This window comes from Hyla sarda, chromosome 5 (genome assembly GCF_029499605.1).
Source record: "Hyla sarda isolate aHylSar1 chromosome 5, aHylSar1.hap1, whole genome shotgun sequence".
In the NCBI taxonomy this organism is placed as follows: domain Eukaryota; kingdom Metazoa; phylum Chordata; class Amphibia; order Anura; family Hylidae; genus Hyla; species Hyla sarda.
In genome coordinates this window covers 44,401,780-44,473,868 of record NC_079193.1, presented here as the reverse complement: position 1 = coordinate 44,473,868, position 72,089 = coordinate 44,401,780, and the positions used below count along the sequence as shown (strand labels likewise).

Genomic DNA, 72,089 nt, shown 5'->3' with positions numbered 1-72,089 from the left:
CAACACATTTACCTAACCTAATAAAGTAACTAACTGCTGTGGAACATACCTACCTTCCTATTATGGGGATAAACCTACTTAATGGGTGATCTATTAACCTAGGCACTTTTATTTTGCAGGACACCAAGGGGGAAGGGGGGTGGGGCGTGCATTATTACAGTTCGGAGGCCTATAGATGGGACAATTGGAAAAATGTCGAGTCTAAGATGTTTGTCCTGCAGATGCTGAAGTTTTGGCTGGAAGAAATCGTCATGGCAGTCTGAGCCTGATGAAGAAGAAAATGAAAGAGGACGCCACAGATCAGGGGCGCAAGGTACACTTCTATTCCTATATTAGTCAAAGGCTGTCCAAGCATGCTGAGAGTTGTGGTTTGCAACAGCTGTAGGCACCCTGGTTAGGAAGCACTGCTCTATAAAGATGAATGGAAGCATCAGAAACAGCCAAACACTCTGACACATCAATTTCAATAAAGAACGGCTGTGTAGGCATGGGCAATTCTCTGGCTGGGGAACCTGGCTCCCTCATTTTCACCCTTTGTATCGTCTTGTTATCCATTTAAATGTATGTGTACATCTGATATATAGTCTATGAGGCGTTCACCAACATGGGGTTTCTGTGTAGGAACAATTTAAGTGGCTATGAAACAACAGCAATAGTTTCAAATTAGTTGTGATGTCATCACTTTCATGCTGCTTGAACCACTTTTCATTGGCAGCTTCTCCTTACCCTGTCGACCTTGATTGATTGTTCTTTCCCTATACCCAGACAGGAAGCGACTCATCAATTAAGGTTAGAGTGGTGGGGAGAAGCCTCTGGCTTATATAAAAAAAATAAATAAAAAAAAAAAAGACCACTAGGGGTCCCCATTCCATCCAGAAGTCAATCTTGTTTGGCTGAAGCATCATCTTTGTCCCAGCTAAAGCATAGGCAGGAACAAAATCAAGAAAGTGAGGGCGGGACTAGCACTCCTCACAAAATCAAGAAAGTGAGGGCGGGACTAGCACTGTGCTCACTCCTGTCCTATCAGGCTGCAGCATGAAAACAGAGAGGAGGAGGTTACAGAGCAGCCTGCAGTGATTGGATGAAGATACCCAGCACAGCAGACTCAGGGAGGAAGTGAATGCATGGTGAGTGAGGGCAGGCTCAGTGCTTGCCTCGGATACGCCCCTTCCTGAGCAGTGGATGTCAGAATGATTGAGCAGCAGGGATCTGTGAGCCAAATACAGAAGCTAATCACTTACAATAATAACCCAAAGGGTGGTCAAGGGCCAAAGCCACAATATATCCAAACCCCAACTACTGCCACTATATACCTCTTGAGAACGCCATTGTAACGGCTAAACATGTAGAGGTTGGCATGTTGTTTCTGTTTTAAAGGACACACAGATGGGCTTGTGTTTGCGGTGAACTGCAGTACTGCATATACCTGAGCTCTAAAGAGGTGATCTCTGAGTTTATCACTGTTATTTACGTACTACCCTGTCCCTGTGTCAGTTTTAACTTTCACTTTTTTTTTTTTTTTAATTGACACTTAATAAAAGTTACATTTTAGTGTTGATTATTTAGGTTTATCTTTTTTTTTTTTTACCCCAGGCTTCGGCCCTGGGATTTGGAAATACAGAAGCCAGACACATAAAAAGACAGTAAAGCATCTGCATGACCTAGTGAGTAACATAGAGAAGCATTATCTTTTTTCTGTGATATGACAGGTACGCTTTAACCATGTGATGCATATTTTTTTGTGTCATCGTGGTGTAACCTTAAAACAAATGAGATATTATAAATGCTGCCATTTAGTTTCACGACTACAACCTACTTGTGATGTCCCATCAGATTATTGGACAGAAACACAGTTGTCATATCACAATGTTCTTATACCTGACTGAATTGCTCGTGATATGACGTCACACCAACGTACCAGACGCTCGCTTGTGACGTCACACCAACGTACCAGACGCTCGCTTGTGACGTCTCACCAACTCATCAGACGCTCACTTGTGACGTCACACCAACGTACCAGACGCTCGCTTGTGACGTCTCACCAACTCATCAGACGCTCACTTGTGACGTCACACCAACGTACCAGACGCTCACTTGTGACGTCACACCAACGTACCAGACGCTCACTTGTGACGTCACACCAACGTACCAGACGCTCACTTGTGACGTCACCCCAACGTACCAGACGCTCACTTGTGACGTCACCCCAACGTACCAGACGCTCACTTGTGACGTCACACCAACGTACCAGACGCTCACTTGTGACGTCACACCAACGTACCAGACGCTCACTTGTGACGTCACACCAACGTACCAGACGCTCACTTGTGACTTCACAGCAACGTACCAGACGCTCACTTGTGACGTCACACCAACGTACCAGACGCTCACTTGTGACGTTACACCAACATACCAGACGCTCACTTGTGATGTCACACCAACGTAACAGACGCTCACTTGTAACGTCACACCAACTGACCTGGCGCTCCCTTGTGACGTCACATCAACTCACCAGACGCTCCCTTGTGACGTCACACCAACGTACCAGACGCTCTCTTGTGACGTCACACCAACGTACCAGACGCTCACTTGTGACGTCACACCAACGTACCAGACGCTCACTTGTGACGTCACACCAACGTACCAGACGCTCACTTGTGACGTCACACCAACGTACCAGACGCTCACTTGTGACTTCACACCAACGTACCAGACGCTCACTTGTGACGTCACACCAACGTACCAGACGCTCACTTGTGACGTTACACCAACATACCAGACGCTCACTTGTGATGTCACACCAACGTACCAGACGCTCACTTGTGACGTCACACCAACTGACCTGGCGCTCCCTTGTGACGTCACATCATCTCACCAGACGCTCCCTTGTGACGTCACATCAACTCACCAGACGCTCTCTTGTGACGTCACACCAACGTACCAGACGCTCACTTGTGACGTCACACCAACGTACCAGACGCTCACTTGTGACGTCACACCAACGTACCAGACGCTCACTTGTGACGTCACACCAACGTACCAGACGCTCACTTGTGACGTCACACCAACGTACCAGACGCTCACTTGTGACGTTACACCAACATACCAGACGCTCACTTGTGATGTCACACCAACGTAACAGACGCTCACTTGTAACGTCACAACAACGTACCAGACACTCCCTTGTGACATCACACCAACTGACCTGGCGCTCCCTTGTGACGTCACATCATCTCACCAGTCGCTCCCTTGTGACGTCACATCAACTCACCAGACGCTCTCTTGTGACGTCACACCAACGTACCGGACGCTCACTTGTGACGTCACACCAACGTACCAGACGCTCACTTGTAACGTCACAACAACGTACCAGACACTCCCTTTGTGACATCACACCAACTCACCTGGCGCTCCCTTGTGACGTCACATCATCTCACCAGACGCTCCCTTGTGACGTCACACCAACTCACCCGACGCTCTCTTGTGACGTCACACCAACTTACCTGACACTCACTTGTGACGTCCGTAATAAAACCCCATTTACAATCACAGCAGCCTACCAGTAAGAAACACACCTAAGATGTCACAACTTCTTCCCAGACAAAGCCATTTGTTACATCCCAGAAGAGCCGATCACGTTATAGAAACACATTTATGATGTCATGTAACTAATGTGCCTAAAAGCATCTTGTGATACCACAGTAGTTTACCCAGGGTAAGACACTAACAACAGAGGGGACTGGACAAGAACAGGTGATGCTGATCTGATAACAGTGGGTGCCAGCTATAGACCCCCTCATTTATGGCTCTCCAGAAAATCCCCAATCGTATCAATCCACCAATAATTGTGGGGCATGGATATGAAGGAGCATAGAGGCTTAAACATCATCTTATACACACAAGATGGCAGTGGGCAATCTTTCCTGCAGAACCTCTTTGCACCTAATAGTATGAGCGCCCCTGTGTATTAGTACTAGTAAGTGATTAGGTTTTAGAAGTTATTAAAACTTAATAGAAATCCTGATAGAGGTGCGCCCTCTGGTGGAATTACATAGAGCGGAATTTCCAAACCAATGCACCTCCAGCTGTTGCAAAACTACAACTCCCAGCATGCCAGGACAGCCTTTGGCTGTCCTGGCATGCTGAGAGTTGTAGTTTTGCAACAGCCGGAGGCACCCTAGTTGCAAAACACTGACAGAGTGACCTTTCCCAGTATAAAAACAAGATCTTCATTCCACACACAAGCGCTGGTGCTTGGTTAAAATACCCGAAGCTACAGTTACTATTAGTTCACGTTACGGCTCATTTATTTAGGCATTAACCACTGTTCTAAACCAAACTCGACGGTTTAATCAAAGCAAATTACTCAAAGTGGCAGATTCACGGGAATGGATTCTGCACCAGATTAGAAGGGAGCAACTATTAGAAGGTGCGAGTCCGTCTACTGCAGTTTCTTTTACTCATTTAAAAGGAGATTTATCAAGCACCATATATTTTTTTTTTTTGCGTAAAAAAGTTGCACGTATGACTTTCCTATACATGCTGCGATGATTGATTTTTGCTTATTCAGAAGCACATTTCTGAAATCTGCTCACCTTAGTATTTTTACTTTGCAGTGGTCATGTATTTATCAAATGTGATAAACGCTATTTTTGAAGAAAAAAAAAAAGTTGCATCTCCATTTAAAAGTTGCATATGTATTCCAGGTCCAACCTGGCTTACAGAAAGTGCATACATCTGAAGAAAAGGACATTAAAAGGGCAATTTTTTTTTTTTTAATGAACTGGTGCCAGAAAGTTAAACAGATTTGTAAATTACTTCTATTAAAAAATCTTTACCCTTCCAGTACTTTTTAGCAGCTGTATGCTACAGAGGAAATTCTGTTCTTTATTAATTTCTTTTTTGTTTTGTCCACAGTGCCCTCTGACACCTGATGTCCGTATCAGGAACTGTCCAGAGCAGGAGAAAATACCCATAGCAAACCTATGCTGCTCTGGACAGTTCCTGATATGGGCATCAGGTGTCAGCAGAGAGCACTGTGGACAAGACAAAAAAGAAATTCATAAAGAACAGAATTTCCTCTGTATCATATAGCTGCTAAAAAGTACTGGAAGGGTAAAGATTTTTTAATAGAAATAATTTACAAAACTGATGTAAAGGAAGCAGAAATTCATCAGGCACCGCAGCACTGCCTATAACAGCGTATACGGGAGGAGATCACACCTGTAATGAATGGACCGCTGCTCTTAAGTCTCTTGTAGCCGGGGGTGCTCACTAAATAATGCAAGCGACGGGCAACCAAATCTAGAAGTGGTAGAAATGAGTGGCACTCACCCAAAGAATGACTTTAGAAATTCAGGAACAGAATTTCTAAAGTCATTCTTGGGGTGAGTGCCACTCATTTCTACCACTTCTAGATTTGGTTGCCTTCGCTTGCATTATTTAGTGAGCACCCCCGGCTACAAGAGACTTAAGAGCAGCGGTCCATTCATTACAGGTGTGATCTCCTCCCGTATACGCTGTTATAGGCAGTGCTGCAGTGCCTGGTGAATTTCTGCTTCCTTTACATCCTGTTTGAAACTGTGCACTGATTCACATTTGCACCATGAGCACGCAAAACGCATCTGCCGTGGGAGATATGGTGAACATGATTAGAGTCTGAACAGACACCTGAAACCATGGGATCAGAGCAGGTCGAGTAGATGCAGGGGCATACTTTCAGTCTTGTGACTCACAGGATGACCTCCTGAATTCAAGTACTAAAAACCTTGAGCATCGGGTTTATTTCTTAGGTGAAAAAGTGCGACTGTACTGGACTATTAAATCATTAAATGCATACATAGAAAGCCAACGTGTGCCACGGGGCTTACGAGCTTACAAAGCTCCTTCTCAGTTCACGGAGGATGCAGCTTTTGTTACGGCATGGCAGCAGGCATATTTGGAACACTTCCATAAATTGCAACTGTTAGTACTCCGTAAAATTGAAATGGAATATGTACGCGTCACCGAAGAACTTTGCCGCGCCAAAAACGCACTAAAGACGCGTCTGTCTGAGGACAAGTTTACTGTCTCTATGAAGAACCTGGAGAGGAAATTAGCCACTCTTCAGATTGACATAAAGGAATTGAAGCGCGATAAGTATGTACGCGATAAAAATGACTTTGAGACTAACCAAATCTTCATGTGGAAGAATGCTCCGAGTGCTAATAGGTTCAACAGGAGGAGAAATGTAAACCAAAAACGTCCAGCTGAAAAGAAGTCCCACAAAAAAGCCACTGATTTCCTGACAACTGAGTCAGATTCTAGTCCTTCTGACCAAACTGGCGATGAGACTGAGGCCGGTAGCTCAAGTGCAGCAGGTACCTCTAGAACCAACACTGCGACCCCTTTGGGGGACAGACTCGTAAGAGAAGAACGAGACGTGGAAGGGGTAGAAAAAAGAGAGAATCGGAGGTCCCCCATAAAACGAAAGAACATCAGTTGGCGGACTTAACCACTAAACCGGACAATGGGTTTAACCTTACTGACACTGAGTTGGATTCAGACTGTCTTGGGGTTATTCCTAGGGGACTGAACTTCGGCCTGCATGAGGCCTTTGACCGGGACTTTTTCACTATAGCATTAAAAAAAAGCATTAAAATTTTTTTTAATGCACAAAGCATTAAAAAAAAATTTTTTGCACGAGCACAAAAAGGAGGTTATCATAAAAAGCCTATGTTGGCATTAGAGGGAGAGAAACCCTGCAATATCTCCTCCTTGGGCTTTAGTGTCTTTAGCTTTAGTGTGTGAATTTACCAGCATTGATAGAGCTAACATTGAGTTACTCTCCAGCCTGATGGATGGGACTGAAGTGGAAAGTGACGTCCCTAGAGGACTATGCTCTGACAGTAGTCAAGAGCTACATTTTTTCCTGGTGGTAACAAATCCACTTTCAGTCCGCCCGTCATACAGGGCAGTAATGTTGATTTATTTCAACAAGCGGTCATGAAGGCCATGCAGGCGTTAATTTACCCCCCTCCTCAGAACAACCTTCCCCCCCAATGAAAAACGAGCCTTGGAATGGCTTAGTAAGAGAGAACAACTACATATTACAAAAGCAGACAAGGGGGGCACAGTAGTCTGGAGTGTCACAGCTTACAATGCTGAAGTAGATCGTCATCTTAGTGATGTTAATACATATATGAAATTAAAAGACAACCCTACCAGACATATTTTAGATCATCTAAAATAATTATTAAGATGTTATGTGGAAGGCTCCGTTATCAGTTAAAAAACTGCAGAAAAGTTAGTCCCCTTGTCACCAAAACCAGCTAAGTGGTATGTGTTACCAAAAGGTACACAAGAGTGTCACCCACCCTACAGGTAGGCCGATAGTGGCCGGTATAGGGTCTCCTACGGAGGCCCTATCAGGCTACTTAGAATGGCTTTTGGCCCCTCTTTTAAAATCTATTCCCACCCTGCTAAAAGACACAGGCGAATTACTGACAGCCTTTGAGGGCTTCTGCTGGAAAGACCCCTATAAATTGGTCTCCATTGATATTGAAAGCTTGTACACCCGCATCCCACACGGTGCGGGTGTACAAGCTTTGCGTTCTTTTCTCTCTCATGGAGATCGATCCCCCTAGGTTCATTGATTTTGTCTGTGAGTCACTCCTCTTCGTCCTACAGAACAACACATTTCTACTCGATGGTCAGTGGTACAGGCAGGCCCATGGCACAGCCATGGGCACACCTGTATCATGCACTTATGCAAATATATTTTTGACCATATTTGAACAGGAATTTATTTTTTCTACCAAGAATCCATTTATCCATTTCATTAAATATTATTTGAGATATGTGGATGATGTGTTGGTTGTATGGGATGGAGAGGAGTCGGACTTTGCTGCGTTTTTGCAGTATATGAACGAAAAAAAACACAGTGAACATGTTGTTCACTAGTGTTTTTGGCAATAAGACATTGGATTTTTTAGATGTCCATTTGGAGATTAAAAATGGTTCCCTGACAACATCAGGATACTGAAAGGAGACAGCAAAGAACGCCCTATTGCACAATGAGAGCTCACATCTCACACACGTTAAGAACAATATTCCTTATGGTCAGTTTTTACGACTAAAAAGAGTAAATAGCGATCCTAACACCTACCAGATGCAAGCAGAAGCCCTCACCACACGCCTTCTTGAACGTGGCTATCCTAGAAAAATAATTGAAAAAGCTTATGAAAAAATTGAAAAAAAGATACGTTCGGAGTTATTACCAGAGCCATTACCAGTAATACAGACAGACACTTCACTTTTTCTTTTGCCAACTCACCCCTTAATGATTTGATTCGTAAGGTCATCTATGATAACTGTTATTTCTTTAAAAATGATGAGGAGTTGGGAGTTTTGGCAAGAGAAAAACCTATAGTAACCTTTAGGAAATCTAAAACCTTAGGTGAGGTTATTAAAAAGAATAAAAATAGGAGGTCCCAGACAATTACCAACTGGCTGACAGACTCAGCTGAAAGGGAATTATCCTTGCAGGATATGCAATTACTGTAGTTATAATTTAGCCAAGAGAAATTTTTCCCTTGGCGGCTCTGAGATACATGTCAACCAATTGATAACTTGCAAATCCACCCACATCATTTATTGTTTAACATGCCCTTGCAAAAATTTTTATCTGGGCAAAATAAAACGTGCATTATGCACAAGGGTTAGAGAACACCTCTACTCCCTCAGGTCCGGAAAGGGGTCCCCCAGATTTGTCTCACATATGGCTGAAATCCATGGAGGCAGTCCTGTGGGGTTAAAATTTGCCGGCCTGGAGAGAGTGGGAGTGGCTCCAGTGGGTGAGGACAGGCATCGATATCTATTACAGCGTGAATCGCTGTGGATTCTCAAGCTGGATGCCGTCGGACTAAATGAAAGGCATGACTTTTCTTCTTTCCTGTGATAGTTACATTCTTTTCTTGCTTTTTCTAAATGTTTTTAAACATGCACATACTGTTATTATTGTTCACTATTTGCTCTGTGTACTTGTGATGTGTTATGTGAAGGTGTGTATTTAAGTGACCCACCTGCTTAGGGAAGGCGTACACCTGCAACCGGAAGAAGCGTCAGCATGACATGAAACTACTTGTTGCTCCGTGGTATGCCCCCGCTTCTGACCGTGGCTGCGGTCACTGTCCTTCCCGCTTGAAGACTTTCTTTTCCCTGTTACCTGTACGCTGCTACTTGGAATAAAAATCCTGTTCTTGAATTTCTAAAGTTATTCTTGCGGTGCGTGCCACTCATTTCTACCACTTCTATATTTAATTTACAAATCTGTTTAACTTTCTGGCACCAGTTGACTTTTAAAGACCTAGAAAAAACACCCACTTTAACAACTGTTCTTGTTCTGCATCATTCAAAAAAGCTACTACATTAATGTTATTATAGAAAAAAAAAATTATTTAACTTAATTTTAAGGTTGAAAATACACACTAAACACCTTGTTAATTTTAGGACAAGTATATGCTGGCGTACCAACTAAATTTTAAAATTAATGTTGTGTTAAAATAGAATAAGGCACAAAATAATTGTGTAAGAATTTTTACAGACTACGTAAATAACCCGTGTGTGTCACAACATTTTTTCCTAAAAAATAAAATAAATGTTTATGTGCCTGTTGGTACTGCGCTGTTTTCCTTCCTGATGTAAACTCCGGCCTCAACACAGCGACGCAAGACTCTGCCCACCAACATCCCATAATGCTGGCTCAAAATTAAACAAAAAAGCCTACAGAGTACGGATATTCATGATGCGGCATAGTATGTTTTTAATATTTTTTCATTTCTGAGGAGGGTGGATGGGTTGTTGCGGGATAGTTGGAGTGCAGCTATTTAGTGCCAGGCTGGCCAGTCAGGGTGTCGCCCGCTGCAGTACGCCTTCCCCTCCTCCTGTCACTCTCTAGAGCAACGCTACTGCTTATAAAGGGTAGATAAAGAACTTCGGCTTTTAAGATAAGGGAAAACTTTTCTGCTTTAAAAAAATGCTTTTGTAAGTAGGTTTCCCGAGTTTTGCTTACGTGTGATTTATTTATCAAGGCCGTGCACCTATTTGATATATAGGTCGCATGTAAGCAAAAAAATAAAATAAAATAGTCATATAAAAACCATACGTTTGAAAAGAATGAAAACTCTCCTTAGTTTGCTGCAGATTAGTAGTAATTTAGTAAACTCTCTGCCAGATGTAATTACATAGGGGGGAGAGGAAACGTTGCTGAGTTGCCCATAGCAACCAATCAGATCGCTTCTTTCATTTTTTAAAAGGCCTCTGAAAACTGAAAGAAGCGATCTGATTGGTTGCTATGGGCAACTCAGCAAATTTTCCTCCGGACAGATTTTAATAAATCTCCACCATTGATGGTATAATCCACAAAGAGCGGATACACGGTGCCTGGAGCCAAATCCACAGTAGAACATCTGTACCAGATCATGTGGATTTTTGTAATCTGGTGTAAATGTAGTAGAATCTCTCCTACAGTATAGATAGAGCCTGCCCCTTTCTAAACCAGGCTCTACCAATAGATCACAGATCACATAGATCAATGCAATAGAACTGCTTAAAAAATATTCAACTGGTGCCAGAAAATTAAACAGATGTGTAAATTACTTCTATTTAAAAATGTTCATCCTTCCAGTACTTATCAGCTGCTGTATGCTCCACAGGAAGTTCTTTTCTTTTTGAATTTCTTTTCTGTCTGACCACAGGGCTCTCTGCTGACAACTCTGTCCATGTCAGGAACTGTCCAGAGCAGGATAGGTTTGCTATGGGGTTTTTGCGCCTGCTCTGGACAGTTCCTGACATGGATAGAGGTGTCAGCAGAGAGCACTGTGGTCAGACAGAAAAGAAATTCAAAACGAACAGAACTTCCTGTGGAGCATACAGTAGCTGAAAAGTACTGGAAGTCCTTTAAGTCCTTCCATGCAAAAAGTTTAAATCCCTCCCCTTTCCCAAAAAATATGTAAACATAAAAATAAACATATGCAGGAATTTGGGATTTTTTTTTTTTTAACCCGCACACATCCCAATCACCGTATGGGATCATTAACATTCAATTTTGATAGTTCAGAAATGTACGCATGCGCTGATACCACATATGTTAATTCACTTCTTTTTTTTCTTTATACACTTTTGGGTAAAATGGGAAAAAAGGGGCAATTTAAATTTTTATTGGAGAAGGAGCTAATTCACATTTTTTATTTTTATGTCCTCTTAGGGGACTATTTATTAGCTAACAGTATTAGCAATCTAACAATTGCTAATACTGTTCAGTGCTATGCATAGGCATAGCACTGATCAGTATCATTGGCGATCTACCAGAGAATAGGACCACGTGAGAGTGGCCGGAGGCAGGTGAGGGGACATCTGATCCCCGTGGTTGTGCTGAAGGTGATCCAATGAACCATCAGAGGAACCATATTGCTGCAGATGTTGTGATCTGGATTGATCACTGCATCTGATTAGTTTATGGCGGGCATCAGCGTAATCGCTGATGTCCGCCATTGCTGGTGGGTCCCTGGCTTCTGATAGCAGCAGTGTAAGAACAGAGCGCAGCTCCTGTGCTCTCTTCACATATAGGAAGTAAATGTACATCCTGGTGCACGAAGTACCAGCGCATCAGGATGTACATGAACGTCCAATGTCCTTTAAAAGAGTACTCCGCTAGTTAGCGTTTGGAACAAACTATTCCGAATGCTGGAGTCGGCAGCTCGTGACATCATAGCCCCGCCCCCTCATGATGTCACACCCCACACCCTCAATGCAAGTCTATGGGAGGGGGCGTGACAGCCGTCATGCCCCCTCCCATAGAATTGCATTGAGGGGGTGGGGCGTGATGTCATGTGGGGGCGAGGCTATGACGTCATGAGCTCCTGGCGCCGGCTCCAGCGTTCGGAACAGTTTGTTCCAAATGCTGAGCAGCGGAGTACCCCTTAAGGACCAAGGACGTACTGGTACGTCCTGAGTCCTTTCCCTATCTATAACGTGCTGCGTCATAGCGGGTCGGGCCCGGCCTCTAACAACAGCCGGAACCCGTGGCTAATAGCTCAAAGTTGAACGCTGCGTCTAAAGTGAAACCATGCCGGTTTGCTCAGGGAGCTGTTCGGGATCGCCGCGGCAAAATCGCGGTATCCCGAACAGCTGTTAGACACGAGGAGGGTCCCTACCTTCCTCCTCGCTGTCCGATCGCCGAATGACTGCTCAGTGCCTGAGATCCAGGCATGAGAACCAGTGATCAATGTAAAAGATCAGTGTGTGCAGTGTTATAGGTCCCTATGGAAGCTATAACACTGCAAAAAAAAGTGAAAAAAAATAATAAAGATAATTTAACCCCTCCCCTGTTAAAAATTTGAATCACCCCCCTTTTCCCATTAAAAAAAAAAAAAAAAAAAAAAAAACTGTGTAAATAAAAAAAAGATCTACAAGCTCAAGCCTCTATATTTGAAAACCATAATGATTTCATAGCCCTGGACAATTCTATTATGGACAAGTTGACAAAAACGGAGTCCACAATCACTGAAACTAAACATATCAAGTTTCAAAGAGACCTCCAGGACTACAAAACTGGAACCGTCTATCAATGGCCATCTAGCATTGGAAATGCACATACTCCCAAATCTATCCTGAAGCCCAACAGAAATAAATACAAACATCGTAAAAATAAGAAGGATCTAAGAGTGAGCTTCACCTCACAGGATACGGACTCAGTTATTTCCACCTCAGAAGTCCAAGACCGGTCCCTGAATTCAGCGATTAACAGACCCAATGCAGCATCCTCACCTCTCCCGAATACAAGGGACACTGTTCACACCAGATCCTCTTCTTAAAAAAACGGAGGGCAGGGCGGAAACATCAATCAAGCCGTAGGCGCTCGCAAAGATGGGAGAAAGAGGTAACTTGTTTGCCTGTCTTTAATATATCGGCCAAAATTGTTTCTCATGAGCAACTTGATCTCCTCTCTAAAGGCTTGTCTTTTTCTCCCAAATGTGACTGACTTTTTTCGGACATTAATGGACCTTAACAAATTCGTCCGCAATATTACAGTGAAAAAACATTTTCATAATTGCCGAGATCATGTATATGATACAACTGAATTTGATGATAATAGTACAGTAAATGAAGTATCTAATTTGCATGAAAATGTTGCATCTGACTCAAATTTATATGGCATGAGTAATTTTAGTGGTACTAATATTTTATTTGATGATTTGGTTGTTTTATCTAATCTACAAGACTTACAGGACCACACCAAAATGGATGACATGCCTATGTTTGAGCCGTCTAACCCCCATTTTTACCCAGTTGCATCACGAACCCCATCCCTTGACATGTTCCAGGATGTGGTGGAGCGTGAACTTGCTAATCTATCACATTCAGTAAAAGACATGTATCATAAAGATAATCTTAATAAAAAACAACGCAAGGCTCTTATGCAGCTGGGTAAATGGGACGACTTGACTATACGTCAGGCGGACAAAGGAGGGGGTGTCGTTCTCCTGGACAGTGGCCTGTATTGCAAGCTAAACACCGCCATGCTTTCAGACAGCACTACATACAGGCCCCTGTCGGGGAATCCGACACCCGTTTTCAAGAAAGCCCTCATTAATCTTGTACAGTTAGGGGTGAAGAGTGGAATACTATCACAAAAAATTGCGGACTATCTTGTACCTGAGTGTCCGGTGGTGGCTATATTCCATTCTTTACCCAAGGTTCATAAAAACTTTTTCCCACCACAGATGAGACCTATCGTGGCAGGCATAGGGTCACTTAATGAGAGGCTTTGTGCCTGGACCGATAGTATGCTTCAACCTTTTGTTCCCCACATGCCCGGCTACATTAAAGATACACAGCATGTTTTAGCAGCCTTTGATGAATTTGTATGGCAAGAGTGTCACATGTGGATCACTGCAGATGTTACTGCTCTATATTCCATCATTCCCCATAGTCTGGCTTTAGAGGCTTTGAGTTGGTTTCTCTCCACTTTTACATCTTACCCCAGTGATCTACGGGAGTACTTGGTCCTGGTTGTTGATTTTCTTTTATCTCATAATTTTTTTATGTTCAATGACCGGTACTACCTACAGATCACTGGGGCGTCGATGGGGGCGAAATTTTCCCCCTCTCTCGCCAACATCTATATGTGTTGGTGGGAGAGGGAGAATCTTTTCGCCCCCCATAATCCCTATGGGGCCATACAGGGATTTTCTGATTATCTCAATGATAATCCTTTAGGTTTGATTTTTACCATCCAATTTCATTCCAGTGATATTTCCTTTTTAGATTTATCTTTGATGGGGGACACTCAATCTCGTTCCATAGTTACCAGAACCTATAAATAGATACAGCTGTAAATTCAATCCTCCATGCCCGCTCGTGCCATCCTGCCCACGTAATTAAAAATATCCCTGCTGGGGAAATGATAAGGGGTAGGAGGAATTGTACGAGATTAGAACACTTTGAATTTGAAGCCAACAACATAAAAGAACGATTAAGCAAGAGAGGATACCCTAGTTGGAATGTAGACAGGGCTTACAATGTAGCGTTACACAGAGATAGGAAACATATGATTTTTCCCATTGGAACTAAACCTTGTGCTCCTGCACACATTGCCAAACGTAAGGTAGTTTTCTCTACGTCATATAGTACACAATATGGGCAAATCTGTAAAATCATTAATAAGTATATGCCCATACTCCTAGCGGATCCCACAGTAGCGCCTGCTCTGGATGGAGGATATAGTTGTGTGGCCCGTAGAGCACCTACTCTGGGACAAAAATTATCTCCCAGTTTATATTCTGAAAGAAATCATATGAATCCGGTTTGGCTTGAACATAAGGGAACCTATAAATGTGGCCATAGAGTATGCAAATGCTGCAATATAATATCACCCTCTGCCACCTTCACGTCCTGCACTAACCATGACTCCTTTCCGATAAAACATTATATCAATTGCAATACTAAGTATGTGATTTATTTATTCACATGCGAGCCATGCAATATGCAGTACGTGGGGTGTACAACAAATACTTTAAAAGTGCGGGTCAGAAAACATCTATCTGATACTCCACACTTTGACAGTAGAAACACCTCTATGATAACTAAACATATTGCAGAATGCCACTCCGGTAATTGGACAGGCGTTAAATTGCAGGGTATTGAAAAAGTATTTTGCCCGAAGAGAGGAGGAGATCATAAAAAGAAACTTTTGGATAGAGAAATTTACTGGATCCTCAGGCTAGACACTAGGTTTCCTAGGGGTCTTAACAAAAGGTTGGACGTAGTGCTCCATTATTAGGGGTCCATCATTACATATATTTTCCCCCCCCCCCCCCTTTCTTCTGATCTTATTAGTTGACTCATGATATTCGCCCATTGATAGAGGTTTTTCTTTACTATACTCTTGAATATATATATTTTTCCAGTTTTGCCTTAACACATGTATTGATACTATTTATATATATTTAATTATTTACTTCTTATTACATTAATATACTATATCATATTTCTCACCATTGCCTGCATAAGGTCCTCCGTTCTTTATAGTCATTATCATTACATGAGATTTAAGATATTTTGATATTTATAAATCTATTATTTTCTTTCTATATTAAAAAATCTCATGCACTGCAATTCTTCCTATGCCGTTGTGTGAACTGCGACATTTGTGTTTGTGTTTTTATAGATACATTTTTCCGTTTATTATTACACAACACGGATTCTCATGCCGCAGTTCACACTATGTTTTTGGAGAACTTTTTATATCCTTAGCGGGTGCACATCGGATCAGCCTATGTTGTTTTGGGCTGCCGATGCGCAATCGCACAGATAGTTATTTATTACATTTGCACTTATTATTTCTATATATAGTAAATAAAGATTTTGTTTTTATTTCTTTTTAACTCTGATCGCACTATATGATTGATATAATGGTGCATAAGTGTATTTTGTTCTCTGTGCTAGTGGATCCAGGTGTGAACGGGAGCCACTCCGGGCTAATCAGCCATGGGTGCCTCCCCTCGCCCCTGGTTCCATATATAAGAGTACTTGGAATCTGTAATCATTGTACGACTAAGGCCAGCACCTGGCCGAAACGCGTCACTTCCTCCCTGTACCTGTTGCCTCGTTGATGTGAATAAAGCCGCACTTACCTGAGCCGAGCTGGAGTTCGCTTTCTTTATTTCCATTGTTCTGGGTGAGGTCCACACCCTCTCCTTGCTTGGGATCCAGACCAGGGATAGAGCCGGAAACTTCCTCTACTTTCACATAAAAATATGTGGTATCGCCGCATGCAGAAATGTCCGAATTATAAAAATATATCGTTAATTAAACAGCACGGTCAATGGCGTACGCACAAAAAAATTCCAAAGTCCAAAATTGTGTATTTTTGGTCACTTTTTATATCATGAAAAAATGAATAAAAAGTGATCAAGTCCAATCAATACAAAAAGGGTACGGCTAAAAACTTCAGATCACGGTGCAAAAATGAGCCCTCATACCGCCCCATACACGGAAAAATAAAAAAGTTATAGGGGTCAGAAGATGACAATTTTAAACGTATTAATTTTCCTGCATGTAGTTATGATTTTTTTCAGAAGTACGACAAAATCAAACCTATATAAGTAGGGTATCATTTTAATCGTATGGACCTACAGAATAAAGAGAATGTGTCATTTTTACCGAAAAATTTACTGCGTAGAAACAGAAGCCCCCAAAAGTTACAAAATGGCGTTTTTTTTTTTCAATTTTGTATCACAATGATTTTTTTTTTTGCCGTTTTTGCCGTAGATTTTTGGGTAAAATGACTGTAGAATTGGTTGCGCAAAAAATAAGCAATCATAATGGATTTTTAGGTGCAAAATTGAAAGGGTTATGATTTTTTAAAGGTAAGGAGGAAAAAACGAAAGTGCAAAAACGAAAAAAAACCCTGGTCCTTAAGAGGTTAAGAAATGTAAGTGCTTATTAATTGGCTTCCATATACACATGCAAAGCTTTCAACCTACATGCAAAAAGACCCAGCAGGCTTGAAAATTTGCATATGTATAAGGATGCAAATAAGTTTACACTATGGAATTTCCAAGCGGAATTCTGTTCGGCAATAGGATCCGGCTTCACAGTGCACATTACGAATTTTCAGCAACGGCAGAGCTTTCCTCCACCGGACATATACTTCTCCTTCCATATGGATTCTCTCAAAAAAAAAAAAAAAAAAACTGCAGTGGCAGATATCACAAAAAAAAAAAAAAAAAAAAAAAACAGCTCAGCGCTGAATTAGATAAAAAAAATATGCTCCAGTATTATGACTTTATGAGCAATAAACTAAAACAGAATGTCAGGTCCTCATGGGGTGTTCTTGGTGCATATACTCTGCCCACGCATGATAAAGGTAACAGCAAATATAAAGAATAATAATTTTAATAAATTGACACATTCTATATTCTCTAGTACAGCCTGTTATTTACATACTGTACATGCAAGTTCCTGTCAGGGCCATTGGTCTTTATTGTCAGTGCCATTTTATAGATCACAGTGCAGGAGACTTCCCAGAACTCTGTAATAACCATATAATAGCCGGTCTTCTGTAGGCGACTTCTGTGTATTACATCCCAGATTCAAATATAAAAATCGATTTTAAAGAACTAAAGTATTGTAGAAGTTCTGGGCAGGAGTTTGGCATCTTCCAATGAACCGGACAACCACAGTCAATGCTCTGCTTGTGTTTTTCCTGTATTATTGTCCTTTAGAGAGTCCAGGAGATTACTGATCCTTTCACTGGCTGATTTCCTCTTCTTCTTAGTTTTGGGTTCTTTTTCAGAACTTTTAGTGAGTAATATTGAGGCAAGACCCCAGGGTTTTCCATTCTTAGAAGATTCTCTCACCTGGTCTTGTAATATGAAGGCACTCTCCTGGGCGAGGTTCACAAACCTTTGTAGCTGGGTCTGGTTGACATTTTTACTCACATTTAGTGTCTGTTCAAATGGATTCTGTATGTACAATGCAGCAGCTTCTGGTTTGTTCTTTTCTATGCCCTATAAGACAATACGTAAATTAGAATATTGAAGATCACAACACTCGAAAATAACTATCCAGTATTAATCCACCCACCATACACTATGGAACTGCATTAGCACTAAAGCATGCACAGGGCAAACCTCTATCCTATCCAAGCCTTAAAGGGGTTGTCCCGTAGAATTTTTGTATTTTGCTATTGTCCCCCAACCTGCCTAAAAAAATTTAAACTTTAACTCTCCTTTCTCCATTCCCTCATTGTTAGGTACCTGGACGCCCCATCTGTGGCTGGTGACACAGCTTTTACCCGAGCTGCAAAGCAAGGCGTCCACAGCCGGAGGAACTGCCTCACGACAATCACTGGCCGAGGTGGGACACCAATACAACCAGTGACTGAGCACCAGTGTAACATCACAACTGCAGCTCCAGCCGGCTCCGATGAAGCAGATGTACAGCAGAGACCAGCTGGAGACAACACACTCTGCCTGATACCGGAGATACAAGGGAGCCTTTTTTGTAGGCAGGCTAAATACATTAGCAAAATAAAACATTCCAACAGACAACCTCTATAAAGGGAATGTGCAATCAGAAATTTCTCTATTGTTTAAATAAAGTTTTCATGCTAAACATATTTTTTTAAGAATTTTTGGTGAAGTTTTTTTCCCATTTTAAAATTATCCTGAAATCTTGCAGTTTTCATTTTGGCCTAAAACTAAGCAGAGACCTCATCAGTAAACAGAGAAGACAGTAGGAGCTCAGCCTCCCCTCCCTGTGGAATCACCTCTACAAAGTTCACAGAAAATGCCCAGTAATGTTTCCTATTCATGTAAATTAACAGTGCCTGTCTATTTTTGTCTTTAGTAATGGGATGAGATTCATTCCCATTATAGTTCTAAGTCCAGAGGGGTCTTGAATGCTATCAAAAACACTGTGGCCTTCACACTGAAAGAAGTGATTACAGATCAACAGGGAAGGTATGTAATCCTCTGATGTGTCATCAATGCTGCTCCTTTAACTATTGTGTCTTTTTACACCCCCAATTCTGGTCAACTCAGATTAAGACACTTATTAGAACTTGTGCGTGGCTCGCCCTGGGGGTCTTTGCTTCTATGCAGGGACTATAATACTATCTCTGTCTCTACTTTAGATACTACGTCTACCTCTCGATTTCCTTCTACTACTCTTTCATCTTTCCTGTTCGAAGAGGACCTATATGATATCTGGAGGGTTCATCACTCTATGGAAAGAGACAACACTTTTCTCTCTCAACAGTAGACAACTCTTATTCACGCATAGACATTTTTTTTTTTTTTAGATAGATCCCTTCTGTCCACTTCTATTCTCACTACTACTGAACCTATCAAATGGTCCGACCACATGGCCATTACTTTACAGCTTAGGGACTCAGTTTCCTCACCCCCAGCATATACTTGGAGAAGTAAACCATTCTTATGGTCCCACCCTAAATACTCTGGTTATTTGCAGCAGATTATAGAAGAATACTTTTTGCACAATGTGAACTCACACTCGCCACTTCTACCTTTCTTTCCGCTCTTAATCTGCCTACTCTGACAGCGGACCAGCTCGCCTCTCTAAATGGGGAGATAACGGTAGAGGAGGCATTAAAGACAAGTCCCTACCATCAGACAAAGCACCGGGCCCTGATGGCTTCATCAATTCGTATTACAAAAAATTCAAATTCTTTTAGCGCCACATCTTGCAAATTTTTGCAATACGGCCATGTCCAAGGGCGAACATCCCCAAGAAAATCTTCAGGCCCCCTATTGTTGCTCTACTGAAGCCAGGTAAAGCTCCAGGCCACCCCCAAAACTTTAGACCTACAGTCCTGGCCGCAAATGTTGGCACCCCTGAAATTTTTCTAGAAAATTAAGTATTTCTCACAGAAAAGGATTGCAGTAGCACGTGTTTTACTATAAACATATTTATTCCCTTTGTGTGTATTGGAACTAAACCAAAAAAGGAAAAGAAAAAAGCAAATTGGACATAATGTCACACCAAACTCCAAAAATGGGCTGGACAAAATTATTGGCACCCTTATCTTAATATTTGGTTGCACACCCTTTGGAAAAAAATAACTGAAATCAGTCGCTTCCTATAGCCATCAATAAGCTTCTTACACCTCCCGGAATGTTGGACCACTCTTCGTTTGTAAACTGCTCCAGGTCTCTCTTATTGGCGCCTTTTCGCAACAGCAATTTTAAGATCTCTCCACAGGTGTTCAATGGGATTTAGATCTGGACTCATTCCTGGCCACTTCAGAACTCTCCAGCGCTTTGTTGCCATCCATTTCTGGGTGCTTTTTGACGTATAGTTTGGGTTCATTGTCCTGCTGGAGGATGCACAAACCCAGCTTTCTGACACTGGGCTGTACAGTGCGACCCAAAATCCATTGGTAATTCTCAGATTTCATGAAGCCTTGCACACATTCAAGGCACCCAGTGCCAGAGGCAGCAAAACAACCCCAAAACATCATTGAACCTCCACCATATTTCACTGTAGGTACTGTGTTCTTTTCTTTGTAGGCCTCATTCTGTTTTCGGTAAACAGTAGAATGATGTGCTTTACCAAAAAGCTCTATCTTGGTCTCATCTGCCCACAAGACATTTTCCACTCATCTGCCCACAAGTTCATTTTGGCAAAATGTAGTCCTGCTTTTTTTATGTATCTGTGTCAGCAGTGGGGTCCTCCTGGGTCTTCTGCCATAGCGTTTCATTTCATTTAAAGGGGTACTCCGGTGCTTACACATCTTATCCCCTATCCTTTGGAAAGGGGATAAGATACCTGATCGCGAGAGTCCCGCCGCTGGGGACCTCTGGGATCTTGCACGCGGCACTCAGTTTGGAATTAGTCCCTGGAGAGTGTTTGCTCCGGGTCGGATTACCGGCGACCACATGGCCGGCGGCGTGACGTCACGCTCCGCCCCTCAATGCAAGCCTATGGGAGGGGGCGTGATAGCTGTCACGCCGCCGGCCCTGTGGTCGCCAGTAATCAGTCCTGGAGCTAACACGCTCCGGGGACTGATTACAAAACAGGTTGCCGCGTGCAAGATCACGGGGGTCTCCCATCTTCCTTTGGATAGGGTATAAGATGTCTAAGCACCGGAGTACCCCTTTAAAGGGGTTGTGCGCTGCCCTGCCTTTCGGAGCTCCACACCCAGCGTCCGGAAGTTCATTACTCCGAACGATGTGTGCGGGCTTCAGTGTTGGCGGCCGCCGGGTGTGACGTCACACCCGGCTCCCTTGTGACGTAACGCCCGCCCCCTCAATGAAAGCTATGGAAAGGGGGCGCGACCGCTGTCACGCCCCCTTCCCATAGACTTTGGTAGAGGGGGCGGGTGTGACGTCACGAGGGGGCCGGGCGTGACGTCACGCCCGGCGGCAACGAACACCGAAGCCCGCACACATCGTTCGGAGTAATGAACTTCCAGACGCTGCGTGCGGAGCTCCGAAAGGCAGGGCAGCGCACAACCCCTTCAAATGTGGACGGATAGTTCGCCCTGACACTGATGCTCCCTGAGCCTGCAGGACAGCTTGAATATCTTTGTAACTTGTTTGGGGCTCCTTATCCACCATCCGGACTATCCCGCGTTGTCACCTTTCATCAATTTTTGTCTTCCATCCACACCCAGGGAGATTAGCTACAGTGCCATGGGTTGAAACTTCTTGATAATGTTGTGCACTGTGGACAAAGGCAAATCTAGATCTCTGGAGATGGACTTGTAACCTTGAGATTGTTGATATTTTTCCACAATTTTAGTTCTCAAGTCCTCAGACAGTTCTCTTCTCCTCTTTCTGTTGTCCATGCTTAGTGTGGCACACACAGACACTCAATGCAAAGACTAAGAGAACTTCTCTCCTTTTTATTCAAGTGTGATTTTTTAAAATTGCCCACACCTGTTACCTGCCCCAGGTGAGTTTAAAGGAGCATCACATGCTTGAAACAATCTTATCCCTAGCACAGGCCATTCGCCTGAGTCCTGAAGTTACAGGCGTCACTATTGGAACGTCGGGAGCATACCATCTCTCGATGGTCCAAAGTCTGTATGAGATGGGGAAAATGTGCTCTTGAGCTTTTTTAAACACAAATAAAACATAGAAAACTTCTTTTTTTTTACAAAGTATATTAGAAATATTTTTCATTTACCATAAGGAGTGAAATAGCAAAAATTTGTTTTAATGAGAGTGACCCTTTAATACACTAAAAGACCTTTAAAGGATGCACCAATATATTGTTTTTATTAGTTTTTTCTTAACCACATTCTAAAGAGCCATAAAACTTACTTTCCAATAGAAGCGATACAATGCTATGAAATGGGGTGGCAGCAATTAAGCTACTATATTTTAGGATTTGTTATTATGGTTTTCTCTGTTTAAATATTTAATATTTTTTTTTTACATTTACTTCCATAAAACATTTTACAAAAGGAGAAAAAAAAAAGTTATTTTTTTTAATTTATTGTACACTTAATATATTATTAGATTCTAAGACCACATAAAAGTCTACACTCTCTGATTTCAAATTATTCCAATATTCGTGGCGCAGCACTCTTTTGAAGTCGGTGAGCAGCCAGAAAAGTTGTCCTCCCTGGTTCTTTGCATGTGTAAAGGACAGAAGGTAAGAAGCAACATCAGAAAGAAAGATGCTACTATCTTCTCTCATGATAACTTGAGGAAAAGTTTCAGGGATACAGGAACTTTTCCTTGTGTTATAACCCTTTCTAATCCGGGAGCATACACGATGAGTAGCTGCACATATATTCATCTCCAGCCTCTATCCAGAACATTCGCTATGACATGACGTTTATCGGCATCTGGATTGTAGAAGCTTTTGGGCTATTTTGTTCGAGACATGAATTCTTATGCATTGCTTATAAAAAGTTGCACTTTCCATTCAAGTCTACTTTCAGAAGATATATATGTGGATATAATGTGATAAATTTAATAATTCAGGTTAACAACTTAAGAACCGGGCCATTTTTCATTTTTGCACTTAAATTATTTCCTCCTCACCTTCTAAAAATCATAACGTTTTCAATTTTACACTTACAAACCCATATTAAGGGCTTATTTTTTGCGCCAATTGTTCTCTGTAATGACATCAATCGTCACCACAAAATTTACAGCGAAACCAGAAAAAAAATATTTGTGGGGCAAAATTGGAAAAAGAAAAAAAAAAAAAAAAAAAAAAAAATTTGTAACTTTTGGGGGCTTCTGATTCTATGCAGTGCACTTTTCGGTAAAAATATCTGTATTCTGTAGGTCCATATAGTTATAAGGATACCTAATTTATATAGGTTTTATTTTATTACTATAAAAAATTATAACTACATTCACCAAAATTTGTATATGTAAAACTGTCATATTCTGACCCCTATAACTTTTTTATTTTTCCACATACAGGGCGGTATGAGGCTCATTTTCAAAGTTTTTATCGGTGCCATTTTTGTTTTGATGGGACTTTTTGATCACTTTTTATGCAATGTTTTTATGGTATACAAAGTGACCAAAAATATGCCACTTTGGACTTCGGATTTTTTACGAATATTTCACGATTGACCGTGTGATTTAATTAACATTATATTTTTTTAGTTCGGTTATTTACACACGCAGTGATACCACATATGTTTATATTTATTTTTGTTTAAAACATTTTTTTTATGGGAGGGGGTTAAATCACATTTATAAACTTTTAACATTTTTAATTTTTATATTTTTTTTACACATTTATAGCGCCCATTTATAGACTAGAACATGCAATCTTCTGATTGCATGCACTGATCAATGCTATGCCATAGCATAGCACTGATCAGTGTTATCGGCGCTCCATTGCTACAGCCTGGATCTCCGGCATGGAGCAATCGAGCGACGCTGAGGAGGAACGTAGGGACCCTCCTCGTGTGTCCTCAGCTGATGGGGACACCGTGGTTTTACCGTGGTGATCCCGATCATCCCGACTAAGCTACCGGGAAGCATTTTTTTTTTTACATTTTAGACGTGGTGATCAACTTTGATCGCTGCGTCTAAAGAGTTAATGCTGGACATCGCCCTGAACGGTGATGTCCAGCATTAGCCACGGTATTATGCAAGCTCCTGAGCTCATTTCATAACCCTGCCGTGCTGCAGCATCGTTTATAAACTGCGTTCTGCGGTAAGGGGTTAAATAGTGCATCCCCGTGACTTTCTTCTATTGGATTTATGAGTCAGATGATCCTGTGGGACCCAGTATATACTATTTTTTCTATAAAGTAAGTCCTTACAGCTTAATGGATCCTGAATGCATCGCTAAAAAGAATGTCCTTTGTCAGTGCTACATTAACAGCTACAACATAGAATATACAAACCTTGCGGATATCGATGCAGTTTGTTCTGAAATTGAATTTCCCATAAAATTCCAGGAATTCAATAAGCAGATCATCTACAAAATAAATAAAAAAATACACGTTTATCACAATGACACGGTTATGCTGGCATTGATAAGTATCATCTAACAAGAATCATATATTCATCTTTAAGCAATGAAGTAGAGCAGTGGTCTCCAAAATGTGACCCTACAGCTGTTGCAAAACTACAACTCACAGAATGCCCAGACAGGCAATGGCTGTCTGGGCATGCTGGGAGTTGTAGTTTTGCAATATCTGGAGTTCCACAGCTTGGAGACTACTGCTATATAGGAAGATGCAGGTTCACAAAAGTAGATGAAAAAAATGGGGGAGTAGGGACGGGAAGCTGAAAAACCTGAGCCACCTCTGCCTCCTCTATGTACAGCATAATGTGGCCATATATTATATGCAATACTTGGATCAATATCTTGTAGTGATCTCATTTAAGTTCAGTAGAAATATAGGAGATCCAGGTATTTGTAATGTAATATGAAATAATATATAATATGAAATATTAAAAATATTTAAATGCAGCTACACTACAGCTTTTTAAAGCCAGCCTTAATGGTAGGATTAAAATATAAAAGAAGACTTTTACTCAGATTCTACTCTACCTCCATGTTATCCCTGTCATGTTATTCCATCAAAAGAGGAACTACTGGGCATATATTAGTGCCGCTCATTCCCATAGAGGAAAGCAGACAAGGCCAAACATTTGATGTTTGATTGTCAAGGCTCCATACAGGATCTGTTGATCAAAACTGAAAGAAAATGGGTTGCTTTAAAGGGGTACTCTGCTGGAAACATCTTATCCCTTATCCAAAAAATAGGGGATAAGATGTTAGCTGTCGGGGGCCCCGCCAAAGCAGACCTCAGCTGCGGCACTCCTGTCATTCCGTGCACTGAGCGAACTCCGCTCTGTGCTCGATGACTGGCGATACAAGCCGCCACGCCTCCCTCTACTCACTTCTATGGGAGGCATGAATGGAGGGGGAGTGACGTCAAGCTGCAAGCTTCTGTGATCCGGATGCCGCCGCTGCCGGCCTGGGGAACCCTGTGATCAAACATCTTATCCCCTATCCTTTGGGAGTACCCCCTTTAAACTTCAGCAGCACTCTCAGACTTAACCTGACAGATATTAGAGGTTTTGTTTTTTTCCAGGACTTTATGATTGATGTCCTACCCACAAGAAGGGCCATCAATCCCTTATCGACACAATGTCAATAACCGTCACACCTGCCCGGTGCCCCACACTATGTACCACAATAAGAGCTGAAGTTACTCAGCGTCGCCACTATATGGATGGAACAACTGATTGGCAAGGGTGCTAGGTGTCAGAGCATTGATGGCTGATCCTGTGGAAATTGGGAAAACTCCTTTAATGTGGTTGCTCCAATTACAATATTTATCACCTGCCCACAATTTAAGTAATATTGTATAAACACAAGGACTCCCCGCAATCACAAGAACAGTGGTCCTCGAGTCCCCTGTGTGAATGGCGTGGCAATATTTTCACTTTCTTTTGGACTTACGGTGACAGCAGTGCCGACTATGGCTGCGTTTTTCATATAGTGTGTCTCCAGCTGTTGCAAGACTACAACTCCCAGCATGCCCGGACAGCCGAAGGCTGTCCGGGCATGCTGGGAGTTGTAGTCTTGCAACAGCCGGAGACACAATGTTCGGAGAACACTGGTCTATGGAACTGATAGCCAAGTGCAGCATTGGGTTATCTCAATCTCTATCAGTCTTATAGACAGTAAATAAAATGGTAGCCTGGCACGTCACATCTTACTTACCTAGTGACTCTGTATTTGCAGTAGGTTTAATTTTGTTCACATCTCTCACAAATGTGCAGTCGTTGCCTTCAATTATGCTTTTTTCCTTTTTCCCTGAAAATAAAATGCAGGAAGTCTGATCAGAATTCAGTGTTAAAGGGTCACTGATTAAAGTGTCACAGAGAGAAGTCAAAAATTGTACCCCCCCACCCGACTGATCGCTAGAACGAGCAGGGAGAGGCGTCTAGCTAAGCGCTTCTCTCTCCTCGCTGCAGGAGACTTTCTATTAAATCCGTATCCTGCACCGAGAACAGACAGGGAACGGAGCACTCAGCTAAGTACTTCTTGCTACTCATTTTAGAGATTAGTGGGGGCCTCAGCACCAAAACCCCAACCAACCAATCAAAACTTGAAGTATCATATGATATGTCAAATTTTTTATTTATTTTTTATTATTAATTATTTATTTATTTTTATTTTTTGAAACAGTGGTCTCCAAACTGGCCGTTGGCTTTCAGGTCATGCTGGGAGTTGTAGTTTTGCAACATCTGGAGGGACTCAGTTTGGAGACCGCTGCTTTAGAGCTTCAGAGGACACATGGTCAACCCATTACAGTCAATTCTTGTTCCCTTATCAGTCACGTTTGGCCCCATGATCCCTGCTTTGCCTCACATGCCATCATTTCTAAGGAGCTTCAGATATATCACAAACACATTTATGTAAATGTAAGTGGCCATTTGTATGATTTACAATTTATGAGCGCTCCTTGGTGCATAATTCAGAGCAGCATTCCCCCCGATGCGTCACTTTCCTACTGTTCCAAAACTACAACTCCTATCCAGGGCTCAAGTCCTGCAGAAACGCATGGGAACAGAGTTCCTGCACTTTTTCCACAGCAGGAACACTGTTCCTATTAGCAAGAATCCTACAGGACCAGCCATTATGTGGAAGAGTTCCCACACTTTTTCTTTCCAGGACTTGACCCCTGCTCCTATCATGACCTAGTACGAGTTGTAGTTTGGATACAGCTGGGAAGGCACAGGTTCAGGAACACTTGAGGGTATCGATCAGACACCCTGCAGCGCTTGTCTATCTGAACCTACAGTGAGCAGGACATATAATAGCTCTGGGCTGTTCCACAAGAATGGACTCTGCATGTGGCGTCTGGCAACCTGTCACTTTCTCTTAGAATATATGCGGACGAGTGACTCACTAAATTCACAGTTTCAGTGCACAAAAGAAATGTAATGGGGACTGCTGACATTTGTCAAAAAAGAAAAAGAAGAGGGAACAAAAAGGAAAAATAATTGTGGTCGATAATACATTTAGTTTCGCTTCCAAAAAAAAAGAAAAATAGTTTTTTTTTATTTAAAACATTTTATTACCAAATTTGCATAAGTACAGCGTCGGAACAAACCATGAAATAGCATGTACATAACACATCAGCAATACAAATTCCTAAGTAGTTCACTATAAGACAGTCAAGTCTATGGAAGAAAAAAAATAATAAGTAACTAGAACACTAGAAAGAAAGCACGGCGATGTAGAAAGGATCGCCACAGCTGTAGTAGCATAGCATGTATCGGGCAATGGAATAATATTAAAGGGGTACCCCACCACTAGACATCTTATCCCCTATCCAAAGGATAGGAAACAAGATGTCTAATCGCGGGGGTCCCGCCGCTGCAGCACCCAGCTGTCATTACTGCACAGAGCAAACTCTCTCTGTGCGTACGGACAGGCGATAAAGGGGCCGGAGAATTGTGATGTCGTGGCTCTGCCCCTCATGACGTCATGATCTGCCCCCTTAATGCAAGTCTATGGGAGGGGGCGTGGTGGTCGCATCGCCCCCCCCCAATAGACTTGCATTGAGGGGGCGGAGCTGTGACGTCACGATGCTCCAGCCCCTGTATCGCCCGTCATTACGCACAGACAGAGTATGCTCTGTGCAGTAATGAATGCTCGTGCTGCAGCAGAGATCCCGGGGGTCCCCAGCAGCGGGACCCTCGCAATCAGACATCGTTTTGACGGCCTTCTCAACCAGTCATCCTTTATTTTAATACACCTCAAATGATGCAGTTTAGCAAATCGTATCGTTTAGCAGATAACTTACTAGCTTATGCATATAGCTCTTATGCAGGCCTAGGTGTCTCAAACTACAAAACCTCTGTACAGTCTAATCTTGAACTCGTCATTGCTTTTACTTGTCCCCTTCGTCTTACATCCACAGATCCAGGTTATACGCTTCACCTGTCAGTGGTTTTACTGTAATAGCTAGTATGTCACATGACAGGGGATGGGAAACATTCGATAACAAATGTAAAGTTCTTTTAGTTAATGGGTTGAAAGTAGATAAAAAGGCCAAGTGTACGGCCATGTTCACACACTGTAAAAGTAGCCTTTTTCCAAGCCAAAAAGAAACCCCTAAGGGTACAGTTAAACGTGCTGCATTTTGATGTATATTCGCTGCTGTGTATTTTCCTAGCCATTAGGGAAGATTTATCAAAACATGTGCAGAGGAAGAGTGGTGCAGTTGCCCATAGCAACAAGCTGGGACCCCCGCAATCTCCGTACAGCACCCGCATTCTATGGCGGGCTGCTGCTCCAGTCTCGGAAACATCTGTATTTCCAGGACTGGAGAAGTGACATCACGCCCCCTCCCATAGACATGAATGGAGGGGCGTGGCATGATGTCACGAGGGGGCGTGGCATGACATCACGTCTCCAGTCCAGGAAACAGAGGTTTCCGAGACTGGAGCAGCAGCCTGGCATAGAATGCGGGTGCTGCACGGAAATCACGGAGGTCCCAGCGGCGGGGCCCCCACAATCAGATATCTTATCCCCTATCCTTTCGATAGGGCAAAATATGTCTATGGCTGGAATACCCCTTTAATATGTGAACAAAGCCATAGCAGTTTTACGTAATCATCAAACCATTCCTAGCGATTTAAAGGGGTACTCTGACGCTCAGCGCTTGGAACAAACTGTTCCGAATGCTGGCGCCGGCAGCTCGTGACGTCATAGCCCTGCCCCCTCATGACATCACACCCCGCCCCCTCAATGCAAGTCTATGGGAGGAGGTGTGACAGCCGTCACACCCCCTCCCATAGACTTGCATTGAGGGGGCAGGGCGTGAATCATGAGGGGCGGGGATATGAAGTCACGAGCTCCCAGCGCCGGCTCCAGCGTTCGAAACTGTTTCTTCCAAACTTTGAGCAGCGGAGTACCCCTTTAAGTCAAAATAAGACATGTAGGTTGGGTTCAGTTCGGAAATTCCAGAACAATAGCCTCCCACTGTTTTCACTGGGATTCTGCTGCACTGTGCAACACTGCGGAAATTCTAATTCAGGACTCTGCCGAAAGAATTAAGCTGTTCATTCTTTTGGCAGTTCCACTTTATATATAGCAAAAAGATTCATTTTCTTATACCTCTCTTCCACGTTTTTTAGGCCCCCCCCCCCCCCCCAAAAAAAAAAAAATATTTTATCCCACGTCCTTACCTGCAAGACTTTTCAGCTGATCAAGTGTTGGAATAACAGGAGGATTTCTCTTCTGTAAGAAGAATAAGACCATCATGGTGAGGGAAAAATTAGTGATCCATTGTCCAGGAATGCTGCTAGTGATGCTGTGGATACGCGCCCAGCACCTCAAAGCAAAGACCAGAGCTCGCACCCTGTGGTCAAGGGTACCGTATATGTATAAAAGCTCTGAGCTCCTGAGCGCAATTCTAAAATGCAAAAAAATAAAAAAATAAAGAACATTAAAATTCAATAATGCAATGTTGTGCTTGTGTTTTTGGAACTTTATACACAAAAAAAGGCAACATATATAATAAGGATAAAGTGTCCATTTAAATGGTATATGTGCTGTGTGAATGGTTTATATACAACTAGCTGAGTACCCGGCGTTGCCCGATTTTCCTTCCTAATCCTTGTTGGGGAGGAAAATAAACAGAGGAGGAAGTTTTTGACTTCATATCCCGTCCTCATATATTGTTGTCATATCCCAACCCCATATCCGGTCCTCCTACCCCGGTCCTCCTACCCCGGTCCTCCTATCCAGACCTGTAATATGTGACCAGGTATTGAAATATCTACAGCCGTACAGAAGTTATGTGAGAACATACATTTCCCATTGATTTGCATGGGACTTTAAACAAAAACCCTGACCCTCACAAATGGGGTAGTTAAGGGTTAAATGAACTATCCTATATTTTAAGTGGGCATATAAGTAACATGTGACCAAGTATTATCGAAATATCTCCAGTTGTTTGGAAGTTATGCAGTAAAATACATTTTATTTATAGACTTGTATGGGACATTAAACATAAACCCCGCTCTGGCAAATGGGGGGAGAGTAAGGGTTAAATCACCTATCCTATGTTTGTTGCTGACATATAAGTAACATGTGGCCAAGTTTCATGTTAATATCTTTAGCCGTTTGGACGTGATACATACATACACACACACATTGAGTTTTATTTATATAGATTGCAGTTTTCTAATGAATCCAGCAGAGGGACCCCACTTGCTTAGAAATAATTTCCCGCTCCCTACAAAGCAACATCTTCCTGTAAGGTAAAAAAAAACCACAGGAAAAAAACCAAGGTTTATTCACACCAGCGTTTCCATAACCAGGGTGTCTCCAGCTTTGGCAAAACTACAACTTTCAGCATGCCCAGACAGTCTAATGGCTGTCTGGGCATGCTGGGAGATGTACCGTATATACTAGAGTATAAGCCGACCCGAATATAAGCAGAGGCCCCTAATTTCACCCCAAAAACCCAGGAAAAGTTATTGACTCGACTATAAGCCTAGGGTGGGAAATACATCATCCCACCTGTCATCATCCAGACCCCCGTCATTAACACCCTCATCATCATCACCTGTCATCATCATCCCTTCATCATCCCCCCCGTCATCAGCCCACACCCCCCCCCCCTTCATCATCACTGCCCGTCATCATTACCCTGTCATCATCCCACCCCCCCACCCCTTCATCATCACTGCCTGTCATCATCCCCCCCTTCATTATCACCGCCTGTCATCATCCCCTTATCCCACAACCCCCCTCCATCATCACCACCTGTCATCATCCCCTTATCATCCCATTATCATCAACACCTGTCATCATCTCCCCCCCCCCCCCCCATCATCATCATCACTATCTGATTACAGTGGTCTTCAACCTGCAGACTTCCAGATGTTCCATAACTACAACGCCCAGCATGCCCGGACAGCCATCAGCTGGACGTTAGGGTGAGCTGGTCCGGGCCATCTGTGCTGCAGGGACCGTCCGGTGGGGAGGGATAGCCGTTCCGGGCTGTCTATCTTCACCGGTGGGGCCTCTTCTGCGCACTTCGGGCCCGGAATAGAGACGTTACCTTGACGACGACGCACAGGGACATTGCTCATGAACGTCCCTGTGCGTCGTCGTCAATGTCACTATTACGGGGCCGGAACTGAAGCGCGGAGAAGAGGCCCCCCCGGTGAAGATGGACAGCCCGGAATGACTATCCCTCCCCACCGGACGGTCCCTGCAGCACAGATGGATGATGATGAAGGCCGCAGTGGTCTTCAACCTGCGGACCTCCAGATGTTTCAAAACTACAACTCCCAGCATTTTTTTATTTTATTTTGTCCCGAGGCTACTTATCAATGGTACGATGATTTAAAATACTTTTTATTCCATAGCATGGCAGACCTGGGGCAGGGGGGCATGAAAACTAGGGATCGACCGATATCGTTTTTTTTTTTAGGGCCGATGCCGATAATCTGTGAAGGTTAGGGCAGATAGCCGATAACTTATACCGGAATATTGGTATAAGTTATCGGCTATTTATCCCCCCTCGACACCGCTGCAGAACATTGATTTGAAGCGGGCGCTTTAAATCAATGCACTGCAGTGGCTTTTGCGGTGCCATAGGCCGCCGCCACCACCCGCTTCTCTCCCCCTGCCTGTCCGGGTGGTCCGGGCCATCCATCCTTCCTTCCTGTAGTGTCCGACGGCATTCCGGGTGGAGGGTGAACCGGTCCGGGCTGTCCTTCTCCGGGGGTCCTCTTCTCCACTCCGGCCAGGCTCCGGCCTAGTACGCTGCATAGACGCCGCTGTACAGTGACGCCCGTGCGCAGCGACGCACCTGACGTCACGGCGTCTATGCAGCGTACTAGGCCGGAGCCTGCCCGGAGTGGAGAAGATGACCCCCGGAGAAGGACAGCCCGGACAGGTTCACCCTCCACCCGGAATGCCGCCGGACACTACAGGAAGGAAGGATGGATGGATGGATGGCCCGGACCACCCCTATTACGGGTAAGTTAAATTTTTTTTATTGACTCGGAGGGTGGGGGAGGGGCCCGACCGGTATAGCGGTATGGGCAAAAATCCATACTGGTATACCGCCCAGCACTACGGTGGGGGGTGCGACGCGGTGGGGTGGACGGTCGCGGTGCGGTGGGGGCAGTGCATTATCGGCTTATCGGCAAGGTAATTACCGATAATGCCCAAAATCGTGATTATCGGCCGATAATATCGGCCTTACCGATAATCGGTCGATCCCTAATGAAAACCCATGTGAACCTGTGATTATGTTGTAGCGTGTCAAATGCCTTGGCATCTAAGGGGTAACATAGCAGAGATCAGGCCCCAGAGCATGTTCTTTGGTGTGCTGTTGTTCCTCCTGGTAATGTATGAATAAACTAACAACTGGATGTCTGAATGTTACCATTCCCCCCTGGCTTGTCCATACAAAGCCTGATACTGTTCGATCAATGCTGATAAGGCCAAATTCACATCCAACAGGTCTAGACCCTACACATTTAGGGGGAGATTTAGCAAAACCTGTCCAGAGGAAAAGTTGCGAAGTGGCCCATAGCAACCAATCAGATCGCTTCTTTCATGTTTTAAAAGGCCTCTGAAAAATAAAAGAATCGATCCGATTGGTTGCTATGGGCAACTCAAACTTTTCCTCTGGACAGGTTTTGATAAATCTCTTCTTAGGGTACGTTCACACATGCAAATTTTGTTTCGGATTTTCAGCTGCTTATTTTATTAATGACTTACCAACTAAAAATTCCTCCATGGAAAATAATTCCGGACTCCTCTGAAAGAAGTCCGAAACCCCCTTGGATATGCACTGACTTCAATGGTGGTGGTGCATGTCAGAGCGGTCCTAGAGCCGTCGACACATGCTGTGCATGGAATGTCGGCCCGTAATGGACTTCAATGGGTAGCAAAATATGGACCTTAAGGGCTCATTTACCCAACAGTGCAGGTGTTTTAAAAGAAAATTTGAATATCGTGCAAAAGTCCATTTATTTCAGTAATGCAACCTAAAAAGTGAACCTAATATATGAGAGATGAAGAGGAGTAAAAAGGAACCCTTGAGTACCGGTGCTGCGACTGAGAGCATGGAGACAATAACGTCCAGGTGGACGTAAAAGATCCTAGGCAGGATCGTTTATTAAACAAGAATGATAAAAAAAAAAAAACTGAATTACGCGTTTCGGGAGGAACCCTCCCTTCCTCAGATCAGGGATCCTGATCTGAGGAAGGGAGGGTTCCTCCCGAAACGCGTAATCCACTTTTTAAAATTATTTTATCATTCTTGTTTAATAAAAGGTCCTGCCTAGGATCTTTTACCTCCACCTGGATGTTATTGTCTCCATGCTCTAAAAGTCGTAGCGCCGGTACTCAAGGGTTCCTTTTTACTCCTCTTTATCATATCCACAGGACGACCTGGTCGATTCCTGCTACCCACTGGCTGAGCATCGATGCACCACTTCTGGTACCCCTCTACATAGGGGTTACATGCCTTTTATTTCCACATTGAGGTGAGCGGCCATCTATAAGCCCCGTGGGGACATCCCCAACACCCTACACCTCCCACATATATCTAGGGGTAATACACGAGGCACCGATTGTCTGTCCTTTTTTTGTTTCGTTTATTAATATATGAGAGAGACTCATTACATGCAAAGCCAGACAGTTCAAGCCGTCATTTGTCATAATTGTGATGATTATGGTTTACAGATCATGGAAACCCCAAATCCACAACCTCAGAAAATTAGAATAGAGTGAAAAGGTGCAATATTCCAAGCTCAAAGTGTCCTACTACTTAAGCCATAACCCATGTAAAGGGTTCCTGAGCCTTTAAATGGTCTCAGTCTGGTTCAGTAGCAATCACAATCATGGGAAAGACTGCTGACCTGACAGGGGTGCAGAAAACCATCACTAACACCCTCCATAAGGAGGGAAACCTCAAAAGGTAAGTGCAAACAAAGTAGGATGTTCCCAAAGTGCTGTATCAAAGCCACTTAACATTAAAAGTTATGTGGAATGGAAAAGTGTGAAAGAAAAAAGGTGCACAAGCAGCAGGGATGACTGCAGCCTAGAGAGAATTGCCAAGAAAAGGCCATTCAGAAGTGTGCATCAAGAGCCACCACACACAGACGGGTCCTGGACATGGGCTTCAAATGTCATATTCCTCTTACCTGGGCGAAAGAAAAACAGACCTGGTCTGTGGCTCAGTGGTCCAAAGTCCTCTTTTCTGATGAGAGCAGGTTTTGTATCTCATTTGGAAACCAAGGACCCAGAATATGGAGGAAGAATGGAGAGGCACACGCTGCAAGATGCTTGAAGTCCAGTGTGAAGTTTCCAATCTGCTGGTGTTGGTCCACTGTGCTTCTTTAAGTCCAGGGTAAACGCATCTGTCTACCAGGAGATTTTGGAGCCCTTCATGCTTCCTTCCACAGACAAGCTTTATGGGGATGTTGACTTCATTTTCCAGCAGGACTTGGCCCCTGCCCACACTGCCAAAAGCACCAAAACCTGGTTCAATGACCATGGGACCATTGATTGGCCAGCAAACTGGCCTGACCTGAACCCCATAGAGAATCTATGGGGCATGGCCAAAAGAAAGATTAGAGACCTGTGACCAAACAATGCAGAAGAGCCGAAGGCCACTACTGAAGCATCGTGGTCTTCCCTAACCCCTCAGCAGTGCCACAGGCTGATGGCTTCCATGCCACGCTGCATTGAGGCAGTAATTTCTGCATAAGGAGCCCAAACCAAGTACTGAGTACATATGTATGCTTATACTTTTCAGAGGTCCGATATAGTTCTATGTACAATCCTCGTTTTCTTAATTCCATGTAATATTCTACTTTTCTGAGATTGTGTATTTGGTGTTTTCATGAGCTGCAAGCCATAATCATCACAATTATGACAAATCACGGTTTGAACTATCTTGCTTTGCATGTAATGAGTCTCTCTCATATATTAGTTTCAACTTTTAATTTGCATTACTGAAATAAATGAATTTTTGCACGATATTCCAATTTTTCAAGTATCACCTGTATTTCTGGGTGGAAGCCAGCTTAAAGATTCAGCTCGGAACATCTGTTTCACGAAGTTAAAATTGTGCAAAATGGGATTTACGCTGACCAATTCACATGGCAGAATTTCTGCCATATAAATTCTGCAAACCATAGATGTTCATACTTTTTGGCAGAGTCCGCTCGGAAATGCGCATGTCATGTCCCACAGTCTGTGGTTTTCCATAATTCATTTGCAGCACTCTCAGAATGTAAGGGCAACATGGATATTGGCTTAAGCACAGAGGGTGTGGAACCATCGACTCCTATGTCTATTGTATGCAAGACTGCCAAGGACAAAAAAGATAAAGTTAAGTCTGAAAGGAAGCAGCTGTTGCTGGGTTATTCAATCATAAGAAGTGTGGAGCTTAAAGAAAATGGTTTTGTGAGAGGTTTCTTGGGTGCTACTGCTAGAAGAGATAGACGTATTATTAATATTGTTAAGCAAGCAAAGCAGGAAGGGGACATGGATGTTCTTGTTCATCTAGGGACAAATGACCTGGAATCTTTTATCACACTTTGTAATGATGTACAGGATTTTGCATCCACTGTTTCATTTTCTGAAGTTCTGCCTGTGCATAACATTCAGAATGATAGTCAGAGGCGCATTAAGGAGATCAACTTATGGCTTAGCAAATGGTGTCAAGTGCAAGGATTTGGCTGTGTGTCTCATGATAGCTTTACTTGGAAAATAAAGGAACTGTACAAAAAATAAGGTTTGCATCTTTCTCTCAAAAGGAACAAATGTACTCAGTGATCAATTCCACAAATTTGCTAAGGAGTATTTAAACTAGGAAGTACAGTAGCACAGAGGTTAAGAAATGACAAGCTCAGAGTCCTGTCTACAAATGTTTGCAGTTTAGGTAATAAAATCAATTAACTTGGCTCAATAATGGCATCTGAGAATGTAGATTTCGTGGTTGTTACTGGGACATGGTTTAATGAAAGTAATGACTGGGACATAACCATACCAGGGTACGCTTTATATAGAAGAGAAAGAGAAGGCAAGAAAGGAGGAGGAGTGGCCCTGTATGTGAAAGAGAACATAAAATCTAACCTAATACAAGTTAGTGAGGCAAACAGTCAGTTTAGGTTACGTTGCAGTTTGGTAATCATGCAGTAACTCGTGTAGGTGTGATATATAGACCAACTGGCCAAGTTAAAGAATTAGATGATTAACTAGTTGAAGAAATAGCTAAAATGACAATGAAAGGAGAAGTTATCATTATGGGAGACTTCAATCTTCCGGATATGAACTGGAAAACCAAAATAGCTAAATTCCCTACTGGGATTACCTCTACCACAAGTGGTTGAGGAGCCAACCCGGAGGGAGGTCATTTTGGATTTGGTATTGACAAATGGGGATTTGGTATATGATGTTATTGTAGGCGAAAGCTTGGGATCTAGTGATCACCAGTCAGTGTGGTTTAATATAAGAACAGTGAAGGAGTCACACCACACAAAAATGAAAGTTTTAGATTTTAGAAAAACAGACTTTTCAAAAATGAGATTAGTCATAAATGAGTCCCTATCAGACTGGAACGGATTACATGGAGTCCAGGAGAAATGGGACTACTTAAAAGACACATTATTGAAGGGAAATGAAAATTGCATTAGACTTGTCAGTAAAAGCAGAAAAAGGAAGAGACCACTGTAGTAATCAGCAGAAGTGGCCAAAATCATAAAAAACAAAAAGCTAGCATTTAGTAATTATAAAACAACTTAGAGCAATGACAATAGGGAAATCTACAAGACTAGTCAGAAAGAGGCCAAGCAAGTTATAAGAACTTCTAAAGCGCAGAAGAAAAACTCTCAGTCTGTGAAAAAAGGGATAAGACATTCTTCAGATATATAAATGAAATAAGGAAATTAAAACAAGGAATAACTAAATTAAAAACAAAGGAAGGAAGGTTTGTAGAAGACAATAAAGGGCTAGCCGACTGCCTTAATGATGACTTCTGTTCACTTTTTACAGAAGAAAAAGAAGGAAAATAACCTCCATTAGGGAGGAAGACTAGTGAATTGTTTGATGCATGTGTCTTTACAGAGGAAGACCTTCTACGTTTGATGTCTAAAGTGAAGACAAATAAGTCACAGGGGCCTGATGGGATACACCCAAAATTATTAAAAGAGCTTAGTGGTGAGCTAGCAAAACCGTTAACAGATTTATTTAACAAATCACTGGTAACAGAAGTTTTCCCAGAAGATTGGAAATTAGCAAATGTCATGCCTATTCACAAAAAAGGTAGTAGAGAGGAATCAGGCAACTATAGGCCAGTAAGTCTGAAATCAATAGTGGGATAGGATTGTGGAACATCTAAAATCCCATGGTTTGCAAGATGAAAAACAACATGGGCTTACTTCAGGGAGATTCTGTCAAACAAATCTTATTGATTTTTTTTGACTGGGTGACTAAAATAATAGATGGCGGAGGGGCAGTAGACATCGCATATTTAGATTTTAGTAAGGCTTTTGACACTGTCCCACATAGAAGACTTATCAATAAACTACAGTCATTGAGCTTGGACTCCCACATTGTTGAGTGGATTAGGCAGTGGCTGAGTGACAGACAACAGAGGGTTTTAGTCAATGGAGTATATTCAGAGCAAGGTCTTGTCACCAGTGGGATACCTCAGGGATTAGTGATATTGAAAAAGGTCCTGATGGTTAGGTGTGTCTTTTTGCTGATGACACAAAGATATGTAAAAAGGTTGATGTTCCTGGAGGGATACGCCAAATGGAAAAGGATTTAGGGAAACTAGAATGGTCAGAACTCTGGCAACTGAAATTTAATGTGGATAAGTGCAAGATAATGTACCTGGGGGGGGGTAAAGACCCTCGGGCAGAATATAGAATATTTGACACAGTCCTGACCTCAGTATCTGAGGAAAGGGATTTAGGAGTAATTATTTCAGAAGACTTAAAGGTAGGAAGACAATGTAATAGAGCAGCAGGAAAAGCTAGCAGAATGCTTTGATGTATAGGGAGAGGTATAAGCAGTAGAAAGAGAGAAGTGCTCATGCCGCTGTACAGGACACTTGAGAGGCCTCACGTGGAGTATTGCGCACAGTACTGGAGGCCGTATCTCCAGAAGGATATAGATACTCTAGAGAGAGTTCAAAGAAGATACTAAACTAGTACATGGATTGCAGAACAAAAAAAAAAACTTACCAAGGAAGAGTTAAAAAGGACCTTAATATGTATAGAAGAAAAGAGACAGAGGGGATATGATAGAGACTTTTAAATACATAAAAAGAATCAAACACGGTAAAGGAGGAGATTTAAGAGAAGAAAAACTAGCAAAATTTTTTATTTTAAATTAGAGGGGCAAAGGTGTATGCAGTAATATCAGGAAGTATTACTTTACTGAGAGAGTAGTGGATGCATGGAAAAGCCTTCCCACAGAAGTGGTCACTGCAAATACAGTGAAGGAGTTTAAACATGCATGGGATAGGCATAAGGCTATCCTTCATATAAGATAGGGCCAAAGACTATTGATAGGATTCAGATTATTGGCCAGACTAGATGGGCCAAATGGTTCTTATCTGCCGACACATTCTATGTTTCTATGTCTAATCCTGGCGACACTGCTGCATCTGAATTTCTCCGCTCGGAAATTCGGCAAAGAAGTGAATAAGCCCTAAGAGTTCGTCCAAACGCACACATTATGCTGAGTATTTTGCTACAAAGTAAAAAAGAAGTCAACTGTGGGTGGACATTCCATGCACAGCAGGTGCCGACAGCGCTAGGACACCTGACAGCAATGCATATCTGAGCGGATTTTACTGAAAGAATGGACATTCTTTCAGAATGGACAGTGTGCATGGAGCAGCAGAATCCCATTGAAAGAATGGGAGGCTGCTGCATTGGAAGTTTTGAGTAGATTTTCTTCTCTCGTAAATTCTATAGTGGGAATCTGCAGATTTCATGTGGTAAATTGAATATAGATGAACAGAGCTTAAATTTACAGCAGATTCTGTATGTGTGAACGTACCCGAAAAGTATAATGCTGAGTTTCCTAACAAGGCTGCCTCCATCTGTTCCAAAACTACAACTCCCAGCATGATGGAAGTTATAGTTTTGCAACAGCTGGAGACACACTGTTTGGAAAACACTTGTAAAATGGGAAAGTTTGCATCTCTTCAGCCCTTTGGCTCCACCCCTGGTTTTGGCTTATAAATACTGATCAGAATATTGTAATGTAAAAATAGCCTCAGTCTGTGTAGTAATTTATATACTTCTAGGAGAAATAATAGAGAAACAACACAGAAATTTAAGTAGATATGTTCCAGAATTGTTATTTCTATGGCAATGCACATATTCACTAAAACTATTCTCATATCTCCCATAAAGATATCCCCTGTACTGGGAATTCACTGAGCGCCTTTGAATGAGACCTGATATGTCCACACGAGGAGGGAATGGTGCCGCGTAAACATTTATCCACTTTTCTGCTCTTTTTTTGAGTGCAATGGCAATGTGTACATACACCAAATTTAAAACATTGGGTTATAGTGTGGGTGAACAGGAGTCCAACAAGGGGTTACTTAAAAATGTCCAGTAGGTCCTGAGATATGTCAATTAATCATGCCCAGGGACGGGGCTTCACCGGCTCAATTTACATATTCATTGTCTGCGACTCCACTTCACTATGATGTGGAGTCACAGACAATTGATATGTAAATTGACCTGGCGAAGCCCCGCCCCCTGCGTGCAATTTACTAAATTCAGCAGAGGATCTTCTGTGGGACATATCTCAGGACCTCTCTCAGAAAAATGACGTCAGTGACTTTCCAACCCGGGAAATTTCAAATGAACTCTCCTATAAGTACAGCAAACAATGAACTAGATCACATCAGCCTGACGGAGCGGGGGTCACCCTGCGAAACGCGTTGCTCCCACTCTATTTTAATCCTTTTAAACAAATCTGTTTTTATGGTTTTTGTTATTTGAATAAACAAATAGTCTATCAATTAGGACACTTGTTTCATTGCCACTTACCCTCAAGGCGCCGCGGATATCATCCACCTTTTCTTGCCCTGGGAAATGCTGGAGCAGCCCTCCCCAAGGACCACTCCTCATTCATTAGGACCTACTGGACATATTTAAGTAAGTGACCACTCAGACTCCTGTTCATCCACATTATAACCAGGGTATTGGGTTTAGTGTGGGTGAACAGGCTGACAATTTTCCTTTAAATAACACTTTCCCCTATTTCAGGTTCTCCTATTGCGCAAAATTATTTTTTTTTAAAATGCTGTCCACAGGAAGTTTTGTAAGCCTGGGCTGCTGTACGTTTGCACAAATTTCATGCTTTGCGCAGTTATCTGAGACTCAATCATAAATACATTACCAATGCAAATCATGAAAATCATTCAACCACTTAACAAAAAAAAACTTCCAGCTACATCATGAGAAAAGGTGCAACATTTTTCTCAAAATAGACAACAAAACTGCTCTACCACTAATAATAAAGTAGGTATAAATAGAAAGTATATGTGTATTTACTGATTGTCGGCTGTAAGGTCACACTGGAGGCCTGAGGGCTGATGACTGAACCGTACTAGAGGACAGCGGGCATTCAAAATTTTTATCACTTCATTACATCCAGGGCCGAAAGTGTCTATAGATTCACCAATCACGGACAGGATCTTTTGTTGTGCCGTTCTACCCGAGGAAACCCGCCTCATCCAGAACTCTGCAGTGTAAGCGCTTGTAGTCTGTGGAAACATAAATCACAAAATATAAGCCTATGGTAAAAAGAAATAATCATCTGTGTATAACAACAACTTCATCATATACTAACGCCTACACTCCTAAGTGTTTTACTTTCATTGTCCTGGTTCCCACGACTAAGCCACGCTGGCTCAAAACAAGTCAAACCAAGGAATTAAGTCTCAAAGGGGTTATCCAGAAATAGAAAAACAGGGCTAACTTCTTCCAAAAACAGCACCGCACCTGTCCTCAGGTTGTATTTGGTATTTTAACTTCAAAAAAGAACAGAGCTGCAATACCAGATACACACACACACTTAGGTCAGGTGTGGTGACCTGAGTGTCTAGACCTCAAGGGCTCATGCTCCTGATCGGTGGAGGTCTGAACACCCAGACCGCCGCTGATTTTTCCAAGTGACAGTTGTCATTTTTTATTTTGGGGTTGGAGCCCCTCTAAAGCCTCATTCACCTTCGCTGTGTCCAGAAGAGCTAAAGGAACTTTTGTCCTTGAGTGCAGCAAGAATGCATAACATATGCATACGTCCAGTTGCGTGAATATGTATGCACTCATCCTATAGTCTAAAGGAGTTAAGGGGTTAAAGGCGTATTCTCATCGGAATAAGTTATCGCCGATCCACAGGATAGGGGATTAAAAGCTGATCAGTAGGGGTCCAAGTGATGGGTTTCCCATCAATCCCAAAAATTGTCCCTGGAATTAATGGTGCTATGTTTGGTGGTCCCACAGAGAATGAATAGACCATTTATTCCAGGGATAATTTTGTCCCTGGTCTTAGGATCACTGGGAGTGACAGCTTGTTACTCTCTATGCTGTGGATAATTGATAACTTCTTTAGATGGGAATACCCCTTTAAAGGGGGACTCCGGTGAAAACCTTTTTTCTTTTAAATCAACTGGTGGCAGAAAGTTAAACATATTTGTAAATTACTTCTATTAAAAAATCTTAATCCTTCCTGTACTTATTAGCTGCTGAATACTACAGAGGAAATTCTTTTCTTTTTGGAATGCTCTCTGATGACATCACGAGCACAGTTCTCTCTGCTGACATTATTATAATAATAACAACGCTTTATTTATTGTTGTCCTTAGTGGGATTTGAACCCAAGTCCCCAGCACTGTAAGGCAGCAGTGCTAACCACTGAGCTACCATGCTGCCCTTGCCCTTGCTGCCCTCTGCTATGCATGGTTGCTAAAATGGACAGAGATGTCAGCAGAGAGCACTGTGTTCGTGATGTCATCAGTGTTCCAAAAAGAAAAGAATTTCCTCTGTAGCATTCAGCAGCTAATAAGTACTGGAGGGATTAAGATTTTTTAATAGAATTTACAAATATGCTTGTAGTGAGAAACAGCGTTCGGCACAGCCAACCGTGCAGCCTGATGTTTGCTCTTAGTGGAACAGGTGTGTATGTGTGTCGCTGCTTGTGGGGTGCTCAGCCAGGACAGAGTCATGAGTCAAACATTTGAGAGAGCATGGAAAATAAGCGGCACTCACCACAGACAGCTAGCAACAACTTCTTTATTTCTTAGGCGTGCAGTTAAAACATGCAGGTGCAGGGAGACAAGGACGCCGGGGAATCCGGCTGACTGGTCACAGCCGTATCGTGCTTCCGCACTTCGTCAGACCATCTCATCCACTGGGAGCTCACCAGGTAAATACCTGCCGGGCTCCACCCATGGGCGGTCATTTCTGTTACATATAAGTGCAAGTGCAAAAATACAAGCGAGGCAGCTATTTCTGTTTTGTCCAAAGGTCTTCACTTTTGTTTTCCAGAACAATTCGATATGGTAGAATTTGAGATAGACCTTTTTAAGGCTATTAGGAGGTTAAATTTTAAAAAATTCTTTTCTAACAAAGTGTGTGACGAAAATAAGACAGAAGTTGAAATCCCAGCCTTTGTGGGACCGTTGGGGTTCTCCCCCTTTGATGAAGCGGGGGACGCGGAGCAGCAATGTCTCCGTGACCTCGCTGAGTTATTGGGGGGGGGTAACCTTGACTGGAACACAGGGCAGGGCACGATTACCCCTCCATTTACTGGCGGGGTACAATCAAATTTTTGTCCTCCTATATCGCCTGGAAGCAATTTAGACCTATTTCAAATGAAAGTAATAGAAGAGATAAGGGCTTTAAAATACCCCATAGACATTTCCCCCCTTAATAAAAACGAACAAGAAGCGCTTTCTTGGTTGCGCTCCCTAAAAGGGAGTTGTATTTAAGAAAGCAGATAAGGGGGGAAACATCGTCTTAATGACGGAAGAGTACTATATTAAAGAATCATTACATCAGTTACGGGATGTTAAAAATTACGAAAAGCTTTCCTCTAACCCTACCCCAAAAATTACATCTAAATTACAGTAGACAATAAGGTTCTTTCAAAGAAGACAGCTGAAAAACTAATTCCCCCTTACCCTAGGTACCCGTGTTGGTACTTCCTACCAAAAGTGCATAAGGACTTGGGCCCCCCCCGGACGCCCAATAGTGTCCGGGGTGGGGTCCATTACCGAGCTCTAATCAAAATATGTAGATTATCTGTTGAGACCTCTCTTAAAAGACGTTCCTGCTTTAGTTAAAGATACTAATGAGTTTCTATCTGTCCTTAATAATATGAGTTGGCAAAGAGGGTGTATCTTAGCCTCTATTGATATTGAATCCCTATACACTAATATTCCCCAGAATTTGAGTGTACAGTGGATTAGGAAATTATTGAGTAAATACAGTAAAAGTAGTCAGTGCATCGACTTTATTTGTGATGCTTTACTCTTTGTGTTAGAAAACAACACTTTTTTGTTTGATGACGTATGGTACAGACAGATTGGCGGGGCGGACATGGGCACTCCGGTGGCCTGCACCCTCGCCAATCTGTTTGTGGCATGCTTCGAGAAGACCTTTGTCTTCTCGGAAATTAATCCTTTTCTAAACCACATAAAGGGATACGTCCGCTTTGTGGACGATATCTTTGTTATGTGGTCAAGTTCCACAGATGATTGAGAATTTCGTCCAGTTTCTGAATATTGTCAATGATATGAACCTTAGTTTCACCTTTAAAACTAGTTCTATCCAACTTGAATTTTTAGACGTATTGGTAACCTTAAATGATGAGGGTTTATCCACGTCTGGTTTCAGAAAAATAACAGCTGGTAACTCATTGTTACATTATTCTAGTTACCACCCAGCCCACACAAAATCAGCCATTCCTTATGGGCAGCTACTTAGATTAAAAAGAATTAATAGTTCTGAAGAAAATTTTAAAGTTCAAGCAAAAGATTTACTCACTAGGTTGGAGGACAGGGGGTACCCCAAACCAGTTTTGGATACAGCTTTAAAAAGGGCATCAAGCCAAAATAGGAATATGCTGTTGCATGGACCTGGATCGAGAAGAGAGAGATGGGAACGCTTCTTCTCATTTAGATTCAGTCCAATGAGTGCAGCTATCAAAAAGGCTGTATCAAAACACTGGTATTTGATTCAAAAAGACTCTGTCCTATCCAACTTTAGTGAAGAAATGCCCTTAGTTACATTTAAACGGGCCAAAAATTTGGGGGATGTCCTTACAAAAAGTAAATTTTCCTCCAGTAAATCTAATCCAAATTGGTTACAATCTAGCAGCCCAAAAGGAAATTACAGGTGTGGAGCATGCAAATGGTGTCCTTCTTTGATTTGTGAAAAAGTTATTACAATTGGAGGTGTGGATATTAAGGGCAGGGATCTCTTTTGTTGCAAGACGAAATTTGTGGTGTATGGCCTGGTGTGCGATTGCGGCCCATTTTACGTCGGCAGCACTACCAGACCAATGCACCACAGATTTCGGGAACACCTATACTCGATTAAATCGAGGAAAGGATCACCAAGAGTGTTCGATCATGTAATTAATATGCATGCAGGGGACCCAAAATCATTAAAATTCTTTGGGATTGAAAGAACTGATAGTACAGACGGTTCAGACAGGCGCAGGTTGTTAGTTCAAGCCGAGGCCCGATGGATAATGCGCACGAACGCACAAGGAGACCTAGGCTTGAACGATAAACTTGATCTAAGTATATTTCTTTAATCCTGTCTTTGTTACAGGAGTACGAATCTCGGCTAAGTTTCTGTTTTTAAATGTTTTTATACGTTTTCTACGTTTTTGTATTTTTGCACTTGCACTTCTATGTAACAGAAATGACCGCCCATGGGTGGAGCCCGGCAGGTATTTACCTGGTGAGCTCCCAGTGGATGAGATGGTCTGACGAAGTGCGGAAGCACGATACGGCTGTGACCAGCCGGATTCCCCGGCGTCCCTGTCTCCCTGCACCTGTATGTTTTAACTGCACGCCTAAGAAATAAAGAAGTTGTCGCTAGCTGTCTGTGGTGAGTGCCGCTTATTTTACATGCTCTCTCAAATGTTTAATTTACAAATATGTTTAACTTTCTGCCACCAGTTGATTTAAAAGAAAAAAGGTTTTCACCGGAGTACCCCTTTAAGACATCGAACAGAGTCTTACCTTTCCAGATTTATATCCTTTTATATTGTCCAAATTTAAAAACAAGTCCAAATCACAGCCCATTTTTCCAAAACAATTAACACTAGATCCATAGAGGTGCACACTGGCTTCTGGGAAGTAGGCAGTGGCGATGTCACTTATTAAGGAGCCGACCAAGTAGCGGAGTCTGATGCTTTCCTCTGTTAACTGCAGTTCATCCAGGAGCAGATGTGCCTGGTCTTCTATCTGGATAAAAAGAAAATGTGAAGAAATTAGTACATAAGTACTGGGGGGACAGTCAGGATGACCCAGTGGGCTACTCTTCTGAGTCCGAGTGAACACAGAAATATGTGCAAGAAATGACCTGAATGTATTTACTAGTTGATTATGTACAGGCCATAAAAGCCAATAGGGCCCATGTATTTGTACAGAATGTTAACGTATATGTGTCACGGAGGGGAGAATAATAATGTGAACAAACCCTTACCCCTATAAATAGCCAAAAGGTGAAAATAATTTTTTCACTTAAAGAGTAACTGTCAGATCCCATAAAAAATAAAAAAAATAAAATATGTTAATCCTCAGTACCTAATCCTGACCATCATTTTTATGCCTCTATCACCTATATTTATTATAATAATCCCTATTTTCATTAGCTCACAGTTTAGGAAATCCTCTCAGGGAAGGGGACGTGTCCCTCCTTCTGGTGGTGGGAGGTGATTGGTGTGTCTGCTCATACAGCCTTGTCCATGAGTCATCTCTTGTCCATGACTCATGGACAAGCTGATGCAGGACTGGTTAGTGTCTCAGTAGGTATGGGGACCCCTAGAGGTGGGATTTCCAGGAGCTGTTTTCTTTATTAAATATTCCCCAAAATTTAAAACAACCATATTACAAAAAAGGTCTTAAAAAAAAAGCTCAAGAGCACATTTTCCGCCAACTTATACACAGACTTTGGACCAAAGTCCAAACACGGGAAGTGCTGCCTGGAGTGCTGACGGGGGGGGAGGGGGGGGGGGGGGTGTCCAACCAACAGCATATGGCAGTTATGTGTGAGAGGAGCTATGATTGGATGAGGCTGGACATGCCCCCCTCAGCACTCCAGGCGGCACTTCCTGTGTTTGGACTTTGGTCCAAAGTCTGTGTATGAGTTGGGGGAAAATGTGCTCAAGCATTTTAAGCACAAATAAAACATAGAAAACTTTATTTTTTTAACAAAGTATATTAGAAATATTTTACCATTTACCATAAGGAGTGCAATAGCAAAAATTAGTTTTAATGAGAGTTACCCTTTAAGTAGCAATCTAACCCTATCCACATATAGGATCGATGCGATAATCATTTAGTGTGTAACAGAAAGTGGAAAACAATTCATAGTGACACAGAACATATATTGGTGATCATTTCTGGTTGCTTTAAATTGGCATTCTGTCAGCTCAAAAGCACAGACTTTGGTCACCTGGCAGGAGACCAAACGCTTGGAAGGAAGGAAGGGTTATCTGGCCATAGGCAGTGAATAGCACTTGCTCTCCCTGTTTCATTCACAGGCAGAGCGAGTTCTATTCACTGCCTTTGGCCAGATAGCACTTCCTAATTTTAGTCTTCTGCCGGTCTGGACCAGAAGGGAGACCCCTCGAAAATGAGGCATCCACCTATACTAAACCTATATATAACGTAGGGCAGTGTATCCAATGGCCAAATAGACTCACCGTTCAGGCTGTATGCACTTTTTTCAGCTGACCAAAAAGCACGGTCTGCTGCATGATCCAGGCCGCTGAAATAATGTGTATATGGCCTGAGAGGAGTCATTAGGTGAATCTGTTCAGGTTATAAAAAATTAATGGTATCCACTGCTCTCCGTTACAGTATACATCAGCATTCCGCTTATGGCTGAATTCCGACAGACACATATGATGGAAGCCCTAACGCAGTGTGGACCTATCCTTATACTCAGTTGTAGGTTTCAACAATGTATCACAGTTTGATATAACATTGATCAACACTACAAGAGAGTGACTTAAAGCTTGTAGTTGGGTAGGCATGACAAGGTCAGAACAGGTTCTTTATTTCCATTCACCAAATGTTAACAAAAACCTTGAAAACCGTGTGTAAAACATAAATAATAAATGGAGAGATTTACCAAACCTTGTGCAAATAGCAGTTGTACATAGGAACCAATCACATTGGTTCTTACATTTTCAAAAAGGCCTTTGAAAAATGGAATCTAATTGTTTTTGCTATAGGCAACTGGGGTACAGGGCTCACTGCTGGATCGGATGGGTGAGTAACCCCTGGACATGTAATGCATTGTCTACTGAACGTAGAATAAGGATCCAGTGTATAACTTACATTCTCTGCTCTGCATAACTTGTCAATCAGACTGTTTGTGGGGATACTGGACTGAGGAGAGCACTTGGGAAACTGCTGACCCACTTCTGTAGTCTTCACTTTGATATATCTAGATTTATACGGTACGACAAAAACGTCCTCATCGTTGGGGATTCTAGTTCCCGATAGGAGGGATTCTATACTCTGGAGATCCACAAACTCCACAACTGCATGAGTTCCCTAGAAGAAAACAGAGCGGGAACATTGAGTGGAAACAGTGAGACCTATAATAGAACAGTCACAGGCATGGAAAGTCACAAGATAGAAAGGCAAAAGTATCTATTCTGAAGATCTTCTCTCTGAACAATTCTGCCAACATTATTAAAATTTTCTCATCGTCCACTATGCACAACAGCAGTAATAACTAATATGTACTTTTTTTTAATTTAAGTTTTCATTTTGTACAGTAATGCACTTTTCATGAGAAAAAAAATACACACACACACACACACACACAAGCATGAGAATTATGATCTAGAGATACACATACATTTATATATGTGTATGTGCCAGTGTCCCTAGATCCGATCCGCTGAATTGAGCAAATAAATCTTTTTGGATTTTTTCACTATTTTGGAGAGTGCTGTGACATCTTTCCATAATATATAGATATATATTAGGGATCGACCGATTATCGGTATGGCCGATATTATCGGCCGATAATCACGACTTTGGGCATTATCGGTATCGGCAATTATCTTGCCGATAAGCCGATAATGCCCCGCCCCCCGCACCGCCCCCACCGCACCGCGACCGCCACCCCCTCGACCCGCCGCACCCCCCACCGTGATGCTAGGCCGTATACCGGTATGGATTTTTTCCCATACCGCTATACCGGCCGGGCCCCTCCCCCACCCTCCAAGTCAATAAAAAAATTAAACTTACCCGTAATGGGGGTGGTCCGGGCCATCCATCCATCTTTCCTGTAGCGTCCGGGGGCGTTCCGGGTGGTCCGGTCCGGGCTGTCCTTCTCCCACGGTCTTCTTCTCCACTCCGGGCAGGCTCCGGCCTAGTACGCTGCATAGACGCCGCTACGCCGTGACGTCAGGTGCGTCGCTGCGCACGGGCATCACTGCGCAGCGGCGTCTATGCAGCGTACTAGGCCGGAGCCTGCCCGGAGTGGAGAAGAAGACCGCCGGAGAAGAAGGACAGCCCGGACCGGACCACCCTCCACCCGGAACGCCACCGGACGCTACAGGAAGGATGGATGGCCCGGAGCACCCTGGCAGGTAAGGGGAGAGAAGCGGGTGGTGGCGGCGGCGGCCTATGGCCCCGCAAAAGCCACTGCAGATCATTGATTTAAAGCGCCCGCTTTAAATCAATGATCTGCAGCGGTGTCGCAGGGGGTTAAATAGCCGATAACTTATACCGATATTCCGGTATAAGTTAACTTATACCGATATTCCGGTATAAGTTATCGGCTATCGGCCCTAACCTGCACCGATTATCGGTATCGGCCCTAAAAAACCGATATCGGTCGATCCCTAATATATATATATATAATTATTTTTTTTGATCCCTTGTAATCGCCCCATCTGAAGGGATAGAAGCAGTGCCACATGTGTTCTCAGGTTGTGTGTGGTCCTGCAGCTAAGCTCAATAGACATTAACCCCTTAACGACCACGGACGTAAATGTACGTCCTGGTTTGGCAGGACTTCCCGCACCAGGACGTACATTTACGTCCTGTGTATGACCGCGAGCATCCGCCCTTAATGGCCAACATCCGCGATCGCGCGGATGTCTGTCATTAACCCCTCAGATGCCGTGATCAGTAGAGATCACGGCATCTGCGGCATTGCAGTACTTTGTTTGGATGATTGGATCGCCCGCAGCGCTGCCGCGGCGTTCCAATCATCCAGCATAGCGGCCGGATAATCGAAAAATTGTCAGTTTTTCCTATTTTACCCCCAAAAAGCGTAATTTCTTTTTTATAAACATATTTGGTATCGCCGCGTGCGTAAATGTCCGTACTATCAAAATATGTTAATTATCCCGTACGGTGAATGCCGTAAATGTAAAAAATAAAAAAAAAGTCCAAAAATGCAGCTTTTTTGTCACATTTTAATAATAAAAAAAAAAACTTATCTAAAAAGTTTTATATATGCAAATGTGGTATCTAAAAAAAAAGTACAGATGACGGCGCAAAAAATTAGCACTCATACCGCCCTATATACGGAAAAATGAAAAAGTTATAGGTGGTCAAAATAGAGCGATTTTAGATTACTGATTTTGTACAAAAAGCTTTAGATTTTTTTTTTAAGCGGTACAAAAATATAAAAGTATCTAGCCATGGGTATCATTTTAATCATATTGACCCACAGAATAAAGAACACGTCATTTTTACCGTAAATTGTACAGTGTGAAAATGAACCCCTCCAAAATGTGCAAAATTTTGGTTTCATGAAAATTTCCTCCCTAAAAAAAAATTTTTTGGGGGTTCGCTGTACATTTTGTGGTAAAATGAGAAGTTTCATCACAAAGTACAATTGGTCACGCAAACAACAAGCCCTTATATGGGTCTGTAGATGGAAATATAAAGGAGTTATGGATTTTAGAAGGCGAGGAGGAAAAAAACAAAAACGCAAAAATAAAATTGGCCTGGTCCTTAAGGTGAAAATGGGCTTGGTCATTAAGGGGTTAAAAGGGGTACTCCCGTGGATTTTTTTTTTTTTTTTTTTAAATCAACTGGTGCCAGAAAGTTAAACAGATTTGTAAATTACTTCTATTAAAAAAATCTTTACCCTTCCAGTACTTTTTAGCAGCTGTATGCTACAGAGGAAATTCTGTTCTTTTTTTAATTTCTTCTTTGCCTTGTCCACAGTGCTCTCTGCTGACACCTGATGCCCATCTCAGGAACTGTCCAGAGTAGGAGAAAATCCCCATAGCAAACCTATGCTGCTCTGGACAGTTCCTGACACGGACAGAGGTGTCAGCAGAGAGCATTGAGGTCAAGACAAAAAAGAAATGAAAAAAAGAATAGAATTTCCTCTGTAGCATACAGCTGCTAATAGGTACTGGAAGGGTAAAGATTTTTTTTAATAGAAGTAATTTACAAATCTGTTTAACTTTCTGGCACCAGTTCATTTAAAAGTTTTCCACCGTAGTACTCCTTTAAGGAAGCAGATTTGTAATACCCCACACAACCTGAGGACAGGTGTGGTGCCGTTTTTAGAAGAGAAGAGCCATGATTTTTCTGAACCTGGACAACCCTTTTAACCCTTTCATTGCCAGGACAATTTTCACATTTTTGACAAATACAAATGAAGCAGAGTGCTTTATCCTGATCTTTATACACATCGCCCTACTTATTCATGTTCCACTGCTATAATTTAAAATAATTATCTGACTAAAACAGAAGAGGTTGGTATAATTGCAATTCCAAACATGTAGTGTATATGTTAAAATGTCTTTGTGGCCGAGTTTACGTAGAGCAGACTATGATTAATGTGAAATGCCGGATTAATGAACACCGCTGCGCAATCCCGGAATATGGAATTCAAAATCAGATAGAAACAGGTAATATATTTGGAGAAACAGGGGTAGCAAAACATTTTGTTGAATTTGGCCATCAAGCTAGTGAATTACGCTGGTTAGTTATTGAAGAGATAGAAGGGGATTCAGAGGTGAATATAAAAAGAAGATTTCTACAATAGAAACCTTAACCCCTTAAGGACTCAGCCCATTTTGGCCTTAAGGACTCAGACAATTTAATTTTTACGTTTTCATTTTTTCCTCCTCGCCTACTAAAAATCATAACTCTTTTATATTTTCATCCACAGACTAGTATGAGGGCTTGTTTTTTGCGCGACCAGTTGTCCTTTGTAATGACATCACTCATTATATCATAAAATGTATGGCGCAACCAAAAAACACTATTTTTGTGGGGAAATTAAAACGAAAAACGCAATTTTGCTAATTTTGGAAGGTTTTGTTTTCACGCCGTACAATTTATGGTAAAAATGACATGTGTTCTTTATTCTGAGGGTCAATACGATTAAAATGATACCCATTATTATACACTTTTATATTATTGTTGCGCTTAAAAAAAATCACAAACTTTTTAACCAAATTAGTACGTTTATAATCCCTTTATTTTGATGACCTCGAACTTTTTTATTTTTCCGTATAAGTGGCGGTATGGGGGCTCATTTTTTGCGCCATGATCTGTACTTTTTTTTGATACCACATTTGCATATAAAAAAACTTTTAATATATTTTTTATAATTTTTTTAATAAAATGTATTAAAAAAGTAGGAATTTTGGACTTTTTTATTTTTTTTTTGTTCACGCCGTTCACCGTACGGGATCATTAACATTTTATTTTAATAGTTCGGACATTTACGCACACGGCGATACCAAATATGTCTATGAAAAATTTTTTTTACGCTTTTTGGGGGTAAAATAGGAAAAAACGGACGTTTTACTTTTTTATTGTGGGAGGGGATTTTTCACTTTTTTTTTACTTTTACTTTTAAATTTTTTTAAATTTTTTTTTTTACACTTGAATAGTCCCCATAGGGGACTATTCATAGCAATACCATGATTGCTAATACTGATCTGTTCTATGTATAGGACATAGAACAGATCAGTATAATCGGTCATCTTCTGCTCTGGTCTGCTCGATCACAGACCAGAGCAGGAGACGCCGGGAGCCGCATGGAGGAAGGTGAGGGGACCTCCGTGCGGCGTTATGAATGATCGGATCCCCGCAGCAGCGCTGCGGGCGATCCGATCGTTCATTTTAATCGCGAACTGCCGCAGATGCCGGGATCTGTATTGATCCCGGCACCTGAGGGGTTAATGGCGGACGCCCGCGAGATCGCGGGCGTCGGCCATTGCCGGCGGGTCCCTGGCTGCGATCAGCAGCCGGGATCAGCCGCGCATGACACGGGCATCGCTCCGATGCCCGCGGTTATGCTTAGGACGTAAATGTACGTCCTGGTGCGTTAAGTACCACCTCACCAGGACGTACATTTACGTCCTGCGTCCTTAAGGGGTTAAACTCACTGAGCCCGGAATCTGGTTGAATATTGCTGCTAAGAAATGTTATATTATGTTTATAAATGAGAAGCATATGTTCGCTTCTATTTTAATATGAGATCTCTCATTTCAGAATTAAGCTCTCGCAATAGATGAATGGCTATGTAATGGGTGATGGGTGCACGATAGGGTCACTTGAGAAAGGGGGCGTGACCTCCGAAACGTTGGAAGTGTCCGGTGCAGTGCCATGGATTGCAATCTGCCATAGAATGTAATGTGTGACTCAGCACTTTTCTCAGCTTGAGCGCTCCGCCTCCATTACATTCTATAGGCTGACACTCGCACGCCAGCCCCCCAACCATTGGTTACTGCGGGGGGGGCTTTAGCGAGTGTCATGTGACATATTTAATCATCACGCATCGCAGCTCACCGCAGTCTCACTTGGGCTATCACAGGGAAAGGATCTCTCCCTGTGATAGCCTGAAGCTGCATGGAGCTCTCATGGCCACAGAAGCTAATACTTTTACTGTTTTATTGTCACCCGCCAGCACGAACGATCGCCAGCACTATCGGGATCCCTATGCCCGATAGCACTGTCAACCGCTTGTCTCCCCGCCCGCTGCTCTACTCCCCGTCCCCTGTTAACTCTCAGGGAACGGGGAACAGAAAGTAGAGCAGCGTGCGCAGCTAAAGTAGTGATGAGCATGCGTGCGCAGCTAAAGTAGTACTGCGCATGCGCAGCACTACGCAAATAGCGTAGGTAGGTAGATTAGTGTAGGTTGTAATTTAGCATAGTTTAGGCACCACAACTCCCAGCATGGGAGTTGTAATTTAGGACAACAACTCCCAGCATGCCCAGACAGCTAATGGCTGTCCAGGCAGGCTGGGAGTTGTAGTTTAGCTTAGATTAGACAGCAAAGGGACTACAACTCCTAGCATGCCCAGACAGCTAAAGGCTGCCCAGGCATGCTGAGAGTTGTAGTTTAGGACTACAACTCCCAGCATGCCCAGACAGCTAAAGGCTGCCCAGGCATGCTGGGAGTTGTAGTTTTACACAGGTATAAAGTAGTTAGCGTAGTGTTAGCGCAATTTTAGTGTAGTTAGCGTTAGCTCAATTTTAGCGTAGCTTTAGTTTAGTGTTAGCGCAGTTTTACAGTTTTTAGTGTAGCATAGTGTTAGCGCAGTTGTAGCGTATTTAGCATAGCGTAGTGTTAGCGCAGTTGTAGCGTAGCTTAGTTATAGCGTACTTTTAGCATAGTGCAGTGTTAGCGCACTTTTAGTGTAGTGTTAGCGTAGTGTAGCATTAGTGTATTTAGTGTAGTGTTAGCCCAGTTTTAGCGTATTTAGCGTAGCGTATTGTTAGTGTAGTCTTAAGAGTAGTGAGTGCAGCGTAGTCTTAGAGTAGTTAGCGTAGCGTAGTGTTAGTCCAGTTCTAGCATAGTTGGCGTAGTTGTACACGGGTGTAGTGTAGCTAACTTAGTTTTACAGAAGATAAACTGTAGTTTAGAGAGTTTAGCGTCGGGTGAAGCTTAGCCATAAAGTGAAGGGGCTACAACTCCCAGCATGCCCAGACAGCCAAAGGCCGTCCGGGCAGGATGAAAGTTGTAGTTTTGCAAAAGTATCAGAGGCAGTTGCGCTCTGCTATGTTAATGCAGTATACAGCTATCTGTATAGATGGCTGTATACTGTGATCAGAAGGCCACTTACCCACCTCCGTTCCTGCTCCGTCACTGGACTTCTAGCAACGAAGGAAGATGACAGAGCTGGAACGGGGGTGGTAAGTTAGGCTCTCCAGTTAATAACCCATTTTTTTTTTGTGTTTTTCTTCTCGTTTCAGATACGTGAATGCGGAGGACTACATCGGAATCGGTGGACTACGACGATGACCTGCATTTTTTATCTTTTATTTTAATAAAATGGTTAACGAGGGCTGTGGGGGAGTGTTTTTCCTAATAAAAATTTTTAACTTGTGTGTGCTTTTTTCTTTGTTATTACTTTACAGGCTTAGTAGTGGAAGCAGTCATGTAGACGGAGTCCATTCCTAAGTCGGGGCTTAGCGTTAGCCCCAAAAACAGCTAGCGCTAAGCCCAAATTATGACCCCGGTACCCAACGCCACAGGGGTACCGGGAAGAGCCGATATCAACAGGCCCAGAACGCCAAATATGGCGCTCTTGGGCCTAGGCAGTAACAGGCTGCGGTTATTTAGGCTGGTGAGGGCCAGTAACGATGGTCCTCGCCCACCCTGGTAACGTCAGGCTGTTGCTGTTTGGTTGGCATTTGGCTGAAAATGATAAGACGGGGAACCACACTTTTTTTTTTTACTAAAAAACAAAACGTGTGTGGTTCCCCGTCTTTTCATTTTCAGCCAAATACCTAAATAAGGCCAGCCTGTTACCGCCTAGGCCCAAGAGCGCCATATTTGGCGCTCTAGGCCTGTTGGTATCGGCTCTTCAAGGTACCCCTGTGGCGGTGGGTACCGGGTTAATAATTGGGGGTTAGCGCTGGCTGTTTTTGGGGCTAACACTAAGCCCCGACTTAGTACTGGACTCCGTCTACAAGACGGCTTCCACTACTAAGCCTGGAAAGTAATAACAAAGAAAAAAAGCACACACAAGTTAAAACATTTTTATTAGGAAAAACACTCCCCCACAGCCCTCGTTAACCATTTTATTAAAAGAAAAAAATAAATGTAGGTCATCGTCGTAGTCCACCGATGTAGTCCTCCGCATTCACGTGAAAAACAAAAAAAATGGGTTAGTACCTGGAGAGCCTAACTTACCACCCCAGTTCCAGCTCCGTCATCTTCCTGCATTGCTAAAAGTCCAGTGACGGAGCAGGAACGGAGGTGGGTAAGTGGCCTTGTGATCACCGTATCCAGCCATCTATACAGGTGGCCGTATACTACATTAATGTAGCAGAGCGCAACTGCCTCTGCTACTTTTGCAAAACTACAACTTCCATTCTGTCTGGACAGCCTTTGGCTCTCTGGGCATGCTGGGAGTTGTAGCCCCTTCACTTTATGACTAAGCTAAGCTATACCGCACGCTAAACTCTCTAAGCTACACTTCATCTGCCTGTAAAACTAAGTTAGCTACACTACACCCGTGTACAACTACGCCAACTATGCTAGAACTGGACTAACACTACACTACGCTAACTACTCTAAGACTACGCTGTGCTCACTACTCTAAGACTACGCTAACAATACGCTACGCTAAATACACTAAAACTGTGCGAACGCTACACGACACTAAATACATTAAAACTGCGCTAAAACTAAGCTACGCTAAAACTGCACTTACACTACCCTAAATACACTAAAACTGCGTTAACATTAAGTTACTCTACGCTTAAACTACGCTTACACTACACTAAATACACTAAAACTGTGCTAACACTAAGCTACACTAAATACACTAAAACTGCGCTAACACTACGCTAAACACACTAAAATTGCGCTAACACTACGCTGATTACACTAAAACTGCGCTAACACTAAGCTATGCTACAACTGCGCTAACGCTACGCTAAAAACTGTAAAACTGCGCTAACACTAAACTAAAGCTATGCTAAAATTGAGCTAACGCTACACTAACTACGCTAAAATCGCGCAAACACTACGCTAACTACTTTATGCCTGTGTAATACTACAACTCCCAGCATGCCTGGGCAGCCCTTAGCTGTCTGGGCATGCAGGGAGTTGTAGTCCCTTTGCTGTCTAATCTCAGCTAAACTACAACTCCTAGCATGCCTGGGCAGCCTTTAGCTGTCTGGGCATGCTGGGAGTTGTAGTCCTAGAATACAACTCCCAGCATGGCAGGGCAGCATTAAGCTGTCTGGGCATGCTGGGAGTTGTGGTGCATAAACTATGCTAAATTACAACCTACACTAATCTACCTACCTACCTATGCTATTTGCGTAGTGCTGCTTTAGCTGCACACGCGAATGTGCAGCACTACTTTAGCTGCACCCGCTGCTCTACTTTCTGTTCCCCGTTCCCTGAGAGTTAACAGGTGACGGGGAGTAGAGCAGCGGGCAGGGAGGCAAGCGGTTGACAGCGCTATCGGGCATAGGGATCCCGATAGTGCTGTCGACCGATCGCGCTGGCGGGAGGCAAGTGGATGACTGCCATGAGAGCTCCGTGCAGCTTCGGCTATCACAGGGAGAGATCCTCTCCCTGTGATAGCCCAAGCGAGACTGCCGTGAGCTGCGATGCGTGATGATTAAATATGTCACGTGACACTCGCACACCCCCCTTTTCTCAAGTGCCCCCCCCAAACACTCACCTGTCTTCCCCTTCGTGAGAGGAAGGAGGATCAGCTCCGCTATGCCCGTGGAAGGGTGAAGTTGCTGAACCAGGACTGTCTGACGTTATTAGTGAGCACTGTGGGTGAAGTAATTTTTGTATCTTCCAAAAAAGTGGAGACTTCTCCTTGTTTGTACTAAGAAGTTAAACTACTAAAGCTTTTACTAAAACGCATCTAGTTGTCAAGTGTGAATTGCTTTTCTTGTTGGTTACTATTGGAGATGGAGCCTCAGATTACTCACACGAATTACCCCAGTGCTAGAAATAAGGTTTATCAATTTTTCTATATATGAACTTTAAACAAAAACCCAGACCCTGGCAAATGTGGGTGGGTAAGGGTTAAATCACCTATCCTATGTTTGTTGTTGACATATAAGTAACATGTGTGCCAAGTTCCATGTTAATATCTTTAACCGTTTGGACGTGATGCTGGAACATACATGCATACATACACATTGAGTTTTATATATATATATATATATATATATATATATATATATATATATATATATATATATATATATATATATATATATATATATAGATAGAGATAGAAAGTTACAGTGAACTTCACCAATACATACATTACTGTCAAAGAAAAAGTGATGGGCCAACTCTCCATACTGCGACAAATACTTCAGAAACTTGCTTTCAGTGATTTTTGCCGGACACGCTACCAGTACCGAATGCTTAGCTTGTTCATGTCGTACGCTCTGCACGTCTGAGAAGTTGCTTTTTGTGGCATTGTTCTGATCTGTAAAAAAAAGACAAAGAATGATAAGAAATGTAAAATGTTCACTAGTATATCGTAAACCAAAATGGAAACAGCTGCACAGGTCACAGAAGGATTCATAGGAGGAAGTGTAAATCGTGGGACACATTGCACAGCATCATTCCCATATTATACTGAAGATGATACCATACGACCAAGAGCAAATGTATCCCCAGGTTAAAGGGGCACTCCAGAGGGAGAAACATGTATTCAAATCGACTGGTGCCAGAAAGTTATACAGATTTGTGAATTACTTCTATATAAAAATCTTAATCCTTCCAGTAATTATCAGCTGCTGTATGCTCCAGAGGAAGTTATGTAGTTCTTTCCAGACTGACCACAGTGCTCTCTGCTGACACCTCTGTCCGTGTCAGGAACTGTCTAGAGCAGGAGAGGTTTGCTTTGGGTATATGCTAGGGATCGACCGATATCTGTTTTTTAGGGCCGATACGATAATCGGTGGAGGTTAGGGCCGATAGCCGATAACTTATACTGATATTCCGGTATACGTTATCGGCTATTTATCCCCCCGCGACACCGCTGCGCTTTTGCGGTGCCATAGGCCGCTGCCGCCACCCGCTTCTCTCCCCCTGCCTGTCCGGGGGTCCTGAGACCTATCACCGCCACCGCTCCCCCCGCACCTTGGGGTGCCTCCAGCTGTTGCAAAACTACTACTCCCAGCATGCCCGGACAGCCGTTGGCTGTCCGGGCATGCTGGGAGTTGTAGTTTTGCAACAGCTGGAGGGCCTACTGTAGGTATAGTATATTATACAGACCCCTGTCCATCCCAGAACCCTGACTCACCTTCCCAGTTGCTGCAGGGACCGTCCGGGGAGGGTGGTCCGGGCCATCCATTCTTCCTGTAGTGTCCGGCGGCATTCCGGGTGGAGGGTGAACCGGTCTGGGCTGTCCTTCTTCTCCGGGGTCCTCTTCTCCACTCCGGGCAGGCTCTGGCCTAGTAACACTGCATAGACGCCGCTGCGCAGCGACGCACCTGACGTCATGGCGTAGCGGCGTCTATGCAGCGTACTAGGCCGGAGCCTGCCCGGAGTGGAGAAGAGGACCCCGGAGAAGAAGGACAGCCCAGACCGGTTCACCCTCCCCCAGGAATGCCGCCGGACACTACAGGAAGGAAGGATGGACCTGGACCACCCCCATTACGGGTAAGTTTAACTTTTTTTTATTGACTCGGAGGGTGGGGGAGGGGCCCGACCGATATAGCGGTATGGGCAAAAATCCATACCGGTATACCGCCCAGCACTACGGTGGGGGGTGCGACGCAGTGGGTTGGGGGCGGTCGCGGTGCGGAGGGTCGGGGGGCGGTCGCGGTGCGGCGGGTCGGGGGGCGGTCGCGGTGCGGTGGGGGCGGGACGTTATCGGCAAGGTAATTGCCGATACCGATAGTGCCCAAAATCGTGATTATCGGCCAATAATATCGGCCATACCGATAATCGGTCGATCCCTAGTATATGCTTCTACTCTGGAGAGTTCCTGGCAGGTACAGAGGTGTCAACAGACAGCACTGTGGTCAGACTGGAAAAAAGTACACAACTTTCTCTGGAGCATACAGCAGCTTATAAATTTTAATAGAAGTAATTTACAATTCTGTATAATTTTCTGGAGCCAGTTGATTTGAAAATATATTTTTTTACACCTTTAACCCCCTTAACAACGCTGGACGTAAATGTATGTCCTGGTGAGGTGGTACTTAACGCACCAGGACGTACGCCACCAGGCGTGGATGTCCGCCATTAACCCCTCAGATGCCGTGATCAATACAGATCACGGCATCTGCGGCAGTGCGGTCAATAAAATGGATGATCGGATCGCCCGCAGCGCTGCCGCGGCGATCCGATCATCCAGAACGGAAGACTGAGGTCCCCTTACCTGCCTCTGCTGCCTTCCACGGGTCTTCTGCTCTGGTCTGAGATCGAGCAGACCAGATCAGAAGATGACCGATAACACTGATAAGAATTAGCAATTGAATGATTGCTATAAATAGTCCCCTATGGGGACTATTAAAGTGTAAAAATAAAAAGTAAAAAAAGTTTGTAAAAAAAAAAATTGCCCCATTTCACCCCCAAAAAGTGTTTAAAAAAAACCAAAAAACATATTTGGTATCACTGCATGCGTAAATATCCGATCTATTAAATTATAATGTTAATGATACTGTACAATGAACTGCATGAACGTAAAAAAAAAATTATAATTGTCCGAAATTGCTGCTTTTTTAACATTTTATTGAAAAAAAAAATTATAAAAAAAAAAGTATTAAGAGTTTTATATATGCAAATATCAATAAAAAGTATAGATCACAGCGCAGAAAATTTGCCCTCATACCGCCACTTATACGGAAAAATGAAAAAGTTATAGGTCTTCAAAATAGAGGGATTTTAAATGTACTAACTTGGTTAAAAAGTTTGCGATTTTTTTAAGCGCAACAGTAATAGAAAAGTATGTAATAATGGGTATCATTTTAATCATATTGACCCACAGAATAAAGAACACGTCATACATTTTATGGTAAAGTGAGTGAAGTCATTACAACGGACAACTGGTCACGCAAAAAACAAGCCCTCATACTAGTCTGTGGAGGAAAATATATAAGAGTTATGATTTTTTGAAGGCGAGGAGAAAAAAAAATGAAAATGTAAAAATAAAATTGTCTAAGTCCTTAAGGCCCAAATGGGTTGAGTCCTTACGGGGTTAAACAAAAGAACAGCACAAAGCAAAGTTCTATGAAAAGCGGCTTTAAAAGGAAATCTGTCACCAGTATCACCTGAACTAACCTGTCGGTGCCGATAGATAGTGCAGGTGACACTGATGACAACGGTACTTACCTTGTCCCGCTCCGTGGCGGGGATCTTCGGTAATCTCCTCCGTTAGATCCGCTTTGGGCGCCCTGCTTGGGGCAGGGGTGGAGCTTAGTGACATCATCGCTGCTGTTCTCTGCTGGGTCTTGATGTGAGAGAACAGCAGCGGTGACATCACTAAGCTCCGCCCATGCCGCAAGCATCGTGCCTGAAGCGGAGCTAATGGAGGAGATTACCAGAGATCCCCACCACGGAATGGGACAAGGTAAGTACCATTGTCATCAGTGTCACCTGCACTACCTGTCGGTACTGAGAGGTTAGCGCAGGTGACAGATTTCCTTTATAACTTTAAAGGGGTACTCCATCGCTAAAAAAAAGTATACCCTATCCACAAAATAAGCTGGTAAGTGACTGATTGAGGGGTCTTCAACTGCTGGAACCCCCCATAATCTCTGAGCTCCTATACACAATGTAAGGAGAACATGCAGAGGAGAGAGTCGGGGCCCCGCTCTGGGGATCGTGGGGGGTTCCCAGTCAGACGCCAAGGATACGTTTTCGAGTACCGGAATAAAGGAGACAAAGCTCAGAATTTGAGTGACAGCCGGCTGGGTAGCTGTACAAGTCACCCAACTTCCCTTAATTTAGGACAGTGGTCTCTCCACTGTTACCCTCCAAATGTTGTAAAACTACAACTCCCAGCATGCCCTCCGGGCATGCTGGGAGTTGTAGTTTTGCAACATCTGGAGGGTAACAGTTTAGAGACCACTGATTTAGGGCATTAGTAACAATGACTGCGAAACTGCAGCCTAAGTAGAACTACAAGTCCCAGCAGGCTCCTGTATACGTGCAGTCACGTGAACAGCGACCGGACGTCTCCGGTACCATTGAGACCGCACGTGGGTGACCTCCATACTATGTCACGGTGGCAGGGGATCAATGGACGCGGAAAACTCTATACACAACGAGCGGAAAGCCTCACCTGTCTTCTCCGCCACCAATGGCCGCTGCTTCCTCCCCGATGTGGTGCCCAGGGCCCGGCTGGTGGCCCGAAGCACAGAATTCAACCTTATACAGTTCACCATGACACTTGCCGGGGACTTCCGCGCATGCGTGAAGCTTACCTACGGCGTCCCGCTTAGCCCAAAACACTTCAGAATCAGAAATGTATTATGCGCGTTGAGTAAACAGAAAGTGAAACATCTTGATAAACTTGTATTATCATTATTATTGTTATTTATTTATTTTTTTACATATCACTGTTTTGTTTGTAGGTTTTTTTTTCTTTTTTCTCCTTAGCATGGTTTGTTTGAAAATGTAGGGGGAGATTCAACAAAACCTGTGCAGGGGGGAAGTTGATCAGTTGCCAATAGCAACCAATCATATCACTTCTTTACCTTTTCAGAGGCCTTCTTATTAACCCCTTAAGGGTGCGTTCACACGCTAGTAACTAGCAGCGGATTTTCCGCTGTGAGAAATCTGCTGCGAGTTACGCTACCATACATTTGAATGGGTCCGCGGACAGTGCGCAAATCTTACACTCCGCGGACTGTCTGTGAACTCATTTAAATCAATGGTAGCGTAACTCGCAGCGGATTTCCCGCAGCGGAAAATCCGCTGCTAGTTACTAGCGTGTGAACGCACCCTAAGGACTCGGATTTTTAATTTCTACCCCTTCATTTTTGTCCTCTGTGCCTTCTAATAGCCATTACCTACAGATCCTTTTTTTTGTAAATGAAAGAAGCAATCTGATTACTATGGGCAACTGCACCACTCTTCCTTTACACAAGGTTTGATAAATCTCCCCCATGGTACATCGCACCATCAGGCACTTCGTCAGGCAGCTTCAGCGGCCTGATGAAGCGCCTAATTGCTTGATACGGTCCGCGTCTGAACCCCCCCCCCCCCCCGGATCCATCTGCCGCCTCCCTGCATGGACCGATGGGGTCTCCTGATTAAGTAGTCCGTTCTGCCAGCACTGTGATCGGTGAGCGCTCTGTGGTCATATAGAGCCGGGGAGCCTTTAAAGGAGTACTGCAGCCAGAGACAACTTATCCCCCATCCCAGCGGTCCTGCGGATAGGGAATAAGTTCTATTAGGCTGCAATACTCCTGAAAAATTGGAGATAGGTGTGGATCCTGTGGATCTGCCATGAATGTCAAGATCAGGATACCCCTATAACCCTCCTCACTTTCAAATCCTCTTCTAATCCAACATCAGGCCAGAATGTATAGGTCCCCATACACATTAGTGAAAGGTTAGCCAACTCCGCTCTCTGTCTATTCCCTGATATATGACGTTGGGGGAAGAAGAGTTTTGCATGTTGTATTTCAACTGCCCGTCCTTTAGTTTTTCTGGGAAGATAAGCAGCCTTCAGAGCTGTCTGGCAGTGGGTTATCTTCCCTCTTCTTAATCACAACACATGAACATTCATTTGTATGTTGGGGATTGGGTAGGATAGCTGTTGACCAAACATTTCCTATTGAAGGGTGTATTCACATGGACAATATCCTGCGCATACATGATGCACAGGCTTTAAAGCTGCCGATTTTAATGTAAACTGAATGACCCAACACAACTTCAAAACCTACGGATCAAATATGCACAGCATATTACGGTATTCGTGTGAATATAGTCTGAGGCTATGTTCACATGATGGAATTTCCGTGCCGAATTCAGCATTGGAATTCCGCACAAAGATTCTTCAGCAGCAAAGTCTTATTGATTTCAATGGGATTCTTACACCAGAAACATCTGGTGCGGAAATTCAAATTCCAGTGTCCCCAGAAAGAATAGATGAGCCGGCGCATTTCTGAGCCATCCTAGGGCCGAGATGTTCTGCCGGCGCTCCACTGAAGGTGGAATGTCCGCACGGAAATTTTCCATGGACGTTCCACCATGTGAACATAGCCTCAGGGTAGAATCACACATAGCACCGGATTTCCTGCTGCTAAAATTCTGCTTGCAGATTTTCTGCTGCAGAATTTTGCAAACTGTAATTCCACAGTGGAAAATCCACAATTGGATTATGTTGCTACCCACAGAAGCCAGTGGATTCCACTTGCGGATCTACAATTGCAAAAATTCTGTTTGCTGATGTGCTACATGTGGCCCTACCTTAATGGGGTATTACAGCACTTAAACACATCCCCCTACCACAAAGAACAGTGCTTGGGTACCTCCAGCGCTCCCATAGGCAATTTCCCTTATGTCCTAACCAGTAGCACAGATGGGGGTATTCCACCCCCCGCGAACTGGTTAGGACAGATGGAAGTTTTATTGAACTAAATTAATTAATTAGTCAAACACACCCACAATACCCTGTATAAGAGGGTCACCCTTTGTCCCCTTGTGTTTTTTTCTGTCCTCCCGGACAGTGGGTTAGATGGTGACCCCCTGTACCCCTTTTATATGAGGGGGAGGGGGTCTCTTCTTTTTTATAACAACTAGGCAGTTTTTGCCTATATTTATTTCTATATTTATTTCTATTTACTTGCCTTCTCTTTTAGGAAGGCTTCTGCATCAGGGGCTTTCACTTTCTTCTGCGTCTCTCAGCACTGTGAGTTGGGTGCCGCGCATCTGCCGGGGCCCCGATCCGGAAGTACCTCAGCGGCGTCTGACGTCACTTCCTGTCTCTTACTTTCGGTCCCGGCTCGGTTTTCGCAGTTTCTGTTAATCATATTGTGACGAAACCGAGCGGGAACCTTCCTTTCTAGCCCCTTATCCATATACTTTTACAAATATCCTGTTTTAGACAGTTGGATTTGGACCAGGGGGTTCCTAGGGATGAAATCCTTCAAGACGGCCAATCTGGCCGTTGATTTTTTGTGTGATGCCTCCACCCAGCATCTTAAGTTGGCCTCCAAGTCAATGGCCCTGGCTTCCGCTGGACGACGTCCTCTGTGGTTGAAGCCATGGAAGGTCGACAACTCTTCCAAGAACACCTTATGTGCTATGCCTTATGAACCCGGCATTCTTTTCGGAGCAGAGTTGGACCGCATTATGGAGGGACTTTCGGATGAGATAAGCGCCTGGTCCCTCCACATTCAGGACCCTTGGGTCCTAAGGATAATCTCGGATGGATATTCGATAGACCTCAAATCAATTCCCCCATCCAAGTATGTGGAGACAAGAGTTCTTCCACCAATCAAACAAGCAGCGCTAGAAACTTACATTCTGGAATACATCCAGAAGAATGCCTTAGAGGAAGTTCCTCTTGCAGAACGGGGGTTTTATTCTCCAGTCTTCCTAGTTCCCAAGGTAACAGGAAACTGGCGGATGATTATAGATCTGAGATACTTCAATCAGTACGTGAAGCACAAATGCTTTCGTATGGAAACTATTCAATCTGTAGTCAACCTCATCTCGCCAGGGGATTACCTGGCTACTCTGGATCTAAAGGATGCTTACCTTCATATTCCTATTCATCCGATATCCAGAAAGTATCTAAAGATCGCAGTTCAGGTAGGGGGAGTTCTAAAACACCTCCAGTTTGTAGCGCTCTCGTTTGGAATTTCTTCGGCTCCACACACATTTACCAAAGTGGTGGTAGCAGTAGTTGCTGCTCTAAGGCTCCAGGGGCTCAGCATTGTTCCCTACCTAGACGATTGGCTCCTCAGAGCTCCTTCTTCAGCGATCCTGTCCCAACATCTGCAATTAGCAGTATCCTTCCTTCACCAGTTAGGGTGGATAGTCAATTGGGCCAAATCCAATTTCCTCCCAACGACCTCAGTGAGGTTCCTCGGCTTCATAGTCGACACAATCTCCATGACACTTTACCTCACTCCCAAGAGGAAATCTCGGGTTCAAGAATCGGCTCTTTTTCTCTCAGTACCCGGAGAGTATCAATTCGCACTCTCATACGAATGTTGGGACTTATGTCCGCTACCGCGGATGCGGTTCCTTCGGCTCTTTGGCATCTACGTCCTCTTCAGTCAGAGGTGCTCGCCACATGGAATCTCAGGCCATCGGGCCTAAACAAGTGCCACTCCCTGTCTTATCTAGTCCGATCCTCTCTCAGATGGTGGTCTCTCCTCGAGGATGGCAAGTCTATGATCCAACCCTCTTGAATCATACTTACTACCGACGCGTCCCTTGTAGGTTGGGGAGCACATCTCTTGGATCTAACAGTGCGGGGGTCTTGGTCTCCACAAGAGAGAGTCTTAACATCCAATCTCCTCGAGATTCGTGCCATCAGATTAGCACTCCTCCATTTTGCTTCTCTTCTTCAAGGGAAAACAGTAAAGATCCAATCCGACAGCATGACGGCTGTACTGTACATCAACAAGCAGGGAGGCACTCGATCACAAAGCCTCCTCAGAGAGGTGGGTCTGATCTTGGATTGGGCAGAGAGGAACCTAACCCATCTGTCGGCAGTTCACATTCGGGGATCTCTCAATGTGATCGCTGACCGCCTGAGCAGAAGACTTTCAACTGGAGAATGGTCTCTCCATCCAGAAATATTCAAACAAATAACATTCAGATGGGGTATGCCAGAAATAGATCTTATGGCAACAAGGTTCAACACCAAAGTGGTGAGATTTTGTTCCCTGTACAGGGAAGACAACCCACAAGCAATCGATGCTCTCTCAATCCCATAGAGGTTCAGGCTGGCCTACATCTTCCCTCCAATTTCCTTGATCCCAAGGGTATTGATGAAAATCAGGCAGGACCAAGCCTCTGTCATAGCCATAATTCCATTTTGGCCCAAGAGAGCTTGGTTTACCCAACTCTTGCAGATGAGTTGGGGACAATACCCCAGAGCAAGCACTAGTGTCGGGGGACACTCACAGCTGCTCAAATCTTCAAATGTTCAACCTGACAGCCTGGAGGTTGACCAGTCCCTTCCACATCTAGAAGGGCTTTCTAGTACGGACTTGAATACTCTCTCGCATTCCAGAGCGGAGTCTACTAACAAAGCCTATAAAAGAATCTGGACAATCTTTCAGTCTTGGTGCTCCAAGAAACAATTTTCATGACAGAATCAAGCTGTTTCCACAATTCTCAACTTTCTTCAGGATGGATTATACAAGAATCTATCCCCTTCCACACTCAGAGTTCAAGTGTCAGCCATTTCTGCCTTTCTCAATAAACCGCTATCTCAAGACCCACTAGTCAAAACTTTCTTGAGGGGGTCCTCAATATTAAAACCTACAATTGTACAACCTGTCCCGGCATGGGACTTGTCGGTGGTGCTCAAGGGGTTAGCATCTCCCCCCTTTGAGCCCTTGGAGGATGTGGACATGAAATTTGTTACCATTAAAATAACTTTTTTACTGGCAATTACGTCAGCCAAGAGGATTGGGGAACTTCAAGCGCTCTCTGCACTTGAACCGTATACTAGATTCTTGCCTGATCGAGTGTTACTCAGATTTATGCCGTCTTTTATACCTAAGGTTCCATGATTCCAGAATATAAATCAAGTTATATCTCTGCCAGTATTTTCTCCTCATCCATCCTCTGATGAAGATAGGGCTCTTCATTGCCTAGATATCTCGAGATGCCTCCAGATCTACATAAGGAGATCTTTGGAGTTTAGGAAGGATGAAAATCTGCTAATTCTCTTTGGAGGACCCAAGAGAGGTCTTAAAGCTTCAAAACCCTCCATTAGTAGATGGGTAAAGGATGCCATTCGTATTTCCATGGTATCCCAAGGTAAGGAGCCTCCTGAGTTTGTAAAAGCTCACTCCACCAGGTCTGTATCTACCTCCTTTGCGGAAAGGAGTCTTGTTCCTTTGGAACATATATGCAAAGCTGCATCCTGGAGTTCACTCTCCACTTTTATCACCCACTACAGACTTGACAGTAGATTGGCCGATTTCTCCTCATTTGGACAGACAGTATTATCTGCCGTCAGGCATGAGAGCCCTCCCTCATAGCGTTTCTGCTTGTCATTTCCACATCTGTGCTACTGGTTAGGATGTAAGGGAATCGTTAATTTCTAACAATAATTTGTTTTCCCTTAGTCCTAACAGTAGCACAACTTTCCCTCCCTAGTTAAGTTACATTATTATTATTTAAATTATCTTACTACTATTTGTTATTTTTTTCAGTTCTTCTTGTTACTTCACAAGGGGACAGAGGGTGACCCTCTTACTTATACAGGGTATTGTGGGTGTATTTGACTAATTAATTAATTTAGTTCAATAAAACTTCCATCTGTCCTAACCAGTTCGTGGGGGGTGGAATACCCCCATCTGTGCTACTGTTAGGACTAAGGGAAAACAAATTATCGTTAGAAATTAACGATTATGGAGCATGTACTGACCCACCCCACAATGCAGCGGGATGCTCTGCTCTGGAGATCACAAAGAATTTCAGCAGTCACACCCGCTTGTGATCAGACAGCTATCTCACTTAGTCTAAGTTACTACTTGTTTTTTTTTTGTTTTTTTTAAATGCCAAGAAAAACGCCAATTCTGCTGCATGGCGTTTTTTCGGCCAAAAAACGCTGCGGCCAGATGTTACCTGTAAATCAATGAGAAATCACAAAATTCCTATTCCACTTGGCGTTTTTCACTTTGGCATTTTTTTCATCCTTTTGGGGTTTTTTCACTCTTTTTCAGCTCCTTGGCAGTTTTCCAAAATCGCAGCATGTTGAGCCACTGGCGATTTTTAGTCAAAATCGTGGCGTTTTTCTCCCATAGAAGTCTATGGGAGTGAAAAAAACACCAAGAAAAACGCCATGTGGCTTTTAACTTTGGCCTTTTTGCCGGCGGTTTTTAGTCTTTTTTTGACTTTAGCGATCCAAAAAAGTGATGGAGATACCTTTTTAATAAAATTTTGTAGGGTACCATAAAAAATAAAAAAAAAAGATACAGTAGTAGTGTAGTAGTAGTAGTAGTAGTGAAGGAAAAAATTGTATCTAACGAAATTTATCTTTTTTATAACAACATTTTTATACATTTTTAAAACAGGGATCAGTTTATGTGGGCGGTTGGGGACCTAAAAATGTAGCCGACAATAATAAAAATGTAGTGTGTGTGTGTTTTTTACTTTTTTCTTAATTTTTTACTTTTTTTTTTAGGTAGTACTACTACTCCCAGCATGGAACACACTGTTCCATGATGGGAGTAGTAGTACCTGTACTGATAGACTGATCGCCCGTTGCGATCCTCCTGTATAATTTAAAGATGCGGCCAGCTGCTCTTCTATGGTCCCCTGCACTGAGGTATATATACACTTATTCACATTTCTCACAGAGAGCTGTGATTGGCCAGATGGTTCCAGCCACTCACAGCTCTCTGTGGGAACTAGGAATATGTGTATATGTAATATATATACGTCAGTGAACCATAGTAGAGCGCCGGCCGCATCTATACATTAGACAGGAGGATCACAGCGAGTGTAAGGAGTGACATCCGTTGTGATCTTTCCTTAACTGCAGGTACTAATACTCCCAACATGGAGCACACTCTGCTCCATGCTGGAAGCTGTAGTACCTGCATTAATAGACAGATAGCAACAGGTGTCAGAAGTTACACTCGCTGCAATCTGTATATTAATGCAGGTACTACAGCTCCCAGCATGGAGCAGACTGTGCTCCATGTTGGCAGTAGTAGTACCTGCAGGTAAGAACAGATCACAGCGGGTATCACTACTGACACCCGCTGCGATTGCCCTGTCTATAGCAGAGATGCGGAGCGGCTTTCTCCTGCGCTTGCATCTCTGCACTATACTCCGGCCGGCCACTCACTCATTTTTTTTTAGGTGGTACTACTACTCCCAGCATGGAACACACTGTTCCATGATGGGAGTTGTAGTTCCTGTACTAATTGACAGATTGCCCCGGGTCTGTTGGGATCCTTCTGTATAATGTATAGATGCGGCCGACCGCTCTTCTATGGTCCCCTGTATTGCCATATATATACACCTATTCATATTTCCTGCAGAAAGCTGTGATTGGCCAGATTGTTCCAGCCAATCACAACTCTCTGTGGGAAATATGAATAGGTGTATATAGACGTCAGTGCAGGGGACCAGGCCGGCCGCATCTATACATTATAGAGGAGGATCACAGCGGGTGTCAGGAGTGACATCAGCTGTGATCTTTCCTTAACTTCAGGTACTACTACTCCCAACATGGAGTGCACTCTGCTCAATGGTGGGATCTGTAGTACCTGCATTAATAGAGAGATCGCAACAGGTGTCAAAAGTTACGCTTGCTACAATCTGTCTATTAATGCAGGTACTACAGCTCCCAACATGGAGCAGAGTGTGCTCCATGATGGGAGAAGTAGTACCTGCAGTTAAGGACAAATCACAGCGGGTATCACGCCTGAAATCTGCTGTGATCGTCCTATCTATTGCAGAGATGCAGAGCGGCTTTCTCCTGCGCTCGCATCTCTGCTCTATACTCCGGCCAGTGATATGAATAGAAAGAACATCACTCATTCATATTTCCCTCAGAGAGTGGTGATTGGCTGCAACCATCCGGCCAATCACCACTCTGGGCGGAAAATATGAATGAGTGATGTTCTATTCACATCACTGGCCAGAGTATAGTGCAGAGATGTGAGCGCTGTATAGAGCCGCTCCACATCTCTGCTTTATTATGGACGTGACACCCGGGGCGATATGTCTATTAGTACAGGTACTTCTACTCCCATCATGGAACAGTCTGTTCCATGCTGGGAGTAGTAGTACTACCTAAAAAATGTAAAAAAAAATATAGAAAAAAGTGAAAAACAGACACTTTATTAAAAAAATAATTACAATTTTGTTATAAAATATATAAATTTCATTACATAAATTTTTTTCCATCACTACTGCATCCTTTTTTTCTTTTTGGTACCCAACAAATTTGGGGTACCAAAAAAAACTGCCAAGGTGTAATTTCCACACAAATGAAAAAAACGGCAGAAAAAACAGCAGAAAAAACGCCAGACGCAGGAAATTACACCAGCTTTTTTTCAGGAGTTTTTTTTAACCCAAAAAACGCAGGACAAGTAGAAACTTAGCCTTATCCTGTGGATAGAGGATACGTTTTCAGACACTGGAATACACCTCTTAGTATCTTCTGGCTGTTCTTGGGGTGAGTGAGAGAGAATTTTTTTGGTCTGCTGTGATTCTATGGTAATTTTTCATAGCATCAGAAAATCATGGTAATTTTGGGAATTTACTTCTGAGTTTTCAACTAATGTCCCTTCTGCGCGTGAAGGTATCCTGACGTCACAAAGACGGAGCATCCTTTTTAATTACATTTCCAGAGATAACAAAATGAGTCATTTATCCATGCATCTAGGGATATACTGTATGTCTAATTATAGATAATATACTTATCTCTGGAAATATATTTAGAGTGCCCCACCTCTGTTACGTGTGCAGACCTCCTATGATAGATGTCTGTAAGTTTAGTCATTTATAAATACAGATAGAAGGGATTTCCCTAATGATGACATAACAGGGTCTCTGCTGCCATGTTATGCTGATGTCAGGGTGACTGATTCTCTTAGGCTAGGTTGATATTGTAATACACCTTGTATTTAATACCTTCCATGTACCTAGTGATACTGTGGGGATCATAATTGGATTTCCTGTATTTATGCTGTATGTAATTTCCTAGCCACCATCTTTAGTTCTTGTCCTCCTGGACATTTATTTTGGCCCTCCACATCCTTTTACTTGTTTTTAACAATTTTTGTGTATTTCATGCCAATTTTTTGTATCAATAAAGTAATTTTTGACTCGTAAACGCATGTTCTTTTCTGGGTATTATGCTAAGTTAGCGTTGGGTCATCCTTTGACCCTTGGGGATTTTTCTGTGCATGATAGGTTCATATTGTGGAATCTCCAGTCAGACATATTCCACACGAAGATTCTGAGGGTGGCCAGCGGTGACTGAATCAGTGGACGCTAGGATCAAGATGACATTGCCGGTCCCCATAAAACACAATGTATTCTGCACAGTATTCGGCCAAAATAATGAGCAAGATCACTCTTTTGGAGGTAGAATTTCAGCACTTGTCTCCAGGTATCTTGGTCCACTCCTCATAAGATGACATGTGTCAGCTCAATAGGATCAAATCAGAGCTCAAAGGAGCTACTTCACAATAATTCTAT

The 72,089-nt window shown here is 43.2% G+C and overlaps 1 protein-coding gene across 1 annotated transcript; it reads right to left on the bottom strand.

Moving 5' to 3' along the window:
* Window positions 1-17,413: 17,413 nt before the first annotated feature.
* Window positions 17,414-62,125, bottom strand: MTPAP (mitochondrial poly(A) polymerase). The gene is made up of 9 exons (XM_056519420.1): window positions 62,011-62,125; window positions 58,031-58,200; window positions 48,119-48,337; window positions 45,791-46,015; window positions 41,088-41,299; window positions 29,709-29,935; window positions 26,230-26,322; window positions 24,395-24,468; window positions 17,414-18,053 (listed from the first exon to the last, which is right to left on the bottom strand). The coding sequence occupies exons 1-9, from the start codon at window positions 62,111-62,113 to the stop codon at window positions 17,727-17,729; spliced, it is 1,650 nt and encodes a 549-aa protein (XP_056375395.1). The 5' UTR covers window positions 62,114-62,125; the 3' UTR covers window positions 17,414-17,726.
* Between the last annotated feature and the right edge of the window lie 9,964 nt (window positions 62,126-72,089).

Bases quoted from the DNA above. Each gene is read 5' to 3' on its own strand.
- MTPAP (XM_056519420.1), bottom strand. From the start codon at position 62,113: ATGGTGAACTGTATAAGGTTGAATTCTGTGCTTCGGGCCACCAGCCGG. The intron at 46,016-48,118 runs GTAAGTTATACA...CTTTTTATCCAG, and splicing joins AGTTATGCAGAGCAGAGAAT to ATAGAAGACCAGGCACATCT. The intron at 41,300-45,790 runs GTAAGACTCTGT...ATGTTTCCACAG, and splicing joins AAGGATATAAATCTGGAAAG to ACTACAAGCGCTTACACTGC.